Source organism: Uloborus diversus, chromosome 6, assembly GCF_026930045.1.
Source record: "Uloborus diversus isolate 005 chromosome 6, Udiv.v.3.1, whole genome shotgun sequence".
Lineage (NCBI taxonomy): Eukaryota > Metazoa > Arthropoda > Arachnida > Araneae > Uloboridae > Uloborus > Uloborus diversus.
Window position 1 is genome coordinate 103,510,676 of NC_072736.1, and position 72,089 is coordinate 103,582,764.

Sequence of the window (72,089 nt, forward strand, 5' to 3'; positions counted from 1 at the left end):
ATCTCAAACCTTGTAGCCTTTTGTTGAAAATGTTGTTTTATATTGTAACGTTCGTTTGCAGTAAAATTAATGAGTTCTTAAATTTAGTACCATAACCTCTAGTATTGTTAAATTGTGTATTAGAATTAGTTTATTTTTTTTTTATTATTGAACTCCAGAACACGGTAAATAGACATTGAAATCGTACTATTTCCAATACAAATGATCTTCAGGCGTAAATATTTCAACACACCGAAACCTGTTTTTATGCGGTGGATAGGCACCGCATAAAAAATCACATTAAAAAAGATGTTCAAAACTTCACGAGTAGTTTTAAAAAGTAGTTTTCACAGCACAGTTAAAGATGTGTTTTTTATGTGGTGGATAGGGACCGCATAAAAGAAGTCTCAAATTGAAAATAAACCAAAAACTTACAAAATTGTAATCTTTAAACGAAATTAAAATAAAGCAAGTGATAATTTTTGCGGAGTAGTCGGACAAAATTTCCCGAATAATGAATATTTTGGGAGGTCACAGTGACTTCCCACCAAGGTGCCTATGTCGTCACTTCGAAGATACTATTTCGCACTCGTTTTAAAAATAATTTCGTCAATTAAATCCCTGTCTGGTTGAAATTTAATGTAACGCACAAAAAAAAAATCGCATAAAAAAGATTTGGATGTATTACCATTACCGATATTGCTATTCATGTTTATATTGTAATGAATTTAACCAGAATATTTTTTTCCGCTTTGAACTAAACATTTTTTTTTCATTGCTTTTGAGTTGTGATGAGAATACTGCAGTAATCATCATAGTGCCGACACTAGGTGAAAGTTCAAACCCGGATATCTCTAGTTTGAAATGCAGGTATCCAGTTCTACACCGACCCTCACTGCACTGAGATAAAAGCTTATGAAAACTGCACTTTTTAGCGTTTTTCGATACAAAAACTGCCTTTTTTTTTGGCAGCGCAGAGGGTGAGCCATGCAACTAATGAGAGTATTAAATACTTTATCTATATTATTACACAAATTACATACGAAACCATGGTTGAGCCTTAATGCAGGGAACCAGGTGGCCTCAAACATGTCACTTTTTCTTTTTTTGACAAAGTTTGAAGATTCCTGAAAGGCTGTACTGAAGGTCAGCAACAAAATTTACGAGATATAATCTTGGTCTTAAATGTCATATTATCAACAAGAGTTTTTTGGCTGATGCTCAATACACAGAAATAATCGAATTTTAAAAAACGCTGATTTGGAGAAAAACCTCTACGTCGAGCTGTACTTTACGAATTTTACACATCCCCCTAAATGTTTTAGAAGAAAGGAAAAAATACTTGTCTTCTGAAATCTTTTAAAGAGTCCACCATAAAAATTTGAGCAAAATCAAAAATGGTGCATTACACAACACACATTCCTGCCCGGTTTTTTAAAAAAAACTGGAAAGATACATGAAAATAAATTTGTTTTTGAAAAGTATCTTTTTTCAAACAATCTAGTTTCAAAATACTTTTTCATATTACTTAGCGCATTCTTGAAAGCTTGGTTAGAGCTTTAAGAATTTTTTTTAAAAATATGAAACGTGATATGAAGTATGATTTCATTGCAACTCCGATTCCTAGAATTTCAGAGTTGTCGACTCCGACTCCGATTTCTGTATCCGAAAAATCAATCGTACTCCGACTCCCCGACTTCAACTCTGGCTCCGTAGCTTGGGCAGAAATTTAGACCCCGAGGTAAAATGACTGACTCCGACTCTTGAAATTTCAAATTCTCCGACTCTTTTATCCCAAACAAGCATTGGCAGAGTTGCAGACTTTAATGGTAAATGACCGATTCCGACTCTTTCTGAGTATTTGAATTGAAGACCTTCGACTCCCGAATATTACTCTTTTACCCCAAAATGAAATTGACTACGACTCCGCGGCCATGGTTTTTACTTTGAAATAATTATTGTTGATATGGTTTGTTTTTATTCTCACGTTAAAGTTCTAATTTATGTTATTAGTTTTAATTTATGTATTCAGTGTTTGGCGGTGAAATTCGGAGTCCTTAATGTTTCTACATTAAGATATGCGCAGACAATTTTTTTTCTTTTGATAATGAAAGTTATTTCTTTAAGATGTCATTTTGTTGTTTTATTTATTAGCTACGTTGCCCGGCTTTGCACGTTCTACCTCGAAAATAAACGTTTTGTAAGTGACGCTTGTTCAACAATCAGGCTTCAATTAAAGAAAAAAAATACTACAAAATTTCCAGTCGAAATAATCATTCTCAAAGAAAGAAAAAGGCAACCAAAAGTTCCCGAAAAAATTAAACGTACGCAACCCTCCAGAAATACCACTAAAATCCTTAAAAATAAGTAAGAAGATAAATCGCCAAATAATAATCAAAAAGGAAAATTTTTACCTCAAAACAGCATGCCAAGAAAAAAAGTGGCAACCTTCTGAATGCTAAATTAAAAATGCGAAATGAATTTGCGCAAGCGATAATTTTTCCAATTTAAAATTTCTGTTCCATTAGGCTTAGCAGTGCGTTTAATTTTTTTCCCGGTGATTTTACAGCCTTTTTTTTTTTTGAAATTCGAAGCAAATGAAGGAACGCAATGGGTGTTTTTTGCGGGCTTTCGAATGGGACTTGCATTAAAGAAATCGGGTAGAAAGAGCCATTACATGCCATTTCCTGGTTTTAAAATTTAAACTCGAGCGGTCTGGTTCTTTTTTGGCTTTCGAAACCCCCCCCCCCCCCCTACGTTCCTTCTCGGGTGCCCAAGTACCTCCCTGCCAAATGTGGTCGCGATCCGGCGTAAACTATGGATTTGTATAGGGAACATACACACACATATATATACACACACACATATTCTTTGTTTTATTTATACAGATTTTGAAAGTACATTTATTCATTTTTTAAATTATTTTTTTTTAGCAAACAAGGGTAAAACAAATTTTTTTCTGCGCGGAGTCCATGAAGAACATTGACTCCACTTCTATGTGATGCTTCACTTGAACTAGAAAAATGAACAAGGAAAAGAACAATCGTCTGCATTTTGAAGGTTTTTCTGCATAAAAATCGTAGCTAAATTAAATGGATAATATTCTTAAATTTATCTGCTTAAATAATTTTAAAAAAAATTATAACTGCCCTTAACCTTCAAGTTAAATATTGACTTATTTTCCTGTTATTGAAGAGTTAACCAACATTTTACCTGCTACTTAATCATAGCACGCATTTCAATCTACTACCTTTCCTTGAGCAAAAATCGTAGCTAAATTTAACACATAAAATACTTGAATTACTCTGTTTGAATAATTTTGAAAACTCATGCTAACTGCTACTAACCTTTAAACCTAAATGTTGACTTATGTTCGTATTATGAAAGAGTTAACCAGTCCTTTACCTGATAGCTTATACATAGCACGCATTTCAAACGTCTACATGTCAAACTTTTGCTTGAATGAAAATCGTAGCAAAATTTAATAAATAAAATGCTTGAATTAATCTGTTTGAAAATTTCGAAAAAAAATCATATATTTTGCTATTAACCGTTAAAATAAACTGTTGAATTCTTTTTTTCTTATTGAAGGATTGAAGCATTGAAATAAAATCGTTTTATACAGTAATAGGGCTCGAATACCAAGTGTGAGCAAAGAGGCATAAAATTAGATTTTTTTCCCAATGCAAACGCCTCAGTATTTCTCAGTAACTACCAAAGTTTGTCTTGTTTGAGTAACTCTACGACGTGATTCAATCTCAGAATTGCTGTTTCAATGCGCGATCATGACTAGAGTGCTCACGAGAGAGTTCGGGAAAGTGCACGTATTTGATCTCGCTCAAGCATATATCTCGTAGATTTTTGCGAGAGTATACTTTGAAGCGCCTCAATCCCAATGATCGGAAATAGTCTGAGAATTGGATCTTAAGAAAATGTTTATTTTTGCAATGCAAACGAAAGTAGAGATGTTTTGAGCTTACTGTAAAGACACGGCTTAAAAATTTATTAAACGCGGGAGTGTTAAATCAGCAAATTTAAGTGTAAGGGGGGGGGGGGGGGGGTCTGGGACACATTTTGAAGAAAAAAAATAAACGGTTTAGTTTTGAAATTTTTTGCACTAATTCACCATCTTTTTAATAAGCAAAATCACAACATTGATATTTTTTTTTAATTTAAATTTCATTTGCTTGAAAAAATGGTGTTGCTTTAAACCGCTAAAACTCAAAATATTCTTGGTCAATTTTCAATTTTTTTTCACAAAATTATGCACAAATATCGAAGCTTTAATTTTGATTCGGCGATATAAAAAATATTAATCCAATAAAAAATATTTGAAGACAAATTTTGAAAAATTCGAAGATACTTTTTTTTAATAATATTTTTTGCAGTAAACTTTTTTTTTTTCAAATTTGCCGAATAAAAGTTAAAGTAAGCTATTTGAAAAAGACATGCTCCAAATTTCATTACTTTATCATTTCTTAACTTATAAGAGTTTGAATGCAAAAAAAAAAAAAAAAAAAACGGGAAAAATTGCATCATGTAAAAAAAAACGCGTTTAAAGTTTAAAGTTATATATATTATTAGTCAATTGCATGCAACAAAAGTAATTGTATCTTTCGCTCTAATTAAGATAGAAACAAGATTAAAACGTCCTTTTAAGCAAAAAAAAAACAGGTTTTCAAATATTTTTTTTCAAAAATGCAAATTTTGACGATTTTTGTGTCTCGGAACCCCTTAGAAGCTAGAGATGTTTATCTACCTATTAATACGTGATTTCAAGACATAATGTTGCTTTTATTTCGTTTCAGAGTATAACTAATGTGACAAGGATCGAAATCGGTGTAAACGTAGCAGTGTTTTGAGAACCAATACAAAAAATAAATAAATAAAAATAAAAAGCCCATTCCTCCCGATTCTGCTTTACGTACAGATGGTGCCGAAAAAACGAGTCACGAACCATTCAGCGGTGGTTAAATTAAACGAATATTGAGTAAATTGCTTTTGTGAATACCGTAGCTGTTTCCTATGATACTGTACCTGTTTCCAAATGAAGAAAATATGAGAAATAAACAAATGTGAGTTCATCTATATGGATGGTAGTATAAAAAATAAAATTCAAATCCTACATCATATGAACTTTGTTCTTCATTTCATGTAATTCAAATTCAACTAAATTGCTTCTTTGTATTTAATAACATTTAACAGGCATCCATATTTGAAATCCTTATTCACATATGTCTTTATGTGATGTAGACTAATCATGGAGCAATTAGATGAAAAAATTGAATATTGACAAAATTTCTCTTTTCTCGTCAATTTGGAAGAACATATGAAATTGAAAAATCGGTGTCGCCTCAGTTTCGCCGACACGAAATACTCATACACGAAATACCAATACACGAAATACCCATTGAAACTAGGGATAAACTGAAATTTCTAATCATATACCCGCCCCCCTTCTGATGTGAAATGATCATTTTTCTTCAACTAAAATGCGTACACACCTTTTCAAAAGACCTATTAAAGCCTCTTTGGAATTTAAAACCCTTCTCCAAAACACATAAAAATATTAACAGTAGATTTTAAACTCAAAATAATACATCAGCAATATAGTTCATCACTTAACGCTCCAAGCAACCGCGCTACCGTAACCATGCGAGGGTTACGGTTGCGCAGGGCCCCCCCCCCCCCTTTAGCGAGAGAAGCGGTTTTTTTCCCCTGCAATTTTTAAAGTGTTTCGCCAAATAAACAATGCTAAAATAAAAACGTTATAAAGAACAATCACACTTTACTAATACTACAAATCATATTATTTACTTAGATAAGTAATTATCTTCATTTATAAGAACAGAAACAAACGTTGAAGAAATAAGGAAAACTAAACCCAATAAAAAAAATCCTACCAAATCAAACTATGTACTTGAACATCGAGAAAAATGCATTCAAAAAGCTGTTTGCCGATCACAGCAACGTAGCATGGGCATGGTTCCTCGCAGCTATTGACACTGTCGGCCAGCGCCCTCTCGCAGAGTCAACTTACACCGCCAGCTATTAAGAATTCATAAAACTAAACAATTTATTAAACATTTAATTTGCAATTACAAATATTTCGGTTAGTCTGGTTATAAAAATAGCCTATAGTCTTCCTCAATAAATGGACTGTTCAATCCAATTTTATTTTCAATTCGAACCAATAATTCCTGAGATGAGCGTTTAAACAAACACTCTTCAGTTTTTTATTAGTTAATTAATAAGAAAAATAAGACACTGATGCGAAAATATAAATATTTTTACAAATCATTTTTAGTATTGTTTAGGATTTTTTTTGAAACGTAACCCTCGAGATTTGCCTCATGGCTGACTCGAACCAACGCTCACTGGATCGCTAAGCCTGCATCTTCAGGTCCGGCTATCGTGGCTACGCATATTCAGCGTTCCAAGCATTTTATATTGGAAAATAAATTTTCCCGTTTTCATGACATTTTGTATTGCTGTTGCACTCCTATTAGTCATAGCGGGATGTTATATAGCCTATAGCCTTCCTCAATGAATTCCGAACTCAATGCATTCCGAATGACCTTCCTTCTTGAATTCCGTACGGCAATTGTAAAGCACTACAAAGTCAGATCCTAAGTAGCAATTATCATTTGGTAAGCAAGCTAAAAAAATCACTCTTCTACGACCAAAACTGACAACTCATTTTCAGTTAATTTTGCAGTTACGTCTATGTTCCACCGGTACAGCGATATGATATGAACTCTGTTTTCGCATTTCAAATATAATACAAAATTAATAACTTCTATGCTTGCAAAAACGCTATTACGGTATTTCCTTATTATGTAAAAATCCCTTTTCACGCATAACTACATTTAATTGTAATTTAATCAAGGAGTGATTATATGAGCAAATTAGCAACTTACAAGAGTTCTAATATGGAAGAAATAATGAAAATACTAATCATAAATGAAACGAACTTCGTTTCTGAAATTTAAAAAAAAAATTGCTAATATGCTTTTGAAAACGTTTAGCTGGCATCTACTCAATATTGAAAATCCTTATTCACTCCTAACTACATCTAATGTACAGTAATCATGAAGTACAACAACCATGCATATTGCCATTAAGTTTTCTAAGTGATGCATTAACTAATTCCCATTAAGTAATTACTCCGCTGTAACGTTGCGTTCACGTTTAATGGAACTGAGATTAAACGGCATTTAGTTTACATCTCAGAAATAGAAAATACTTGTTCATTCATTTCTATCATCTTCTCCAGGAACCGATTTTCGTTTTTAATGACTTTTAACTAGCATTTTGACAAATAATAATAATAATAAACTACACAAAATCTTAATATATCATTATTTTGTTCAATTAAATAAACTTTCTTATTACATGTGCTATGTTTTGTAAATTTTCTTTGGGTTTTTATGCTTTTGTATTTTTGCATTTAAAAATATGTGTATGGGAAAAAATATAATTGAATTTCGTCCTACAAAAAAGGAAACGTATTGTATAAATAAATTTAAATGAAAAAAATTTAAATAAATTTAATTTTTTTCATTTCTAAACTTTTTGTAGATTCTTGTATGAAATATATTTATTACCGTGAAAGACCTAAATTACGGAATGTCGACATTTATTGGCGATTCACCTAAACTATTCGCATTTTAGCCGATATCTTTGGTATTTGAATGTTGATATTCACTGGTTCGTGGTAGGACTCTGACCGATGCATCGGCGCCGATGGTTCAACAATTTAGCCATCGGCATCAGCGGCCGATGCTAACTTGCTGGAAACATCGGCCCATCGGCCTAAAAAACATCGAAAAGCAGATGGAATTGGCCGATGCTTTCGAAAAAAAAGGAACCTTTGCTGTTTTACTTTTTAGTGCAAAGTAAATGGAGTTATTGTTTTCACATATTTTTTTTTTACTTAAATTTCAGTATTAATTTCTATTTTAGTCACTCCTGAAAGAATTTTTAATACTGCATTCCGGTACAAACAAGTTAATATTTGCGTCGTTTTTTGCGGCTGGATGTACGTATTCTCTCATAAGACATAACTCAAAAATGGTAAGTTGTAGAAGGTTAACATTTCGTAGGTGGGGTCTGCGTATGTTCCAGTTGTGCACTTCCATTTTTGTTTTCAATCGGGTACTCTAAAAGGCCTATTTACTCATTTTTTGTAGCTATTAATTACTTATTTCAAAGCAAAACTAATATAACGTCTTAGACTGACGATCATTTGGAGATATATTGATGAATTGAAGACTTATTTGGAAACTAGCGAAACCGGTTTTTGTGACATTTTTTTTAGATTCTCGTTGAACCGACGGTAATATTTAATTTTTCGATATTTGTAATATGCAACAAAATAATGCAGTCTTTTCTGTATCGCTTCGGCGGAGTTTGGGACTCTTACAAGAGATACAATTTTGCTTTACATAAATAAAAAAAAGCATTAGTTTCATAACCGAATAGGTTCTTGGTGAGGTAATTGAGATATAGTGTTTTGGTAACGGAAGGACATTCACCTTAATAATAGACTGATTTCATGGCTGAAAACATTTTTTTTAAATTACTTAACAGAAAGTTTAAGAAGACATTGAAAGGATAAAAGTTAACCTATTTATTATATTCGGACATAGACGTTCATTGAAATAACTGTATTTAACACACAAAAAAAAAAAAAAAAAAAAAACGGATTTCCTACTCTGTAAAAGCACAAAGATAAAACTTTGTTTATTCCCTTGCTTTTCTAAGTCGTTGAGTTATTGTGGAAAAATTTATTAGGATGTAAGAAAGTCATATATTTCAGAAGAAAATGACAAATGACTAAATATTAAATTTAAATGGCATGTCTCATTTTTCCTGGAGTTCACCAGCAATATCTGATTTCCAATAAAAAACGCAGCTGGACTACAAATAGGAACATAATTTATTTTTAAAAATAAGAAGGAATTCAACCTTATTTTAGAATGGGGGAGGAAGGTGGATAAATTGCAAAGATATCATCAGCTTTAGAAAGTAAAGGTAGGAGTCTTCCAACTCGTACTTCAAATGCAAAGTTCAAGTACTTCAAATCTTTACTAATAATAAAGCTGAAAGTCTGTGTGTTTGGATATCTGTGTCTTTTGATGTTTGTGTTTCTAGATCTCTGTGTTTCTAGATGTCTGTGTTTCTGGATATCTATTTCTGGATGTCGGTGTCTCTGGATATCTAGATGTCTGTTACGCGCATAGCGCCTAGACCGTTCGACCGATTTTCACGAAATTTGACACATAATTAGTTCGGGGAACAAGAGTGAGCGCCTCCTAGCGATTTTTCGAAAATTCGATTTTGTACTTTTTCTATTCCAATTTTCAGAACATTTTACCGAGCAAATTAAATTAACGTGGACGAGTAAATTTCCAAATTATTGTAACGTGGAACCGTAAAATGGGCGCGCAAATGAACATAGCAAATTGGCGAAAAATCATTTTATCCATCTGTAAATATACAGGCGGACCCAATAAACTTTTAATTTTCTGCTACGGGCAAAGCTGTGCGTGTACCGCTAGTACAAAATAAAATCGGTCGAAGTTGAAATGATATTTTCATTTAAAAAAAATATTGAATAAGAAAAAAAAAACCTTGAAGAACATATTAGGAATTATTACAATAAAAGTCATGACCATACATATGATACTCTGGGTTTGTAATGAGGTTGTTTCTTTCTGTCAAAAGTACCACTTTTAGTCACTGAAATTGATAGAATAAGCAAAAGAAATTAACATGGAGTCAGAAAATTCTTTCTTTTTCCCAACAGTTATTTTTTAATTATTTTTCAAACATGTCTGATTTTTCAAACAAGGCGTGGTCTTTATGACGTCACAAATGATTTACTTCGGCACATGCGTTTTTCGCGTTTCGACGTTATGATAATCAAAAAGAAAATTAAATATTGCGCTTTACGCTTGCTATCAACCATATCGTTGCCAGTACACGTGAGTAGATGTGAATTAAATATTTTACGCTGCGCTTTGGCATCAAAAAATGGCATTTCATCATTTGTGATGTCATCGGCAGAAGCGAATATACAATGAAAGAGCACCGATTAAAGTAAATTTTTAAAAATATTAAACTTAGTCAAATTATTTAAAAAATGATCAGATCCTATGTTTTTAAGCATGCTCTTTCAGAAAAAAATACTTTTAAAATTTGGAAACGACCGCATTGTTCTAATGGAAATTTATTACCTTAATAACAAAGTCTAAAAATGTAAAGGCAATTCATCCTTTTTATCCCCACAGGATGACTGATCTTTAAGTAAGTTTAAAAAACAAAAATAGTGTAAGTTCCAATGTTTTGCATGTTTTAGGCATTTTAAAAACATATTTTGATTATTTTTAATGCATTACAGATATGAATTTAAATCATTATTATTGTTTTTATTATTCCTGGCTTTTGCAAGACTGATATTATGATTATATTGCAATTTGAAGCCTAATAAATTGAGATGTAAGCTTGGCAAGATTTTATTTGTTTCGAATCAAGTCTTTGAGCTGAAGAAAAAACTTCTTAAATAATAGAAAACGACCAGTGAACCACCTCCAGCTCAGTCACTTCCTATTCCGAGCTGATGAGTGCTAATAAGCACGAAACTGCAGTCCTCGGATGTAATGACTAAGCTGACGGTGTATCTTATGTATGATAAGTATTAGTTATTGGTAAATTCGATAGATTGGTTTTCACATTGGGTCATTCCATGTCAAATCAACCAAAAAAAATATTTTCAAATCTACCATCTCAGATTTTCATGAAAATTTCAGGGATTATACTGTTTGACATTCTAAATTCAGATCTACTTTTTAAAAAAATCTATCTTTTTTGGTTTATGAGTTATTGATTTGTTTAATGTGTAAAAACTCACGTTTTTTTTCTCATCTGTTGTGCTTAAAAATGCTACAATTTTAGTTCTATGGGATCAATACAGTTGGTTAAGAACTCATTTTAAAGAGAATTGCATAAGCTTTAATTTGACATGCAACTTGCATATTTCTCTTAAATTTTTAATATTTTTTTAAATTTTAAAATTTAATTTTTTTTAAAGTTAGTGTCTTTTAAAAATTTTGAAAACAATATATGTTTTTTAATATGTTTTAATAAATACATCCTAAAAATTTCAGAGTAGGGACATGATGGGATCAGCAGTTATAGCAAATAATGCAATGGTGCTACTTAGCATTTTTGTTTAAAAATTAAAACAAATATAAATAAATAAAAAATACTTTTTTAAATGCACAAAACTATTTTTGACAATTTTAATTTATTTCAAAATATACATGTTTTAGTTTTTTTTAATAATATTATAAACATTTTGTAGTAAAACTATGAATAGTTCAATTAATTAAAAAACCTTTAAATTTCAAAAAAATCTTAAATTTTGGTTATCTTTTATTCTTTTGAAGTTCAGTAAACAGAACTAGCACAGAAACTTCGAGGATGTAATGTTGAAATGTATAAACACAAAGTAGAATTCGATACATAAAAATACCTTGTGGCAGATAAGTCTTTCATCTCCTCAGTTTGGAAAGTAGCTTTTTACTCGCCTTTGAACTTTCAGATTCTGAGAGATTGTAAACCATTCCAGTTCGTGATGTAGGGTCAACTTTGGTTAGTATTTCCGTTTTATTTAAACCAATACATCAGGAATATGAGGGTACTTAAAGGATGGAGAAGGTCCATGAGGTTGTAAAAAACTTACTTTAACCTCCTCATTTTCCTAATTCCTAAAACACAACATAGTCACCATTCATTATTATATACACATGTTACAAAACCAACTATATCATTCAAGTCCAAATCATCAGCATCATCATGTTTGCTTACTATCCCTTTTGTGTGGTGTGAAAAGGAGTAATATTTAACGAAAACTGTGCTTTTGCTCTTTGGTCTGTAATTGTGGAACTGTTGAGTTCCTTTCACTGTTATGGCTTCTTTAAACCTTGTTTTCAGAAATGCTAATTCTTTTTCGTTATCTTTTTCTGTTGAATATATGAAATCGATATTTTTAATATTGTCTTTAAACCATTAATATAATTGACGGGGGGGGGGGGGGGGTGGAAGAAAATTTAAAATAAAAGTAATTTTAAAAAGTAAAAGAAAATAATGTAACAAAAATTCTAATAAAAAACATTATATATATATATATATATATATATATATATATATATATATATATATATATATATGTATATTAGGGTGGTCCTTATTTTTGAAGTTGCAGATATTTTACGCGACGTCCCCTCAATTTGTTCCATTATACAAATAAATGATCCCTGCAAAATTTTAAGTCAATCCATGAATATTAACACGTGTCCCTGCGGCCCCCTTTTTTGAGTTTCGCAGGAAAAATTGCGGATTTTCTCATTTTTATATAAAAATAATTCTAACGTTTTATATTTAAAGTAATTTTTAACCTCAATAGGTGCTGCTACTTCCAGACCGACCATTCTCTCACCTTCATTCTGTAAAATTTAACATATTACAGAGGGTACATGTACACCAATGGCCTTGGGTCAAGCGTACCGCTCTTCTGCGCTTGTTCGAACCAAGCAGCAGGGGAACGTTTCTTCCCACCAAGATGGACACAAAGGATTCTATAGGCCATTAATGAATGGCCTAGGCTATTAAAAAATGATCTTTGACAGCAACAAATTGCCTCCTCCAGGCTTTGAGGGTATTGATTTACAAAATTCCCTGTGTATGTAATAGGTGTGGCAAATAGAGTCGCAAGGTTTCAATGCTATAAATATAAGTAATTGCAATTATATTTTAATTCGCTGTTCTTTAGTTATAAACAAACATAAATGCTTATACAATTTTCAATTTTTAAAATATAAATTTTAAAAAATCCTCGATTACTCCTAACATAAAAATATACTGTATTTTCCATAGCTAAAATACAAATATAAAAAAAATATCCAGATCAGAACAATGTAGAAATCTATACTTTAAATTAATTTTCTTCTACTTCAGTACCATAGTCCCTTATTATTATCAAATTCTTGCGATTCACAAGATTTAGAAATCGAAATGGATATCTATCCTAAACTGTTGAACTTTTGTTTTCTATAGTTGGTCTACCTCAATGCAAAAAAGCTTGACAACTATTGATATCTGCTCGCCTTTCATCGCTGTTAGACAAATGCCATATTAGGGATTAAGATGTTGTTCATTTATTTACAGCCTTAATAGATGCAGTAAATTTGAATCCAAATGACCTAGTGATCAATGGTACATTCCGTAAGAGAGCAAGAGAAAATTTTCGAGACGTAAAATTAAATTTCATGAATTTAAATTTAGATTTTGTAGGGATACAAAGCTACATCCAAATGTAACTGGAACAAGATCGCCGACAGGATTACCGTGATAGCTTCAGGTTCTAATATTGAACAGCTACAAGGAATTCCTTAGATATTTCTTCAGTTGCTTATGATATCTTATATGATAGCTTTTTATTACTAACTGTTCTAGCTGTAGTGTTTGATACAATGACTTGCAATACCAATGAATTGTGCATGCAATTTTTTAGAGCAAATACTGAACGGTAATATTACATTAGGATTGCCATCATCATGCACTTGAAATCGTACTGCAGAGTGTGTCCTTAAAGAAGTTCTTGCCTTTCTTAGTTCCAGATCAGATATTCGATTATTTAAGCGCTTCAAAATTTTGTGGAAAGATCTCCATCATTCAGAACTTATGACATTTCAATCAAGTACACATACCACTTAAATTCTAAAAGACGAAATTAATGACATATTTATTGTTTGTAAAAAGGGGAATTGAGAAAGATTACAGATAATTCTCATAACTTGTAATAATGTTTCCTGATGAATTTCCTCCTACAGGGATATGTTTTCGGCATCCTGGAACTTATCCCTGAGCCACATGGGTGGCAAAAGGAATTTTTGTTCGAAAATTTTTACATTTAGGAAAGAATTTAAATTGACCTTACATGGAAAGAAAGCAAAGCCCTTCAGTGCTGTTCTACAAAGCTGTTTTACAATTAAATGCTGTATGAAGATATGGTTTTTCGCAGCAACCCAATCGAGACTACTTTGAATATAATGTCTGAAAAACTAGCAGCGTACAAAATGAGGACAAACATGCAGCAGAAGCAGTGATGAAAAATTTATAAATTACTTATGGTTTTAGGGGATAAACTAGCAACTTTATCCGTATTGGATGAAGGAATTAACTTTGAAGATAGGAAAACACTATTCCAAAAAATGCTTGTGATATGGAAGACGTGTCTGATGACTGTTTAACAAATTTCAGATAATACAAATACAAATCTGACGACCAGCAACAGGCTCTGGGCCCAGCTAGGCTGGTCCTAGTCAATTAATTAGTCCCCAATGAAAATCAATGGCCCTCTTAAAGCTATCCACTCCCTTGCTCATTACCGCCTCTTCTGGTAAGCTATTCCAAGTGCCCACGACCCTGCTAAAGTAGTAGTTTTTCCTGATTTCCAAGTTAGCCTGAGATTTAAATAGCTTAAAACAATGACTCCTTGTCCTGCTTTCCCCGCAAAAATTTAACCCATTTACATCTTTCATTTTGATAAATTTAAATAACTGAATCATGTCCCCTCTGACTCTCCTTTACTCCAGGCTATACATGTTAAGCCTATCAAGTCTGGTATCATAATCTAAATCTGAGAGTACCCTTACTAATTTAGTTACCCTTCTTTGAACCCTTTCCAATACAAAAATATCTTTCTTCAGATAAGGCGACCAAAACTGAACAGCATACTCCAAATGAGGTCTTACTAAACTCCTATATAAAGGCAGAAGAACTTTCTTAGATTTGTTTGAAATAGATCTATTGATAAACCCAAGCATTTTGTTGGCTTTGTTACTAGCAATACTGCACTGTTGACTAAACTTGAAGTCCCGATTTATAAAGATACCCAGATCCATAACATTTTCTGCCTGATTTATAACTGAACCCTGTAAACGATATCTCATACGCTTATTTCCATGACCTAAGTGTAGCACTTGACATTTCCCTACATTAACTGCCATACCCCATTTATCTGCCCACTTAGTAATATGATCTAAATCCTCTTGCAGTTGTTTTACTTGTTCTTCATTTTCGACAATCCCCATAACTTTTACATCGTCAGCAAAACAATTCATGCTTCCAGAAATATTTTCATTGATGTCATTCATAAATATCATAAACAAAAGAGGCCCTAAAACTGATCCCTGAGGAACCCCACTCGCGCCTGCTTTGAGCACTCTAATTTTTTCAAAGTAAACTTGCCGGTCACCCAAGACAACCGGTGAAGATTATCAAGAGAAACCGGCTGACTGTTCAGAACAGGCAGTAACCATTGGTAGGCGGACCGCCCGTCTGGAACTGAGATCCAACTACGAGCTTTTTAACCGCAACAACTTTAATATACGTTATTGGAGCTGGAGTTACCGCGGCGGCTGGCACCAGACTTGCCCTCCAATGGACTCCAATAACTGTAGATGATCTGGAATACTTTCTTGGTAAAAATCTTCCTTCTCATAGAATCAATTACGAGTCAATAAAACTGTTTGATAAGTTACAAATACTAGAAGATTTTTTTCTATTTGATCCTGATTCACGGCAAAATAAAGAAAACTCTTTAAAGCGAAGAAAGATCGTTAAAATATTGAAAATTGTGAATGATACAACTGAAAGAGGAGCACAATTAATCGACAAATTTTGCAACTAATTTACCGAATATGAGTCACAAAAACAATTTATTTTACAGACCGTTTAAACTATCGGAAAAAAAATACACACTGTTGACATACGTTGAGAAAGACGTACGATTAAGGAAAGTTTCTAAAGCCTTATTTCATTCTTATTCAAAGTAAAATCTTTAGATGATATAAATTAATTATAAAGATTAATTTTAGTGCTACCTCACTGTAAAAACATTTTGCAAACCTAGGAGAAACGATGTACTGAATCTGAAGTAAAATTTCGAAGATTTGTGGGAAAATTATCAAAAGTGTTAAAGTTCAACTGCCTAGGGGCACGTGTTATTATTGACCGATCGAGTTCAAATTTTGCACACGTTACTTTTTATTATAGTGTCACAAAACTAGGGGGCGTCACTTGTTGAATTCCGAAATTTTTTTCCCCATATAAATAAGGACCACCCTAATATATATATATATTACAAAAAAAGTGTCATTGCATTATTTGCTATAACTGCTGATCCCATCATGTCCCCACTCTGAAATTTTTAGGATGTATTTATTAAAACATATTAAAAAACATATATATTTTTTAAAATTTTTGAAAGACACTAACTTTAAAAAAATTTAAATTATAAATTTTAAAATAAAAAAATAATTAAAAATTCAACAGAAATATGCAAGTTGCATGTCAAATTAAAGCTCATGCAATTCTCTTTAAAATGAGCTGTTAACCAACTGTATTGACTCCATAGAACTAAAATTGTAGCATTTTTAAGCACAAGAGATGAGTAAAAAAACGTGAGATTTTACACACTTAAAAAATTAATAATTCATTAACCGATTTTTTTTTAAAGTAGATCTGAATTTAGAATGTCAAACAGTATAATCCCTGAAAGTTTCATGAAAATATGAGATGGTCATTTTGAGTGATTGGTTGATTTGACATGGAAAGACCCCATTCTAGTAAGTTGGATATTTAATAACGTTTGAAAATCTAGTGGCTTAGTAAAAACATAAAAGACTAAATCAGACTATTTATTTTCCAAACACATGTGTGAATAAAACATTACATACAAAAAATTCAAAAATGCAGTTGTTGAGAAAAAGTACAAATATAGACACCAAGACCAACTCCAAAAAGAGAACCACATCGTTAAAAAATGATCTTCACGAGAGAGCAACACAACTAATAACCAACAATAAATGACCCACTTCAAAAAATACTACAGCAAAAGTTTCAAAAAGTGACATTGTTAAAACATGTTCCGTTTCATTCACGCTTCTTAAAAAGTTCATTTAAGTTATCAACAGCCGTTGCATTGTGAATTGTCTGTGGATTAATGGATCCTTCTGCTCCGTGAACTTTTTTTTCTATTTTCACTAATATCTCACTGTAATTCCTTATTAAATCATGAGGGCGTGAATGAGATATTAAGTAGTAGGTCGTAGGATCAATGGTGTAGTCACCTTGAACTTTTTCCGCAAGCTTGCTGGCTTGTCGTAGCCAATCAGTTTCCTCGGTATAAGATCCGTAGAAAGCTCTGAAAGAAAAAGCATAAAAAACTGGTCAATGCGAAAACAAAGAATATATGTTGATTTCAAGATCAAAAAGTAAAAAAAAAAAAAAACTACTAACTTGTATGAGTGACGTCACTATGGACGTGGAGGGGGGGGGGGGAGTGGTCTGCTCCGAGTGTCAACCTTTTAGAGGGAGACACCCAAAGTAAAATTGCAATTTTTTTTTATATGTACTTTAACTAGCTTTGGTAATTGGCTTCGCTCGGATTTTAAATGCAGCACGTCCGGCCAGGATCTAAAGATTATTTTTAAAGTAGCAAACCAATAAAATCGGTTCTGTGTAGCCTAAATGCATCTTAAAAGTCCATTGTTCCTTAATACAAACAAAACAGCTGAATACAGGGTGTTTCTGAACTCTTGGGCAAAACTTTAAGGGGTGATAGTACATATCAGGACAAACAATATAATGGTAAAAATGAGGGTCCCAAACATCTTCTGAAGGAGATTGGCGCATTAAAAGTTTAGGATCAAAAACTTCAAATGATCATTATAAAAACGGAAAAATAGGTCGATTCGTTTGCGGTTTTGGCTAAAATTATTCTTTTCATCAGTATTTTCTTGAAAATAAATTTTGAAGATGTTGTTTCAAAATACCGATAGAGGGCGCTTTTGACTTTGGAGTACAGATGAAAACAATCGGAAAAAAACGGAACATTTCAGAAAAAAAACTTTTTTTCCGAAGAGGCTTATTTTCACTCCGGAAAAATTAAAAAAATGATTTTTTTTTCATTTTTTCGGGAAGTTTTAATTGAAAAGTGATAAGAAATTTCTCATACTTTAATTCTGATGAATTTCCTCCCCCAGCCCCTCTTTGTATGTCAAAATATTGTCTAACTTTGATAATGCAAGTTGTTGTATGCTAATAGAATTTTCATATAGATCAAAAAACATTTAATACTTTTTGCAAAAAAAAATTAAACCAATATCCCTAGTGAAGAATTTGTTTTCCTTCTTCATATAACAAACGAGCATATCTTTTATCACAGAACTATGTTTCTGCTGACTGTGCGAACCAAATGTACAGGGTGCGGTAAGTAATTAGCCATGTAACTTTATTTTAAATAATAATAATAAATCACAAAAAATGATATGAGATGACTTTTAGCAATTAATAAACTAATTGGTTTTAAACTGGCTGCCTTTTGAAGTTATACAGAGGTGCAACTGCTTTTTGCAATTTTCATTCAAGGGCCGTAAGTCCTATAATCAATCGTATTCCCTATGTGTAGTTAAGGTAGACCATTGACTCTAAAACAGAGCATACAGTGTAATAAATGAGATTCAGGTCTAGAGAGGAAAGTGTCCACTCTAAAGGTGATAATATGTCAAAAAATAAAAAATGCGCCTTTGCATCACTCTTGTCTTTTTGGCCGTATGAACTGGTGTGAAGACAAATTGAAATGTCCAGTCTACATTGCTGTACTGAAGTGCTCTTAGGTTCACAGAAGTACAACCGCTTCTAAAATGTCCTTCTGGTACACTTTTTTGATTCATTTAATGTCCCTCATCCAAGAAAAACCAGATACATTTCTTTTGTCGCTTGTGCTGATTCCATCACAGACAATTCCTGACTCTCGAATTTTGTCAATGTTTAATATTTTCTAAGGTGCTTGGAGTGTCTACAGACCAAATCTTATTGTTCTGGGGGATAGGAGATTATGAGCTCTGGTTGAACGGTAAATCAGTGAAAGGTATCTCTTCCAGCGTGGACTTGCGATTCGTTTCAAACGTTTCTGGCATCTTTCGAGTCATACAAATGCCTGAACTTTTTGAATCTCGTAATATTTCTGTTTGAACTGTTTTTGCCCTTAGTCGCACTTGTCGGTCACAAATTACCGTCTTACGGAGAACTTTTCTCGTGGACCCAAGGGTTTCATTGAACTCACTTTTGGATGACCTGACGATTGACTGAAATGTTCACTGTTAGTTTTTGTACACTTTCCGGACATCGACTATCATTTCCAAGCTACTTGAAGTGGCATACCACATCCAATACTGTTTTGCCGAGGCACAAAAAGTAAACGAACTGTCGTTCTACTTGGTTAAACAACTTTTAAATAGCAAGTCTTTAGCTTAAAATTGTAAGAAAATCGAAAAGCAATACATAAAATAGGAGATATGTGGTAAATTATTTTCTAATAAAGTCAGAGATAAAAAATAAATAAGACACTAATTAAAATTAAATTACTTGTACATTACTTCCATTCGATGATGCAATCTTTGTCCGAGGGTTTTTTTTTGGGGGGGGGGAGGGCTGCTTACCGTGTTAAACTCAAACTGAGATATTGCGTTTTAAAGTTTCCTCTTCCATATATTTGATTCATATGTCTTTTTTTTTTTTTTTCAGACTAAAAAAAAAAAAAAATAGTTCCTGATCAAATGACCCAAAAACTTTTTATTTATTAAGTTAAAAACGAAACAGAGAAAAACTTGGTTATAATAACTCAGTTTTGTTCAAAAGTGCAGGTATGACTACTTTTACTGCAGTGCTTCGCACTTCCGTATAAAGCGAATTATAAAGTCTCCAGTTCCGTGTAAAGTCCGTTCCGTATAAAGTCTCCAGTGTGAGTTCCGTATCAAGTCTCCAGTTTATGTTTTGGTTCAGCTTTAGAAACCAGTACGCAGTTTTGGTTTGAGGTTTTTGTTGGAAAGAAAATTTTGAGTTTTGATTTGAACTTTCACTGGATTGGAAAAAATCAGGCTTCAAATTGCTTTCATTTTCAGACAGACAAGTAACATTGTAAGTTAGGGAAATCATACCTATGTTTTTTTCATACAATATTAATCATGTTTGAAGGTCAAAAATTACTATTATTTCAAGTGTCAAAGGCAATCTAAAACAGAAAATGTAATTTTCATGGTTAGACACACCTTACCCAAATTTATTGATTGGAGGACAATATGACTTATTTCTGGTGTTTGATCAAAAAAGCTCTCAGTTAAAAAAAAATTCTAATTAAACTTACCTTAATGTGTTTCTGTCAAGCAGAAGATGTGTGGATTGCATATATTTTTTAATGCTTAACCCTATATATGTTCCAAGAAACACAGAGCTATTAAGAAACCCTATTTTTAATCACAAAAAAATCAAATTTTTCCATTTTTTCCAATTTTTTCTGAAAAAAAAACCAGTAAAACACCAGGTTTTTTTTTCCACCACTTCAAAATTTCCGGAAATGTTACGTCTCTACTTTGGAGTAACAAACAACTATTTTTTACCGCTATTTTTTTTATCTCAGATTTGTTTTCTAATGCTTGAACTTAAACTTACATTTTCAGCTCAAAATCAGAATCATTGGACACGATTAAGCTGTGCAAACTGAACTGTGTTCAGAAGTTGAAATACAGTCTGTCACAAAAAAAAGAAAAAAAAATACATTAACAGAAAAGGAAGCGAGCGATCTTTACGAAACTTAAAATGGATATGGCGTATGACAAGATAAAGAAATGAATACAAAATCAGAACAAAAGATTGTTTTATTAAGAAGTTATGACACAATAAAGGCTACAAAACCGTAAGCTGAATGGCCTCCTCTAGCAGCTATACAAGACAAAACACGGCGTGGTGTGGAGTGACATAGGTTACCTATGAACCTTGGGACTAAATCGGGATCTATCGTTGAAAATAACATGCCTCCTGTCTGTCACAATCCATCTAATCAAGCGCAGCGAAAATCCAATCCATCGCACTGGAACGCCGGTTCGAGATACCAGCGTCTTTCAGTATACCCAGGATTTGTTTTTCTTGATACCATCAATTTCTTGGAAGGTGTTAAAAGGCATGAAACTAATGTTAGCGACCTCGTTGATACGGTAGTGACCGCTCTTATGATGTGCGATTTTCGCGCTTATTTCTGTTTTTAGAATGCCTTAACCAACTGCAATGGAGTAATTCATTTATTTTTACCTACACTAAGTGACTACCATATCGCTCGGACCGAGGTGGCGACAGATATGCTCGTACAACCAACCTGCTTCTCTGAGATCTCTTGTACGTCCCTTTAAAAAGTCCAACAATTGTTCGTTTCCAACAACTGTATACCTATCAAAGGTCGTCCTAGTCAAAATAGCATCCTTACAACTCGACAGTCTCGTTCGAAGTGCCCTTTGACACAAGCTTTCACAGTTTCAATCGTACTTATCTGCGCATCTTGTAAGCGCATAGCGCGCTTACCCTTTCCTCACTGGCGATGAAATTTAAATCATTTCTTAACAAACTACATTCCTGCCGAGTTTGTTGGTTGCAGCTCAATTAATTCCTGACGCATCTATTTTTATGTGACAAAGTGTATTTCAACCTTTAAAGACAGTTCAGTTTTCATTACTTAATCACTCCCAACAATTCAGATTTTGAGATCAAAATTTAAGTCCAAGCATTAGAAAACATTTAATAAGATTCAAAAATAGCTGTAGAAATAGTTGCTCGTTATTCCAAAGTCAAAAGCGCCCTCTATCGGCATTTTTAAACGACATCTTCAAAATTTATTTTTAATGAAATAGTGATGAAAGGAACAATTTCAGCCAAAACCGCAAACGAATCGACCAACTTTTCCGTTTTTTATGATTATTTGAAATTTTAGACAAACTTCAATGGCGCCTATTTCCTTCGAAAACGTTTGGGACCCTTAGTTTTGTCATTATATTGTTTGTCCATATGTGTTCTATCCCCCCTTAAAGTTTTCCCAAGAATTCAGAAACACCTTGCATAAGTAATTTTTGATGACAATTGTATCAGAATTAAGTCATAGTCATTAATACGCGTCAGAAACGACTAGATTTGTACCTTAAGTCAGATAATTGTTAGAAACGAACAAATTTTGTACTATTCCATTTGAAAATAGTTCGTATTTAACATGAGTTAAATATCTAATGTGTACATTAAAGTGGGGCTACTTGGTCCCGAAATTTCATACTTTTTGCGAGTTTTACACTGAAGGCTTTGTTAAACCCATAATGTGAACTGATAACCTTGTTTTCGTCACTTTTCAGACATTCTGCTACCACCTAAAGCCTTTTTTAATCAAAAATTTTAGCTCTTTAATTTTTTTTTAAATTGGGTTCAAGTAGCCCCGCTCTGGGGCTACTTGCTCAGCAAATCCATTACAAAAAGCTCTAAAACAGGTGGCGGTATCAAAAAGGACAAATACTTTGAAAAATAAACTCAAAACGTACATTCTAGTGATCAAACTATTTGCATAAATTGCAAATTATTTATATAAATGAATATAAAATCAACGTATACATAAAAACAGATTTTCATGCAAGCATAATTTCTCAAATAGAAATATAATCTAACTACAGCTAAAACCGATTTGGTTGTATTAATTTTATGTTTTCCATAAAACATTAAAAAAAATTTTCGTTTGGGGGGGGGAGAGGGTGACACAATTATCGCCTCGAGGGTCACCCATTCTAGGTACGCCACTGCTTATATTAAAACTGAGTTCTCGTTAAAGTACTTGCTTTAAAAATACAGTAGGTGTCGCCTAATGTGATCGGAATCACGAAGTCCCTTAACACTTGTTATGTTAACACACGTTTAAAAAGTCGGATTTTGTAATCAGCGTCTTCGTTTATTGTTATCACTTTTTCAAAAACTTTCAATTTTTTTTCCCGTTATTGTTCCTCAATTAACAGAAATACATAGGCAAACCCTGACGAGACTTTCTGTGTAGCATTTTGTGGTTTTCAATAGCAGTTAAAAAATTTTCTAGGAATGAAGCTACAGAAAGTTCGCCCCCAGTGATCACAGACTCCCCTTAAGAAAACTTTCTTTTGCACCTAAAAAAATGCAGTCGCTGGACATGGCGTTGATGTAGGACCTCCATTGTTGCCATTGCTTTGTAAACTATTAAAGAATTGTGTCGAGATTGAAAACAAAGTGAAGTTAAATTTAAACAGCAAGCAAAACCATGCTGGAAAAGATAGAAAAACTGAATGTGCTTTGAAACTGGTTTACGAATGTCAGGGAAAACGGTCATATTTTACTTTACCTATTATTATGTGATTAAAAATAACATAATTTAGCTTTAACTTTTTATAATACAGACATTTCCATTCTGTTAATTTAATAATTTATAATTTGAAAGTGCGTTTAGTTGAGTCACTGTGATTTTATTTTGAGGTTGCCAACATAAATTCACCTTAATTGGAAAAAAAATCATTATTTTGTGTCTCTTGGATTCTTTTTGGTTATTTTTATCAGTTGGTTATTGTTATCAAATTGTATTTGTCCCAAAGTGATCACATTAGGCTGCGCCTATTTAAGTGTAGATTGAATCATATAGTTTTTCTCAGTAGCTGATTATTGCATTTATCGATATATTGACCGTTTACAAAGAGAAGGCTCTTGACAACGCCTTCGTCATGTGATATAAGACGATTTTTTTTCCTTTTTGCTGCTTTCAGAAGAAGGTTTTTGATCATAGTATTTTGTCGTAAGAATAGCATTTTTTAAATTTCAGTATAACGAAAGTAATTGCAGACACGCGAAAAAAGTGACATAGGAGGCGCAAAGGCTTTTTCTAACATTTAAATGTTCGCCAAAGTTAAGATTGCCTCATTTACAAGCACAGAAATGTGTCTACCGATCACCCCCTCTAAACTAAGCTCTGCATTCAAAAAGGCGGAGCGAAGTGTCTTTTTGCTGTGACCGCACAATAGTTAAAGTATAATGGCAATTTCGCTACTAGTATTTGTGAAATTTTCAAGAAGCAGACATTAGAGAATACTGAAAAAAACGTACCTACGATAATACCTTGATCTTTGCAATTTTGTAAATCCATTACTTGTTAATGGGTATCTCAATGACTTGGAATTTTTATTTTAATTCCTTACCTGGCGGCGTAACGGGCAGCTGGTTCATTCACTATTTCTACCTTCGGGTCAACAGGCTGGGGAGCTCTCTTGGCATGTTCCTCAGGAATGAGGAACGCCATCGAAAACACTGTAGCGCAACTTGCTCCATAGCAGGACTGAATTCCTGTCCTCACAGTTGTTAACCAGTTAATTTTAAGTCCTGTAACAGATTTTAAAATAAAATAGCGTTAACTAAATTTCATTACATTGGGGTCATCCACAAATGATGTCACACTTTTGAGACGGAAGGGCAGTTGCGAAATTTTGAAAGCACGTGGCAAGGGAGGGAGGAATTAACAAGTAGTGTGGTACCACACAAAAAAATATTGCACATTTTTTTCTAATAATACTATTCAAATCAAGTGTCCGTTCAAATGTTTCGAAATTTGATTTACGTTACTGGTTTGTTCTTTCTTTGGGAACTAAAGGATGGTTCAATAAACCACATTAATCAATTTTTCATTATAAATTGTTAACAGTAATAGGAAAAAATTCTCAAATTTATTTTTTACATAAATATTATTAGTAGTATTTTAAAAGCTTTACAAAATTTACTATTCGATTAGGTTTTGATTTGTATAAATGAATGACTTTGCTAAGCAAAGTATTATCTAATATAACAGTTGTATTGAAATACAGTTTCACTATTCAAAACTTTCAAAATCTTATTGTTTTTATGGATCATCAATAAAGTTTTCAATATATTAGTTATAAAATTAAGTTGACATTTCCATCATTAATTATTCGTTTGTTGTAAGCCTGATGATAAGAATAACATGCATTGTTAATAATGTTAGCTTATTTTGTTTTTATCAAATGCGTTATTGGGTTAAATTTTGACTTTTAGGTAACACAGTTTTAGCTGAAGGAATGTAATAAATTGTATTTTTACTATTATATTCAAATATTTCTGTGTTGAATATATTTTAAAAAATATTTGTAGACCACGCATACATTTTTGAATGCACAATTAGCAACCCGAAAATAAATTCCCAAATTGCATCAGCTCAAATATTATAAACGGCAAAAGTGATAATAAAAGAAAACTCAAAATTTTTATCATTTTCCCTCAATGCCAATAGTATTGAGTTATAAATGTTTTACAAAATGTCTTTATTTGATTTTACACTGTTAAAACACGTATTAAGACAAACAAAAAAAACTCATTTTTTATCACATCACGTACTCGAAATGGCTCCGAAACAATGTGGTTTGGAACTTAAAACCAAGAGTTCTTACTTTTGACCTATACCTCCTTCTCAAAAATGATTCAACATGTTTTATTTTTCGACGTATAGCTCTACTCGAAAATGATACAGCGGGTGCTCATTTTTGAGACTTTCGTATTCTCAAACCGATTCGACACGTTCTCATTCTTGAGACAGCCTACTCAGAAATTCTGTGCTTATTTTTTAGCCACTCTTGTTCTCGACGTTTTCTCATTTTTGAGTTGCCGCACTGCACTTGAAAGTGATTCAGTCTGTCCTCAAAAACAATGGGGGGCGGGGGGGCGGGGGTGCATTTCAAAAGTAAAAACTCCTGCTTTTCAATTCTAAACCAAATTGTTCGGGGTCGATTTCAAGTTAGTGATGTACTTAAATATAAGCAATTTGGTCTAAATTCTAAGAAACCTGTTTTAACAGTGTAATAATCAAATTTAAATTTTTCTCTTTAATTTTCGAAAACTGTACCTTTACTTATAAATATTACCTTCTGAGTTCTGTCCTTGGAAGTATTTGTAAAGATGAGGGTAGATCTCTTTCTGGGCAGCCTCCAGCTGAGGTCCAGCTACTGCCATAGTCAGCCAGGTGCTATTGTCATATAAGCGGTCTTCAAACTCCTAATCACAAAAGTTCAAAACGATTTTAGAAGTATACTTAAATGATGAGTTAATACAAATAAACATGTGTTTTCTTTTCTTTTTTTTTTTTTTTACAAAAGTATCGCCCTCAGCGAAAGGTTTCAAATGAGAGAAAAATTTGTTGCATTATAGTAACATAATTCATTATTTCATTTCAGTATATAAGGTAACAACGGCACCAGTAACAGACATGCTTAAGACATCGCTCTCAGGTTAACTAAATTTTCTGAGCCTTTTAATTTATTTAGACTTTTTAAACCATTTTCCTCTCATGCAACAGCATCTTATCTAACGCTTGGTTGCTTCTAGGTCCTCTGAAGTAGTTAATTCTGTTTTTATTTGCTCAATTTTGAAAAAAAGTCCGACCTCCAGTAACAGACACCGAAAAAATCTGATCATATCCAGCAACAGATGGAACGATGAAAAGATGACTAAGGAACAAAATTATTCTCTTTTATCTTCAAAATGTGCATAAGTTCCTTATTTTTAGATCCACTTGCTTATTAAATTCAAATGAACATTCCACCACTGCCTTGTTAATTCCAACTCGCTCATAAAATTCACTCTGATAACACTAGATGGTTGTATCGTATTCATGGGTCGCAGCAACATCAGTTTCCACCCGCTTAAAATTCTTATTATTTAAATACAAACTACTGTCTATTACTGGTGCCGCTACATTAACGCTCATTTGCAAGAAGGGTGCTGCAATACGAAGAAATGAAATTTTAGAGGAGAAGCGTTTGAATTTTAACTCTTCGAGAAATTTTCTGTAAGAAAAGTAAATTTGCTGTGCTCTCCAGTGGTTAATATTAGAACTAAAAATTTGTCATTATTTTCTAAAGAAAATAACGTATTTTTTCGCCCTTTAAGCGAAAAAAATAATAATTTCGTACGTTGGTACTCTTTTTCCAAACGAGTGATACTTGCCTTGTACGTGTTTAGTTTTTTAGAAGGAATCTAGTTAAAATATTCCACAGCTTCAATAAACGAAGAAAAAAAAAAGGAATTTGATAAGAATTTATAACGTTCACAATAATCGCTCACATTTTTTTTATGGAAAGAACTTTTCTCATTTTTGCAAATGAAAGAATGAAAACTTTTGGGAAATATTTTGAAGTTTACGTTCATAATTTATTGAAAAATGCAGTAAAATATTTTCAAGTTTTAAGATTTATAAAATTTTGTGTTTAGTTTTAAATGGGTTTTAAAAGTTTTTTTTTTTTTTCTTTTTACGATTGAAAACTTAAATTACTTAAATTTTTCAAGTCAATATTTATCAAAAAAAAGATAAAAACTCAAGCAGCATTTAATGGCAGGATAGTGATTATACGTGATGAAGTATAAAATAATAAATAAAAGATTATTTCGGGGTTTTTTTTTTTTACAAAAAACATGTTTTTTTTTTTTTTTTTTTTTTTTTTTTTTTTTTTTTTTTTTTTTTTTTTTTTGTGAAAAAAAAAGTTTCAACATTTTTACAAAAGTCAGTTTTTTTTTAAACCCTTTAAAAAAAATTTTTCATTCATATATTCATGAAATTATTCAACAGAAGAGACTTAAATTTGAATGTTTTAAAGTTTATTTGTTAAAATATTTCATTACTGATATTGATTTTATTTTTTATAGAAAACAAAAAACAAAACTAATGGATGACTAATCCAATGACTCACAAGTACAATGGTTTTCATGACTAGTTAAATTCATTTTATCCAGCTACGAATTCTGCAGCCAATGTAGATTTTCAAAATACTGATGCAAATTAAATCATTATTGCTCTTGCTTCAAAGCTCGAAGCATAGATTAGTTTGAAAAATTTAATTTGAGTTTCCCCGTTGTGGATTTATAATAATGTTACGCCTATAATTTTTTTGAAATGAATCCTTCTTAAACTTCTTAAAATTGTAAAGATACTTTCTTGGTTTGTAAAATAGTTTCAATTCACAATTTAGGAGCTAATAGCTTTCATTGGGATGTATTAAAGTTTCTCCTATTGTTAACTCTATTTGGACACATAGATACAATATAAATGAATTGTAGAGAAATGTAATGCTTTTTTATACAGACCAACTAGCTTGTAACGAGAGCGAAGGGACAGCGATATTTGATCGTTATAAACGAGTGCTCGTAAAAGACGGGTTTGTGAGAAAAACAGTAAAAACTCAAACACATTTGCTTTGAGTGATTTTTATTAAAAAGTTTTAAATGCATAAGGCATTAAGTAAATTCTCATGCTTAAGAAAATAATCACTTCAACATATTGTATTTGACAAAGTTTGAACTGAGTTCGAAGTCAATAGAAATTTCATGAATCACAATCTATTGCTCGCTCTAAACGGGGTTTGCTCCTTAAAAGCAAGTAATGCTCCCGTAGACATAACATTGAACCGACCAAGTAATTCTGATTTCCTCGTTAAATACGGGTTCTCTTTAAATCGAGGCTCGTTATAAGCGTGTTGTACTGTACTTTAAACACGTTTAATTAACTTAATCAAATTATAATATTCATACTAATTTGATAAGAAGGTACGTATAAGATCAATTTTAAGAACAACCTAAAAAAAAAAACTATCAGTTAGGAATTCTCAGAAATCCTGGTGGAAAAATATCCAAAACATTTAGAACTGGCCTAGAATGAAAGCAGTAGCGGAATTCTGCCTTGCAACTGACCATGACTGCCTTGCTAAAGGGCTCTTCATTAATTACGTTTGGATGATTTTGTCAATTTTCGACCCTCCTCCCCCATGTAAGGGTAAGTAAGATTTTTCAACCCCCCCCCCTATTTTACGTAAGATTCATCTAGTTCATCAAAATAATAAAATAACGTATTTTACAATCTCACATCACTAGAATCGTTATAAAATTCACGTTTTTTTTAAAAACCTTTTTGTGTAAAGAATGATTTACTAAAAAGAATCTAGACGAATATTTTTTCAGCAAATATTTTTGTTAATGATGCGATACTTAATAAAAAAAAGACATGCCATACACAGTACGATTCTTTTATTATATTTTACGCTATTCATTCTTTAGAAAAACAAGGAAAAAAACAGCTCAACCTAATACTTTTTTACTTTCCAGAAGCAAATGAAATATGATCTCTGCCAAACCACTTGTCCGCGCAATTTCTAATATGAAATATCAACTTGGAAAATATTACGTAAGAACGGGTCTGACCCCTCGACCCCTCTCCCCCAGAGTAAGGGAAATTTTCCCAACCCCTTCCCCTCGGGGCCCTTACGTAATTAACGATTGGCCCCCTACGCATTTACATCACATTAATGCATTTAATGACCAATACTAAATGCTCTGTTACCTTCGGGAACCTGTGGATTATTTTCATTTGATGCTCTGCCCTACGTGTTACTGCTGTGTGCAGGTAAAGGGCAGTAACTGAATTTTTCAATTTTTTTTTTCTTTTGCATTTTTGTCATCTATTGCACGTTAGCTGTATTGTGCAAGCTTGCTTATTTGATTACCGCTGAAAAAAGGCGCGAAAGAAAAAGTCGAATTCCATGATTTTTCTATAGTTATTAAATCCGACACACATTCAATTATCTCGAAAACTCAATTCTACAGATACTGCCGTTTACCTGCACACGGCAGTTGTACTCCAGGAGTTTTAGGGTAGACTACTGGGAAGTAAGAGACATATAGGTCAATAGACTTTTTTTTACAGTCATTCTTTTTCTTATTATTTGTTACTTCTTTGTTCCTTAGTTAATTTGTTTTGGATGTCAGCATTGTCTTTTATACCCGTTATTAAAAATTAAAAATACATATTAATACATATTTATTGGATTATTTTAAAATTATTTTAACCTGGCATCCAGAATACAAATATTTAATTAAACAAACTTACTGTTTCTAATGGTGGAATGAATTAAATATTTATTTTTAATTCTTTTTAAAAATGTGTTTGAGCTTTTCCTTTCCAGAAAAGTTCAAACGGTTTGTAAACTATTAGACAGCATAACTTATTTTCAATATAATAAACATAATACATAATTTTTAAATTTTATACATGCATTTTCTTTCATCCCATTTTACTTATTCAAGGTTATCACAAATAACGGCTAAAACGAACAAATTCGTGAAATTTTAGCATTTTTTATTAACCGAGCTGAACTGTACCTATTTACTAAAGAACTACAAATTGAGCTAGTTATCTAGAACTCTTCGGCATTAAATATCAAAATCAATTTGTTCTTAAAGGTCTCCAGAATCATTTGAAAAAGTTTTATTTTATTTACACAACCATTAGTTTTCTTTCACGGTCATTCCCCCCCCCCCCCGCGACAGAGTCGTGTAGTGGTAAGATGGTGGTCTCTTACGCTTAGAGGCGCAGGTTCGGTCCTTGCTCCAGTCGGTGGATTTTCAATATGCAGAAAATTGACATTGTCCATGTCGCATGATTATACGGCATGTATAAGATCCCCCGAGCACTCAATAGCTTAGAGTGTTCTTGGAAAAAATCAACTCCTAGAACAATTTCGCATCAAATAGAGCCCCGGTGTCTCCATCTGTTGGGAAAACTGGGAGTAAAAATACCCGTGGGAAAAGCATACGCCGGCAGTAGTTCCAACGTGAAAGAATGGATGATATTTCTGGAGAACGCTCTAGATCTGTAGTTGGCAGTGCTCCTAGCGCAGCTCCATTAGAAAACAAAAATCCCTTTTCGACCTAAAATCCTTTCGAAAAACAGTTATTCGGGACATCACTCAAGAACTTTTGAACCAAACTTTTCTTATCTCCTGCCATATCACAGTCTTGCAGTTAAAAAGAGGCTGCTTCAATCAGGGACTGATTTACGGCGGGGCATTCGGGGCCCGGGGCACCAAAGGAAAGGGGGCACCAAATTTGTCATCTTTTTTTCTTTTTCTTTTTTTTTTTTTTTTGAGCAAAAAGACAGAAAAAAAACTCCAAAAAAGGTTTTATGATGGACAATGTGAAGAAGTCATATTAGACTCTAAGCATAGTTTCAAGGTTTTCCGTTTTTATGCAATCTGTGATAATTTGATTACAAAACTATAATTCAGGATGTCAGCCTATGATGGCATATTAAAAAAAAAATTTCTTGCTTATTTGAATACGACAAGCAAAATATTCGAGAAAGTGCAAAAGATCTTTAAAAATCTTTACTCCCTGTGATTTGGAGGAATCTTTTCCTGATGAATTTATTCATATTAGTTCAATCATCGGAAAAGAAAGTTTAATGACCGAAAAGTTAAAAAAAATCCATCAACTTGGTAAATGGATACTTTTGCCAATGTAGATACAGCCCTGAAAGCCAATCTCCAATTGTAGTGGAGAACGATCATTTTTGCTATTGAAGAGAACTAAGTGTACTTTGCGTACTCTCATTTCTGATAGTAAATTATCTTCATTAGCTCTATTATCAATAGAAGGAAGTTTGACCGCAAAACTTGGTTATAAGGACATTATAAATGAATTTACTACAAGAAAACAAAGGAGAAAACAAAGGAACGCAGAAAGTACATTATGATTCACCTTAACCAATTGTATCATAGTTTCTCCATCTGCGACTGTAAAAAATATTCTCACATGAAAATCAAAAATTTATACTAGATTTATATTTAATGATTTCTTTGCAAAGCAACTTAATTGTTAACTTTTTTCGTATGAAATTGATATTTTAAAGTTTTCTTTCTATCAAAATAATATCCAAAAATTACCTTCATATTTTTTGTATGTGGGGGGGCACCATATTTGTCAGTGCCCCGGGGCACCCTGGTGTGTAAATCGGTCCCTGGCTTCAATTGCTGCGCTTGGGGAATTTTAAGGGGGTTTGGGACACAAAAAATGTCAAATTTTACAACTTTTTTAATGATATTAAAAAAATCCATATTTTTCTACTTTAAAGGACGTTACATTCTTGTTTCTATCTTAATTAGCAAGATATAATATTTTTGTTGCATGCATTTAACTTATATTACATTAACCTTAAAGCTTAAAACGCGTTTTTCTCCATGATGCAATTTTTTTACGATTTTTTGTATTCAAACTCTTATAAGTCAAGAACTGATAAAGATAAAGTAATGAAATTTGGAGCATATCTTTATCAAACAGTTAATTTTTATTCGGCAAATTTGAAAGAATAAAACCTTTACTTGAAAGTATGATTTAAAGAAATATATATCTTCAAATTTTTCAAAATTTCTCTTCAAATATTTTCTACTTTTTTAATTGGCTCAATATTTTTTAAGTCGCCGAAAAAAATTAAAGCTTTGATATTTGGGCGTAATTTTTTGAAAAAAAAATTTTAATTGGCAAAGAATTTTTTGAGTTTTAACGATTTAAATCAATTCCATTAAAAAAAATAATATTTTTTTTAATTTAAATTTATGTTACGATTTTGCTTCTGAATAGATGATAAATCAGTGCAAATAATTTCAAAACTGTAAACTGTTTATTTTTATTTATTTATTTATTATTTATTTATTTTTTTTTTGAATGAGTCCCAGACCACCTTAATACTATTACGTTTCACATGCTTTCGTATATTACAGGGTGTCCAAAGTTTGAGTTAACATGCGTGAGATTTTTACGCTTTTTAACGGAATTCTGTGAATTTCATTCATTAAGCTCGCGAAATCCTGTTATCGAAACGATTTTTTTTAAGTTAAGAATAGAAATATTTGAAGTTGATTAAAATAAAACAAGCTAATTAACGAAAAATGTTTTCATTTTTCAATACACTGTCTACGGATTAGGAAATAATTAGTAATAGGGAATGGAAACAAAAATGTCTTCAATAAAAGAAAAACTAAAATGTGGGTAGGCCAGTATTCTAAAATCAATATCAAATTTTACAAATTTTCTTATTAATAAGAAGAGAAGCAGAACAAAATGCATACAAGTACGATCAATTATTATCTGAAACATAAAAGTTACTTTTATACATAAAGGGAAGTTAATAAAAATGTAATTTAAGAGTAATTGAACAAACAACTTACATGGTGTTTCTTTATAACCTGGTACTTAGGACTTTCAGTTCTTCTAAAAAATTTAATTGGGTGGGTTGCTGCCAGTCCAAGCTGCAAAAGATAAAAATAAGATTTATTAATGTATATATTTTGGGCATAAGTATAAAAGTACAAAGTTAATAACTCATTTCAACCGTTGTTATCACGTAATGCCAGCAAGACGCTAGTCAAAAAGTGAATGACCAACTCCGACTCTTGGAATTTTGGGTACACCGACACCGCTTCTTTACTCATAAATAAGAGCGGTTCAACCACCGCAGTCAAGGTAGAGCCTTTTTTAAAAATTAAATACGCCATCCCTTTGTACATATTCAACAACAATGTTAAATTGAACAAATTATGGGATGACATATGTGAAAATTTACAAACAGCCCACATGGGCAAACATTCAATTTTGGTATATTCAGAAGAAACTAGAAGATCTCACTTATTACTTTAAATGATAATAACTAGAGTTTTATCAGTTTATAAGCACAAAAGTAATTTTCGACTTGCACCAAAATTTTACAATGTTATATCACATTTTAAAAACTGCATGTATAATCAAATGCTTTAGTCTTCGATGGTATTTTTACCTAAATTGAATAGACTGCATGTACTACAAAGTAAATATATTACCAGATAGGTGGCGTTAAAAGCGGAGCAAATATTTCACAGTTTCATTTTGCACCACCTTCCAATGCATATATTTCACTCTGGGATACGTATTTGCAAATTTGAAAATAATTTATTAAGTCTTTGACACAATAACGAATAAAAAATAAATATAATTACCAAAATTACAGAGAACACACCAAGAATGATCTTCATTGTCTAGAATAATAACGAAAACTTAATCAGTCATAGACACTTTAAGTGTTAAAAAAACATGAAATATTTAACATTTTAAACTGATAAATACATGCATCTAGTTTTTGTAAATCAAGAGTTGAAAATTGCTATTGCAATTAAAAATGCGTGATTTTACTATATTTTTTATAAGTTTGTAATGAATTACAAGCATATACCACGCGTTCCTGTTCAATTATTGGCTATTACAGATTAATGAGCCCATAACAAGGACGAAACTTCAGTCTCGGGACGTAATAACTAGACTGTTGGTATATGCAGGTAGTATTGCTTTTGCTCTGGCTAAAGCGCAGTAACTTACAGTTCAATGGATTGTCTAAAAATTGGTAAATTATGTTTCTTTTGTGAAATCTAAAATTACTTAATTTTACAAATCCATTTCAAACTGAATTAATAGCATTAAGCAACATGATTTATGATTTACTGTGAGCCCGCTTAATCGCGTAACGGATAAGCTAATATCCTACTTATACGAATGTAACTTCTCGCACCCGAATATTTTCCCTTAGACGCAATGTTAAAAAAGAATAATTTCCCCGGACATTCGAATAATATTAATCAGCTTTAGTAAGCATTTTTTTTCTGAGAACCTTTTTGAATAATCATTAACGCATAAAATATTTTTTGCCAACAACAGACGAAGAAAATAACCGTAATATTACAATGTATCAAAACATTTCCACTAGTCTTATCTAATTTCTTTTATCGTTGCCATTACAATAAAACTATAGTGATAGCGCAGTCGACAATTAAATTGAATGAAACAAAGAAATGTGCACATTTCAAACGATAATATATTGATAAAATTAAATGTAAAACAAGACAGACGAAGAGTAAAAAAAACACATAAAAATGTTCTCATAAGATCTCGAGCAAGCTATTCACTATTTTTGATTTAAAAAAAAATGTTTAACAAGAAGTTCCGTCTAGAACTAGACGAGCCTACTTTCCCGTATACCCATACTACTTTCTAGTACCTGATCAATATTCTCAAAAATAGCTAAAATCGCAAATTTTTTCAAACATATTTTTTTTAATATTTTAAGCTGATTTCTAGGAATAAAATATTCCTTACTTTTCTTCAAAAAAACGAACAAATAAAATAGCAGCACCTTTTAAACAAAGCAGCTAATACACTTCTTTCCATTAAAATTTTTTTTTAAACAGCTTTCAAAACGAAAAAATAATAATAAGTTCATTAAAATAAATACATCATATAAAAAAAAATCGTTTCTTTTTCCCCTGTTGCCGAAAATAATTTTTTAAACGAATTAATGCACTTACCAAAATAAAAAAAAAACAATAAAATGTCAACTTAAAGAAATAATTTTCATTGTCAAAAAAAAAAAAAAAAATCGTCTGCGCATATTTTTCGAGTTTATTCACCGAAAACTAAATACCTAAATTAAAACTTTATCGTGAAAATAAAAACAAATCATATCAACAATAATTATTTCACAGTTAAAACCACAGCAGCGGAGTCGGAGTCGGAGTCAATCTCATTTTGGGATAAAAGAGTCGGATTCGAATATCCAAGAATCGGAGTCAGTCATTTGTCCTCCGTGTATAAATGTTTGCCAAAGCTACGAAGTCAGAGTCGAAGTCGGGGAGTCGGAGTCCGATTAATTGTCGGGAACAGGAGTCAGAGTCGGTGTCAGGTCCCCCTAAATTCTCGGAGTCGGAGTCGGGAGTAGGTCGTCAAGAGCTATTTCCAACAAAGTTTGTTTGAAGTAAATCCGCCTTCAAGTACGGAATCTACATTGACTTTCAGTTTCCCCGTAGGCGCTAATGTTAAGGGATTTGAACTGTTCAAAATTGAACCGAAAATTGTTCAAATCAAAAAGATATCTTATATACAAGTTTTTATCAAAAGCTTTTTCCTACAAAGTTTGTTTGAAGCAAATTCGCCTCACAGTTCGGAATTGCTTTGAATTTCCCCGTAGGCGCTAATGTTAAGTTTTTTTGAACTGTTCAAAATTGAACAAAAAGTAGTTCAAATCAAAAAGTGAAATATGGGAATGAGGTTTCCTCGCCGAGATCTTTCGAACAAAAAAAAAGTTTGTTCGAATCGGACTATTCATTCAAAAGTTATTAGGGGGGGACAGACAGACAGACCGACAGACAGACCGACAGACAGACAGACCGACAGACAGACCGACAGACAGACCGACAGACTTTTTCCCCATCTCAATACCCTACTTTCCAATTTTTAATTTTTCAATATTTATTTAATTATTTTATTTATTTTTGACTTTTTTTTTGTTTTTCACGATATTTTTAAGATGCATTAAGCCTTCTTTCATGCTTTTTTCTTCTTTTTCTGACTTTTACTGGGAAAGTAGGCTAAAAAGGGTACCAAAATATTCATAGCCAAAGATTTCATAGCTTAAGTTTTAAGTTACGGTTTTAGTCATTTTCATTCGTACCTAAATATATATCCTAAATATTAAACCATTTGTTGTTTACTTAGCTTGCTTGAAAAAAATTTTTACCAGTAACGTTAATTAGTTCTTTTATATATCTATTAAATTATTATTATTACGTTTTAAGGCAAATTTCGTAACTTTAGAAAGGTTAAAAAGAAATTCTCCGCTTGATCATATACCCCGCTAAGTCGAATAATATTTCTTGGAACAGGTGATATTTGATTAATCGGGGACACCACTATTATGAGTTAAATTAATGATTAGACTTCAGTGAATTAACTCTTTCACAAGTCCCTTTGAAAACAACTCTCTCTTCATCTCGCTTTACTTTTTTCGGAGGATAAAATAAGTTGATTAATCTTTTTTCTTCCGCGTGAAACTGTGTCCGTTAAAATGTTTTTAATTTTTTGAGAAGTAATAAGTTTCAAAGAACTATGCAGGAAAAAAACAAAAGCAAGATGTTAGATGAAAACAGCAATAATTTCACGATAAATGTAAAAATGCGGACAAAGCACCAAACTCCACTTGAGAAATCAAAAATATTAAAAAGAAACTAAACAACAATCAACTGAAATTAACTTAGAAGGATTTCTAATCGCTGTTAGTAACTATTGTTTAGTTCTGAGCTCCGTTGCATTATTTCGATCCTAAATATTTCTGTCATATTGTAATGAATTTTAACTCAAAAGTTGAAATTTTCATGTTTATGATTATTGGTAGTTAAATGTAACTTAAATTTTTATTCTGTATTAAACTGTGAAAACAAACTTGAGTTTTTGTTTTTACTGCTCTTTTTATTTAATATTAAAATCATTTCTCATTTTGAAATAATTTCAGTAACCGATAAAAATACTGCTCAGTTAACCAAAAGACATACTTTAAACATTCAAAATTGGTACTGATATCTACAAAAATATTTTTTCTTCTAGAAAAGTTAATTTTATTAATAATAAATTTTAAATGAAGATAGCAGAAAATATATTATTTATAGGCATTGATAATTAATAATTAGCATCAAAATAATTTAATGTCGTTTTGTCCTTAAGAGTGAGCATGCAATTAAATATGGAATAAGCACTTACCTTTTGTTGAAATATGCAAGCTAGTTTAGCTTTTCTAAATGGAAAGAACCGTTTGGATTGTAACAAGAGAATCTGAAACACTGGGTGAACAGTCCAACGCTTAGCGAAATCTGCTTCGCAAAGAACGAGTAATGTCCAAGACGGTCAAACACGCAGCAATGAGAACTTGCAAGATCAGATCGTCTTTATATACACTGCCGAAAATAAAATAAAATACTGATGACGCGTTTTCTAAGGTCAATATCACCAATGTTTAAATTGAAATTCCTCTGTCGGGTAAACAACCGACTGCAGGTACATTCTAAACAAAGGAGTTAATTTGTTTTTCCTGCAAAAAGCACCCGATGGGGCGTTTTTCAATTATTGAAATTCGTCCAAGTAACAATTATTAGTTTCGTCATGGGGGCAAGTTTACAAATATTTACGTATTATTTTCCCCATGTCTGGAAACTTTAATTTAAAATTTTTTTTTTCTCTTTTTTCATTTGTAATTGAAGTGAAAAAAACTTTGCTACTGTCTAAGGGCCAATGGTTCTTTGATAGAGGTGACCGTGACATTGTGCGTACAATAACCTTCGCATTATTATGCATTCTCGGCTTAAAATGTAAGCGTTTTTAAAGTTTCATTGATGGCGATTGTAGTAACTAAGGAAGACTGCAAGGAGGGTTCATGGTGCAATTTGTGTCATTGAAAATGTTCAAGTTTATTTACGAGTTTTTCTCTTTTCTTTTTTTTTTTTCCTTTTTAGTGTCCACTGTGTGACCAGAACTTACCTTCATGAAGAGGGGGTTGTTAAAACGTCCTTACATGTATATAAAGCAGAGAAGGAAAGTCGGAGAAAAAATGCCGGCTCCGACTCCAACTTCTTTACTCCAAAATAAGTCCAACTCTGACTCCACAAGCACTGTCAGAGTTGCGAACTTTAGAGAAAAATGGCCAACTTCGACTCTGAGAATTTTAGAGTTTTCGACTCTGACTCCTTTACCCCAAAATCATTCTGACTCTGACTCCGTAAGCACTGTCAGGGGTGCGAATTTCGGGGAAAAGGGCCGACTCCGGGAATTTTAGAGCCTTTGACTCCGACTCCTTTGCCCCGAAAGCAGTCCGACTCCAAATCTTCGACTACGACTTCACAACCCTGATATTAACTACGATTGGTAATAGTGTTAAAATCGTGGAATAGGGAGGTTGACCATTCAAACCTGTATTTGCGCTTGAGAGAGTCGTTTCGTGGGGATGATCCCCGGCTGAAAGCCACACGAGTGGTGTCATAATGTAAAATGTTGAAAAAGATAGCAATCGAGAGAGTATATAGAGACTTTTTTTTCTTTTTTTTTTGACCAAAAAGTTTTTGCCCTCATGCCCTTGTTATCACGATAGTTAAAGAGAAGTGCAAAGTCTAAAGACTTGGGGAAAATTTTTAAGTACCACATGATTTTATTGTCTACATGTGCAAAGCGCGGGAAAGATGTTAAATTCCTCATTGAAACTCACTAAATTTGGCGATTTTTGTTATACATTCGGCAAAGTTAAAACTTAAAGTTCGATAACGAGGACAAATAATTGGTGCAGTTAGAAACATGATTTACTATGCTTTTTCAGCAGCTACTATTTTATTTATTCATTCATTTGTTTTTGCACCATTGTACGGTTTTTCTGGTTAGTGCTCCAGGGGAGTGAGACATTTCTACTTGAAGAATGGTCGTTCCTGCAATTAATCATGTATCTAATCAAACTGAACAGCAATATGTGTATATACAATTAAAAAAAAACAATACATGCGCATATTAATCAACATTTCACCTCAAGAAGTGGAGGACACCGGGGCAAGTTGGCTACAGGGGTAAGTTGGAGCAGTCCTCATAGTTTTCCTGATTAAGGTCAAATGGCGGCAAAAGCTTCAAAATTCATTTTTCCTTCTTTTCTCGAGTTGCCGTTTGATAGCAATGACGCAGTGCAGTTGTTATTTAAGATATTTCTTGTTTGTTTTTACAATGGTGTGTAATTTTTCGTTGGCTCTTTCATTTAATAATTTCTGACATTCATCTTAATAATTTCTATTTTACTTTCGTTATGTTTCATAGTGTTCGGTTAGGTTTCTTTTTTAACGGTAATTTTAGAAATTCATTGTGCTTATTAGGTTATGTTGATAGGGGCTCCCCGATGGGAGGTCACTGTGACCTTCCGAAAATCTAATTGTTCAACAAATTTTGTCTGATGATTCAGAAAAATGTAGGGTTATATTTGACAAAACTGCCATAATTCGACGAAATTAATTCCATTCGACAAAATTATCCACATTTATCAGAAAGACAATGGAGTCGTTTCTGAAATCTTAAAAGTATTTTTTTTTCCTCAAAGAGTATGTTTAAAAATATAGGATCTGACCATTTTTTAAATAATTTGACTAAGTTTAATATTCAAAAAAAAAAAAAAAAATATTTTAATCAATGCGCTTTCATTGTTTACGCTTCTGCCGATGACATCACTAATGATGAAGTGCTACTCACTGACGCCATTCACAGAGCACAAAATTTAATTCGCCTCTTTACTCACATATATTAGCAACGATATTGTTTATAGCAAGCGTAGAGAGCAATATTTAATTCACTTCTTGATTATTATAAAGTGGAAACGCGGTAGACAGATGCGTATAGAAACGAATTAAATATTGCGCTCTGCGCTAGTGACATCAATGAATGGCATTTTATCACATGTGATGACATGTGCAGAAGTATAAAAAAGGAAATTAAATATGCGCACGGATTAAAAAATGTATATTTTTTAATATTAAACTTTGTCAAATTATTTAAAAAATGGTCACCCTATATTTTTAAGCATGCTCTTTCAGAAAAAAAATAAAATTCGGAAACGATAAGAACATTGTTTCTCAACCTTTTTTGACCAGCCAACTGGCAAAACCTGTTTAAAAAATGTCGCAGACCGGTGACGTGTTTTTTTTTTGGGGGGGGGGGGGAATGCATTGCTCAAACATGTGATTTTTTACGGACCTGAAAGGTTTTTTCCCATTTTTACTTTTTTTTTCCAAAAAATGAAAAAAAAAAAATTCGACTGGAAGACTGTTAAACGCCAGTGAAACATTTTTACGAACGACTAATAAGGAGTTTTTATTTTCCTTTTTCCAGAAAATATAGCAATAATAATATTAAAATAAATATACAAATAAAACTTTACCTGGTGTTAAAGAATTGCTACGAAAAATATTTAAATGTTAATAATAAGATGAATATTTTTTGTAATAATTTATATAGATAATCAACATTAATGAAAAATCATAAAAAAACACAAAAATTAATCACAAAATTCAAACAATGTATATTGTATAGGATACTTTCTATTATCATGTTGTTTATTCTTTTTTTTTTTCAGAGAAAATTTTTTTTTTTTTTTTAATAACGTGGGTAAGAAAATTTTCTGAGAACTGGTGCCGGTCCTCCGGACCACCGACTGAGAATTCTCATTCTAGATCAGCTATTCTCAACTGCTAGACCAGTGGACTGGTAGTGGTCAGCAGAAAAATTTGACCGATTCACAGAGTTTTTTTGCTCGTTCACATTAAAATATTTCCTAACCGAAAACCGAAAAAAAGAAAACTCCATAATAGTTATAATATCTTATACGACATCTTTTGAATGAATTTTATGATTAATCGTACTTTCCTATGCTTTTTCAGAAATGTTTTTTCTTTATGTATGTTATCACAATAATTCCCTTATTTCTGTTATGTAACACTTTTTTCGCGCTAAGTAAAGTTTTATTTAAACATTTATTGTTATTATTATTTCATTAAAAAAAAGAGAAAAACTCTTTCTCGGCAAAAAATTTTCTTAAGTATTTAACGGTCTCCAAGGCAAAAGCTTTTTTTTTTTTTTTCCTGCAAAGAAAAGAAAGGGTGGTCACCGGTTCGAAACAAAAATTGACACATTTTTAACAATTCAAAAATGCAAGTTTAATAAATTTGATTAAAAAAATCATCGCCGGTCCACATTTTTTTTTTTTTTTTTTCAAAAGCCCTCGTCGTCCGTGGGTCAAAAGAGGTGGAGAATCGCTGTTGTAGACTCGTTATCTTCCCCATCTCGTCAAGCAAGTGAACAGAACTGGGCAGTTTTCGCAAAAGAAAGGCAAAAACAATTTAAAAAACTGCTCACTTGAGTATTTCAATTGCTGCCCAAAAAAGAAAAAAAGATCTGAGTCGGATAACGTTTTTTGCAGAATGAGAAATATAATATTCAGACAAGTCTTATTATATTTATTATTTCTCGTTTGGGCGTACGTTCTTAAAAAGAATCCGTTGAAACCTGTGATTTCTGTAGAACACGCTAGTGCAACAGACGGTTGGTTTTATGATCTGTTCTAAACGGGTGATTTCCTCCCAAACTTCTTAAACTAGTAGAGAGTATACATGTAAAAAATAAAACAACATTATTAGAAAGCTCTTCCACTTAAAACTTCAATTATTCTGCGAAAATAATAATAGGAGTAGGATAATATTTTTTGTTGTCCGCGGAACATAGTAGATTATCTCGGAGAAAAAAAAGTACGTATTATATTTATTATTTCTAGATTGGGCATAAGTTGTGGAAAGGAGTCTGTCTGAATATGTAAGAGAAATATACAAATGGGATAGGTGGACTGATTCGTTATTTGTTCTAAAAGTTGTTTCAGACTGTTTCCTCTGAAGACGAACCAAAATATCGCTGAGCTGGAACTTCAACTAAGGTGCAGAAAAAGAAAAAGGATAAGATGGATTACCTTTCTGAATGGAATGAGTAAAACAATAGCATTGAAAGAAAATAGTGCTTTGTCACTGATGGTCAAAAACTTTTAAAGTAAACTGTTTACAACTTCCGTTGAAAAAAGCAATTACTGATCTAGGTATCGCATTTTAACCTTCAAATCTTCAAGCAAACTGTTTACGTAAAAGGTAAATGACACAAGAAATTCCTTCACCTGAGAGATGAATGGTACGAAGTCATTAAAAAAGGAAAGAAGTTAGGACATAAGTTTCGAGGGGGATTTTTTTTTTTTTTTTTTTTTTGCGATATTTTGTATTACGGGATTATGACTAACCAATTAAAATAAATTTAGGAACATCTTTGAGCTTTATTTCTCAATAGAGTGCGATAAGATGAGTAAAATGTTGCGTAAATCTCGATTATTAAACAAAAGGGACATAGTGCAATTTACCTCTTAGGGACAGATTTCCCATCGCAAAAAAAATAAAATAAATAAAATGAAATTTAAAAAAAAAGTGCACCATGGACAAAATATATTGATATATTAATGTGATCAGAATTTTCACACTAAAAATCCGCTCATATCACTAATGAGGAGAGTGGAGGACACGGCTCAATATTTCACTGAATTGAAGGTTTTCAGATCTCACTTGAAAAATATTTTTGAATGAAACTTCCCTCCCCCCCCCCTCCTGTTCCTTGCTATCGCCAGAAATGTCTTATGAAACCATAACAGTGTCCTTACATATTAAAGTCATAAAATTTAAAAAAAAATTCGTAACGCACCATTTTTGATTTTGATAAAATTTAGTTGATAACCTGCTCCAGTATCCTGTACTCTAGAGTAGTTCGAAAAAATCGATTTCTTTATTTTGGAATCGCGTTACCTCTCAAAAGTTGCAGTTTGGTATAATCAATTGGGGAAAAATAATGAAAAAACTCAAAGTTGACATCTTCAGTTCGCGCATGAGGCTGAAAGTTTGAAAATATATGCTAAAAATTTTGTATTTTTCAAAAAATATTTTTTTTTTTTTTTGTATTTTTTCATAATGCAACAGCTGTAACCTGTCAGTATATAGCGTAGTTTGAACCTAAAAAATATTTTTTTCCATTTTACATAAATCTTTAGTTCGCGCATACGCCTTAGATTGGGCAAGAGATTTTAGCTCAATTTGAGGCGTATGCGCAAACGAAAGATCTTATGTAAAAGCTATAATTTCATTCTTTGAGCTCTAACTACGCTCTATACTGACAATTTATGGCTGTTGCGTTATAAAAATATAAAAAACTTAATTTTATTATTTTTTGAAAAATTCAATTTTTAGCATTTTTTCAAGCTTCATGCGCGAACTGAAGATATCAACTTAGAATTTTTTTATTATATTTCCTCAATTGAGGATACAAACTACAACTTTTGAGAGGTAACGCGATTCCGAAATAAAAAAATCGATTTCTTCGAACCACTCTAATGTACTCCAAAACTTTTATTTTTGCTTGGAAATATTTTATGAGATACAGTGAAACCTGTGTAAGTTGACCACTTGCGGTGCAGTAATTTGGTGGTCAACTTAGACAGGTGGTCAACTTATAAAGGGGATAATGATTTTTTTTTTTTTGTCATTTTTTGCACCATGTATTCATTTTTTGACTAATTGACACTTACTATTTCTGTTCAACTCACTTTCATTGTTTAGTATTACTTTGAAACAATAATTTAAAATGTTATTCAAATATTTTTAGAGATTATTTTCCCAGAATGACGTATAATGTGTCACGCAATTTTAAAATTTCAGTAAATTGATCAAAAAAAAATTCTTATTGTTTATGAAAAGTTACTCATTTGATATTAATAGTTCCTAAAAATTCATAGCTAATCAAAAATTACAAATATTTCGCTTTATTTTTTTTTTCATATACATTTATAACCCCATGATATAATTTTCAACAAAATAACTCCTTATTGAAGTTTGGCGCACTTATTAGACCAGTTTTGGAAATTCCATATGTCTCCCAGCTAATTTTCTCTGGATTTCTCTCTTTTCAATTAATTTTAATATTTCATACTTTTTATCAATCTCAAGTTCAACTAACTTTCTTTTTGAAGTCATTTTATGTAAAACTATATCACAAAGAGCAACAAGTTGGACTCTCATAGTTCAAAAAGGCAGTTGAAAATGAAAATGTTCTATCTCTTAATCCCTTGCACCAAAAATACTGCAATGGAAGTAACTTTACTCTTTAGCACAATTCCATTGTTGCCAAAATATTGCAACTAGAAAAAAATACTTTGTTTTTCTATTGACACATGTTTTCATTGAACATGGAGTACAAAAGTCAGTCTCAAATAAAGCAACAAAAGAAAAATAAGTTTGGAGAAAAAAAGGGTTCTTAGTAGTTTTTACATGTGGTTAAACTCAAAAGGAGGTTTAGTTATGCTGCTGTTTCATTTAGTTGGTTAAATGCTGGTCTGGCATCAAAAATATTCTTGGAAAGCTATAATAAAATAATAAAACAATAATTTGCTAAATAAAATTTTAAAAAATAAATCAAGTGGTCAACTTACAAAGGGTATTTTACAATACTCCAAACCAAATTTGGTGCTCATTAGTGGTCAAGATAGACAGGTGGTCAAGATAGAGAGGTGGTCAAGTTACAGAGGTTTTCCTTCATTATATAAGATAGGACTAATTCCGTTCCTAACAAAAGCGGTCAACATAGACAGGTGGTCAACTTACAAAGGTGGTCAACTTTACAGGTTTTACTGTATAAGTATTCTTTTGCGGCTGAAACGGGAGTCTAAGACTTTAAAATTCCTATAGTGGGAGTTAGTCATTTTCCCTCTCAGTCTGTATTTCTTCTAAGGTTGTGGAGTCAGAGTTGGAGTCGTGGAATCGAACTTATTTTGTGGAAAAAAGAGTCCGAGTTGAGAGTTGAAAGCTTTACAGCGGATATATTGTCTGACTGATTTTGGAAAAAAGACATCTGAGTCGGAATTCAAAGGCTTGAAAATTCATAGAATTGGGTTCGGTCATTTCCCCTCCGAGTCTGTATAGTCGGAATCACGGAGCCGAAATGATATTGGGGAAAAGGAGTAGGAGTTCGAGTCTGGGAGCCAAGGGATTTGAAATTCTATTAGTCGAAGTAGTTTATTTTATCTCCAAGTCTGCACTTGTGTCAAGGCTGCAGAGTCAGAAACGGAGTCGCTGGTTTTGGAGAGTGCAAAGTCAGGAGTCAAAGAGTTTAAAATTTCATTAGTCGATGTCAATCGTTCTCCCTTCAACTCTGTATTTCTGCAAAGATTACGGATTCAGAGTCAGAGTCGAGGATTTAAAGTCGAACCAATTTTTGGGAAAAGAGTCAAGAGCTTTAAAATTCTAGGAGTTTCCAGGAGTTTTTCAGTTGTTTTCCATCCAAGTCTATATTTCTGCCAAGGATTCAGAATCAGAAATGGATTTGGGGCGTCAGGGAGGAAAGGATTTTGGGGAAAAGGGTATCTGAGTCAGAAGTCGAAGGCTTTAAAATTCGTAAAGTCAAAATTATCTCCCAGTCTGTATTTCTGCAAGACTGCGGAATAACATTCGGGGTCGTATTTGTTTTGGGAAAAAGGAGTCGGAGTCCGAATCGGAATTCAGTGGTTTTAAAATTCTATTAGTCGGAGTCAGTTATTTTCCCTCCAAACCTGTATTTGAGGCAAGAATGAGGAATCAGAATCAGAGTTGGATTGATTTTAACGAAAAATAGTCTTAGTTGGAGTCAGGAATATAAGACTTTAAAGTTACAGGAGTCGCGATCAGTCATTTTCTCCCCAAGTCTGTCCTTCTGCCAAGTCTGTAGAGTCGAAGTCGTGGAGTCGTACTGATTTTGGGAAAAATGAGTCTATGTTGAAGTCCGAGTCAGGAGTCGAAGGTTTAAAAATTCCATTCATCGGAGTCTATCATTTTTCCTTCAAGTCTGTACTACTGCCAAAGCGTCGGTGTCGGAGTTATGGAATCGGAATAGGACTGATTTTGCGAAAAATGAGTCAGTCCAAGTCGGGAGTCGAAGGCTTTGCAATTTCTGGAGTCGGACATTCTCCCTCTAAGTCTTTTTATCTTGTATTTCTGCCTACTCTACGGAGTCGGACAGATTTTGGAGTGGAAGAGTTGACGTCGAATGCCCAAGAAATCTGGAAGGCGGAGTCAGGAGTAGGTTATTGTTTTCGCAACAACTCCGCAGCCCTGGTAAAAAATTTGCTCTATAAAGTCATTAAGGGGACGTCAGGCATACCAGAACAAGTAACTTTCGCTACAGAACATGGGGTCGCAAACGGAAAGCTAGAGGGAGCTCAGCGCTAGGGAAGTAAGTACAAGAAAAGGAGGAGAGCAACAGTGTAGTTAACATGTTTAATGGAAAATAAACTGACAACATCGCAACTTTAAAGATGCATGGGTAACAACATACCCCAAACTTTAAGAACTCCGAACATAGTGGGTATTTGTTTATGTTTTTACTTGTTTTTGTCTATTACTAACTTTAACCGTTAAGCTACGTACGACTTGTACCTTCTTTTGTTACTCATGAATCTTTAAATTTGCCATCTTGTCAGTTTGTTTTCCATTAAACGTGTTAACTACACTGTTTCTGTCCTCCTTTTCTTGTACTTACTTCCATGGCGCTGAGCTCTCTCTAGCGGTCGCCCTTTCCATTTGCGACCCCATGTTCTATAGCGAAAGTTACTTGTTTCGGTACGCTTGACGTCCGTTAAAGTTTGTCTAAGGACTTTTGAATCACCCTGTATACATGCCAACGCACGAGCTTAAATTTAGCCATTTTGGATCAGATTTTATATTGTTGCAGAGCTAGGGGGACCACAGCAAAGTTTCGGTTTTTGCCAAATTGGCCAAAATTAGAATTTTATTTTATAAACTATCCACCTGCCGCTAATAATTGCTCACAGTGAAAAATCATCAAACACGTGCTCCAAACCAAAATGGCTGATCTTAAGCTGATGTGTGGACTCCTATATATATATATGGACCTTAGGATAGGGTATTTTGATTGTTAAATCAAAAAGATATTATCATCAAGAAACTTTTCCCAACAAAGTTTGTTTACTGCAAGTTTGCCTTTGAGTTTGGGATTTATATTTGCCTTAAATTTCCCCTGAGGTGCCTTTTTTCAGTTTTTGAACTGTTTGAAATTGAACAACAAAAAATTTCAAAGGAAAAAGGGTAATATGGGAATGAGGTGTCCTTGCTGAGATCTTTCAAGCAAAAGAAACATGTTGGAATCGGTCTATTGACTCAAAACTATTAGGAGTAGTCACATCGACAGAAAAATTTTCCCCATCTCAAAGAATGACTTTTCAATTTTTAATTTTTCGATAAATACTTCATTAGTTCAATTATTTTCAATTAAAAAAAAATTAGCAACATTTTTAAGGTGCCTTAGGACTTGTTTCATCTTTTTTTAATTTCTTTTATTTTTAGATGGCTAAAAGCTGGAAAGTAGGGTTTTGAGATGGATAAAATATGTACTTGTCGGGCTTTTTGTCTAACATTAATTTTTAATTGTTTCGTCCGATTTGAACAAGCTTTTTTGTTTAAAAAACATTAACCAGGACAGATCCTTCCCGTACTTCACTTTTTTAATTTGAACAATCATGCGTTCCGTTTTGAACGGTTCAAAAAAAAACCCTAAAATGTGACATAAAACCCGAACATAATAAAGATTTGTTTTAAACAAACTTTTATGGAAAAAACTCGTGATAAAGAACATATATACATAATTATTCTTTTACTATTTTAATGGCATTTTCTGTCTTTTAAAAAACTTTTCACATTGACCTCTACGGGAGAAGGTTCCAAAATATAAAAAACAGTGTTCAGATTCTCTATATGGTCCTTCATTTTAGTTTCAAGAAATAGAAACATAAATTATTAAAAATAATACGAAATATCATCTCTCGCAGACTTAACATTGACACAAAACAGAGATAAAGATAACTGAATCAAAATAAAATGAAACCAAAGCGCAAATCCAACTGCTGAGCCAGACTCCGATTCCTAGAATGTTAGAGCCTTCGACTTCAACTCCTGCCCCCCCCCCCCCCCCCCCCAATATCATTCCGACTCCACAGCCATGGCAGAAATATACTCGGAACGTATACAGATCGACTACGACTCTTGGAATTTTGAAGCCTTCAACTTCCGTACTTCCACTTCAACTCTAAAAAAAGCTCGACTCCAACTTTGACTTTACAGTCCTGGTTTTTGCTGTAAAATAAGGATTGTTGAGACGATTTGCTTTCATATTCATTTTTAAGTTTTAATTAATTTATTTATCTTTTTGCAGCCTGAAATAAAAGGAAATTTGGAGTGCTTTAGTTTTTAACAGAAAAAAGATCTTTGCTGAGGATTTAAATCTTTTACGAAAATGATTCGTTCAAGAGGATATTACTGTACGTCAGAGCCAAACTAACGTAAATCACGCAATCGCATCTTTACAGGAGAAGGGAAAAACGGTCGCTCGGTACATACAAAGGTATATACTCACTGTCCTTTACTCTTTTAACGCTGGTAAATTATTTAAAAAAAAATTTTATTTATTTTTTTAAGGATTACGTTCATATAGCTCGATGAGGAATAGCATACAATGCACTAATAAACGGAAAATTGAAATTTTGGAACTTAAGTTAGTCTGGTTCTGAGGTATAAGTTTCGTTTATTATTCCTCATTCATTTATTATTTTCAAATATATGCTTAGTAATATTTTTTAAAGTTTTTGGCAACGGGTTAAAGAAAAACTCGAGTTACTTTATTTTTACCCAAGGAAGAGAAACTCTTTTTTATACATATTATAAATAATTTCTTTAATATGCTTTTTATTTCTACTTTATTTTTAATTTTTTTGAAAATAATTGCATAATTTTTCATTGAAAGAAAATACATAGTTATTTATTAGCTGCATTGTTTAAAACAGGTTCCCAAGCTGGGCCGATAGCCTCCCAAATTTGGCTCCTCAAGTGAATCCTCCAAATTAAAATTGCATGTGATACCGACTTATAAGAGTTCAGGCAAGGAATCGAGGGGGAGTTCAGACAAGGGAGCAAAAAAAAGAAAAAAAAGTTGCGAAGCTTTCTCTTTTACACCCGTGGCCATCGTGAAGGCAGTCGGTTTCCGTCTTTCTACCGGCCCTCCTTCAAGCACGCGAACTCCTCGGAGGAGTCATCCAAGTGATCCCATGGTTTCAACGGCACAAGTGTTTACTGATTGCTACTTTTGAATATTTTGTTAGTTATGATCTCCCATTTATTCTCTTAAAGACAATTTTGTAATTATGGTAAAAATGACCTTGTTGCTGACGAAAAGGGATAATTTGTGTTTAAAATGAAAGAGGGTGAGAGAAAATAATACTTGGTCTACCTGGTAGAAGTAGCATGTTGACTAGCACTAGATGAACTGTTTTGCATTAAAGCTCACAAAATATACTGCATTTAATAAAAAACCAGAACTATTTACAACAAATAACACTGAAGGAGGAAAATACTCATTCTCAATTATAAAATTCATCAATAAAAACTTAATTAAATGTTAATGTGTTTGAAAGTGTAAGACTCGAGTCAAGTATCTTAATGAATCTGATTTATTTCATTATAAATCTGAATAATTGTAATTTTTTAAATCAAAATTAATAAAATTGGACCATTGTTAAATGAGGATCCTTTTTAACAATGGTTCAGTTTATTCTAATTAATCTTACACTAATAAGCAATGATGAAAGCAAAATAACATGCATATATAAATGGATATTTTTAACTTTAACGGTCTCACTAATGGTTTATTTTTCTGATTATTTTACTAATTACTATAATTTCTTTAATGACATGAACTTAAAATTTAAAAGAACAATTTTAATTTGAAACATAAATGAAGTAGTTCAACTCGGTTACTGGGAAATGTCAAAAGTCCAGACATTTGTTCGTGTTAGCCATTATTCGTAACAACCGTCAATGAGTGATACTGTGAAAAAAAAGGAATGATTAATTATATTTTAAAAATATTACTACTAGTACATACATTTTAATCTCAGTATTGACGGTCTCAAATTCCAAAATATGGATTTTCATATCATTGTAAAACTTTATTTTAATGTGTGTTTTACAATTTAAATATTTAAACTCTTATAAACAAATTTCCATGATAACTTTTTTTTTTCTCTTACTCCAATTAAAATCTTTTAAAAAAGTAAAGAAAAAAATTTATGAATTATTGCATTGTTATGTTTTAGTTAGTTTGGTTGTAGTTGTACAATTTTAAAGCTTTTTTTTTTTTTTTTTTGCTAACTTTAAGATTTATCTTAGCTTTATAAATCTGTTTTTCAACTTTCTGAAAATAAAATGCTATTTTTAATATGATGATAATTTTTAAAATTAAGTGAGATTTAATCAATGTATTTGTTTCAAATTTAGTTAAAAGTCAATTCCTTAACGTTACGCTCAAAGTTTTTGGATTGTTCAAAGTAAATAAGATTTTAATAATCATTACTATTTGTGTTTAAAATTTGAAAAATCGAACTAGCTCACTTTAAAATGTTACTAAAATATAATACATCTAAAAATTGCTGATTTGATCTTTTTTTTTTTTTTTTTTGAATCATATCATCTCATATCAACACTAAATTTAAATTGATCAACTTACTAATAGTTAATGGTTTATTTTTCTAATTATTTTACTAATTAATATGAATTTTTTAATGACATGAACTTAAAATTTCAAGGAACAATTTTAATTTGAAACATAAATGACGTAGTTAAACTCGGTTACTACGAAATGTGAAAAATCCACGAATTTGATCGTGTTAGCCATTATTCGTAAAAACCGTGAATGAGTGATACTGTGAAAAAAAAAGGAAATGTTTAATTATATTTAAAAAATATTACTACTAGTACATATATTGTAATTTAACTAAAAATGCATTGTGAAAAAATCGCTTATTTCTTATTAAAAAAAAATGTGGTTGAAAAATATTGAAAAAGGAAGATGATTATCTACAATCTCGGAATAGGTGGTAATCCACAAAGGGAGATAAGCAGTTTTTTTATCTCCACAGGTAAACAAATATACGGACTTTTTTCTTGTGCAAAATATTTAACATTTTCTTCTCGATATACAACAAGACTTCTACTACCAAACGAAATGATGTACAATTTCTAAAAAAGAGAGTTAAAGTATTAAACCACGAACATTTTAAGTAAAGAGGTTAGAAATGTTTGATCGTCTTAGCCAATACTTTCAATTTAATGTACGCATTATACTCAGAACGGGACGCTTTAGAAATTTAGGTAACAGTATGCAAGAAAAACAAAAAACGGTCTGTGCTTTTTACAAAGAACAGAAATGGACAAATTAAAACGAAGAATATGCTAGCAACTGTTTTTAATTGGAAATATAAACTCTCATTGCCTACATTTAAATTTTTTAATTCAATTCCGACCGCTTCATTTACTAAGTGTTCAGTGTTTTTCACCACCCTAATCCCATTTCTTAGAAACGATAAACCGTAACTTCGAGCATGTGATACTGCGTAATCAATTAATACATTTATGTGTCAACCCCCTTGAAGGGTTTCCCTCAGTTCAAATGCCCCCTTAGAGTACCAAAACATTTCAAAGATTAAATATAATTTTAAATATTTGGAGGAAATTTCAGAATTTATGTTGTTCATATTTTTTTTATAAGTCTTTAATACATCCGGTTTCTATCCTCAGAAGGGTTTCATCGTCCCAAACGCAAACCTCCCCCCCCCCATTCGCGGAATAATGCTACTGTTTATTAAATATAATTTTAAAATTTTACGGGGTTTTTTTTCAGAACTAAAGTTTTCATACTTTTTAAAAACTCATCCAGCGCGGTCACCGAGGGCGGACAACTCTGCCTCCCCTAACAAAAAGAAACGTCGAATCTTAAAAAGCATTTCCTTTTCACTTAACTATATAACATCCATCTTACATTTCAAACAGAAACATTTGAAAAATTAATTACTAAACGAGTTCTTGATGCACTAAGTCTTTAATTTACCCTCAAAACTTTGTTAATTATGTTCAAGAAATTAAGTTCCAAAATGCTTCTGAAATCATTCCAAAACGAAACGGATAAATGTTTCGAAAACTTCGTATAGATATCTCAATGCAATTAAGCTCAACGCAGGGATATCTATCAGCAGCATTTTCTTCCAGTTGAAATTTATTTTATATTTTTTTTGCTTTTAAACAGAGCTTCCAAAATCTATTATCTCAAAACTAAAGCTTTTAAAAGATTCCCGTGAGTGCTGTATTGAATTTCGTACAAGTACATTTCAATTTCTATTTAAAGGGTCAACAGTAATTGTTCTTTAAATCTTTCAAACTTATGTCTGGACTGCAGAGGATCGTTTCAAGGGAATGGGGAAAGTTATAAAATACTTCAATATCGGTGATCTTAATGTCTTTTAAGGAGTTAGTAAATTCCTGAAAAAGGATAGTTTCTATGTAATGTATAAAGCTTATGTTTTGTTTGTTTTGTCTTGAATTATGCACTTTTAATTTCCTTTATATTATTTCACAATTCATGTATTTATTTTCAAGGATATTTCGGGGATAAAAGTTATTTAATGAATTTAAATTGAAAATCAAATTAAATTTGGTTATTAAATGTACAATGCCTAGACTACATGAAAACTTATGTGTAGTAAAACATATTGAACTTCTCGGAAAAATGATAAGCACAAATGTGGCAGTGAGAAGCAAAGGGATGTAAGTGGACTTTTTAGTTTGGAGAAAAACGCATTTGAAGTTCCGATTCTGGATGAGCTTTCATTGATTTTTTTCTTCCAAATCTTGCTGTATAGCATAAACTACCAGGGCTACTAAAACTATCTATTTCATCAACGCACAGGAGAGATAACCTACTATTTGTACTGGTTATTTGGATATTTTTAATGTGGGCTCTTAAATCCCTTTGCTTCTCCGTTTGCTAATGCATCAAATGTCATAGAACACTTTTGTGAAAAAAATCAACACGTGTATAATACTCAACTTCGTTCCAAATATTAAAAATAAATTTTAATTCAAAGTCATGACTCAAATTTGCATTTATATTTGATTAAACTTCAACATAGGCTCGTCGAGACTCACATAATGAACTCGAAATTTGTGATAAAAATCCAAACACACTGAAACGTTCTATTTTATGCTTCAAAACAGAAAGTTTCAGTGATTGGAGATTTAATAAATTTCCCCCTTATTTGTAAACTACTGTTGAAATCCTCTTATTTTCTTTAAAAAAATAATTTTTCGTCATGCGGGATGATATCATATTGTGCTCACATACTTCGATTTGAACACTATATTGACTTGAAGATAAATGAAAAAAATGAGGATTTTCTGTTTTGTAAATTTTATTTTTTTTAATGTAAATTTGTTACTACGCATAGACACGGGAACCAGTTCGCTCCCGCTCACTTAACTAGATGGATCATCCTGTGGTAGAAAAGTGATTAATTTTTAACCAACGATCGTCCACCATTTTGAGGGCAAGAACTTTCCACCGCACATCCTATAAGATCACTATCGGTTCGTTTCCGCAATTTTTGCGGGGATTTTCAGTTTTAAAGTACCACTTTCAATGGAAGATCTTATTTTTGAAAAAAAAAAATGTCTCAAAATAATTTTCTCTTGGAAATTCGCTATTGGGGGTAATTCCAGAACAGAAAATAGATTTCGCATCTTCCTAATTTGTAACTGTTTTTGTAATTCGGCATTATGTGAAACATTAAAGTATATCAGTTTCTCGTCGGCGAAAAACTAATTTATGGTTTTATGGATTCCGGGTAAGTCAGTTTGAATTGGTAGAGGTCATTCATTAATTACGTAAGGATAATTTTGGCAACTTTCGACCCCTCTCCCCCATGTTAGGGTAAGTAAGATTTTATCGACCCCCCCCCCCCTCTTATCTTACGTAAGATTCCATTTCGATTTTCAAAATAATAAAATAATAAATCTTACATCGCTGGAATCGTTATTAAATTTGATTATTTTTTTAAACTTTTGGTGTAAAAAAATATTGACTTAAAGGAATCCAGATCTAGACTGAATGTTTTTCCGACAAATATTTTTTGTATATAATTCGATATTATTAAAAAATAAGACATGCCATACACAGTGCGATTCTTTTATTATATTAATACACTATTCATTCTATGAAAAAAAAGTAAAAACAGCTCATCCTTATAAGTTTTTACCTTCCCGAAGTAAAAAAAATATTATCCCTGCCAAACCACTTGACCGCGCAATTTCTAATAAGGAATATCGACTTGTAAAATATTACGTAAGATAGGGTCTGACCCATCCCCACCCCCCAAGTAAGGGTATGTAGATATTTTTTTCAACCCCCTTTCCCCTTGGGACATTTACGTAATTATTGAATGGCCCCTTACGAGGATTTTTTAGGCTGCGTCTCGCATCTTATATGAATTCTCGAATCTTTTTAAATGAAGGGCTTTTAAATTAACGTGGACATATCTGTGAAATATACCGTATGAACTTTTCAATTCGTAAGCAAATTCATATGCACTCTTGGTTAGTAATAAATTATCAAATGTAAAATTCATATTTAATGGGGTTTGAAACCATGATAACAATGATTTATTACTAGTAATCAGTAGAATCAGTGGCGGATTTGCTGGTGAGGGGGGGAGGCGACCGCCCCCTCCGTGACCGTCATTTTATGAAACCAATAATATAGAATTGAAGGAAATACTAGCAATCGCTACTAATTTCAATCAAGTTCATTCCACAAACTTCCTTTAAATTAAGTTTAGACAGTTAGTGTAGTCGAGGATGGATAAAGTTACCCACTTTTTAATTTGAACCTAAGCTCGCCCCCCCCCCCATTTTTTTGGATTTTAATAATTTTTGTCTCTTTAAATGTCTTTCAACCTTTTTCTTCCATGGACTACACTATTATGGTATAATATATTGCTTTGACTTAGAACATTGGGGGAAGATAGCCCCCAAAGAAAAAATTTGACACTTCAAAGGATCGATAATTTTGTGAGGGACGATAGGGAGCGATTAGTATTTAAAAGACAGGATAAAGTGGAGGGGGTGCAATTCACTCCCTGCCCCTTACATGACGGGTTTGGGGGGGAGGAATGACTTTTACGGGTTTCAACCGCCGCCCTCTTGAACAGACTATAAATCCGCCCCTGATCAGAGCAGTTAAATTTTCAAAATATTTTTAATGAACAAAAATGACCTAAGGTTTGTAAATCCCACAGTCACTTTCTGATCAGAATCAATAACAAATGGTACAATAAACTATCATAAATCACAAATATGAACAACTTACAACGAAATTCTTGGTGAAACACTAACATTTGCTATTAATTCCCTATTACAGCGATCCCCAACGTTTGTGTACGTAAGAGCACATACTAGAATACCGATCGCACCACGGGCACCATTAATTTTTTCAAGATGTTACTAAAGAGATGAGTATAACAAAGATATGTACACACAATGTGTGAAATAAAAAGTAATTTTTGAGTAATCTCAAAAAAAAAGATAAAAGAAAGACATACAAAATAAGTAAATACTAAATAATGAAAACAAACTATACAAAGTCCGAAACATAAAATGTCTAAAGTTCAAAATCAACATGATTGAACTACATTTTTTTTTGTCATTGTTTCGTAATTAGTCGAGCAGGATAAATTTACACGGTAGTAAGCTGTCATCATGGTGCTGACCTGTACTGCCATGGTAAGGTATAGCTAGGCCCCTACCTACAAACTCTGCCCTCCCCCTCCCCGCCCTACAAACACCAGGGCCCCAACGCTAATTTTTGATTGATCTAAAAGTCTTATGTTCTCAAAAATGCAAATTAAATAGAATTTTTCGAGTGACGCCTGGCTGTCAGTGTGTTATGCATAATTAGATAATAAGTTCTTTTCCCAAGAGTTAAGTTTTTCAACTCCTAAAGTTTTGTTTGAGTTTTATCCGCAAAAAGCAAAAAAAAAAAAAAAAAAACTGTAAGAAGCGAACCAAATGCAGATCCAACACCGATTTCTTTGATCTCCAAATGGCGGCCGAGACTACTTCAAAAGGAATCTTTTTCCCCTTCGCAGTGCCGTAGTGATTCTTAAAAAAAATACTGAATATACATATAAGCGGAGGCTTATAAATTGTTTTCATAGTTCATTTGATCAATGTTAAAAGTTCAAAAACAAATTTAATGCACTAAATGCATACTTTTCGCTTTGTAAATGCATTGACCGAGAAGTTCAGAAACTTTCCTGGAAAATAATGGGCAACTAATGTACCTAATTTCCTGCTTACCACACCAGGCAAAAAACAAGAAAGGTTCCTGATTAATGCAGGTAAGCTTTTTAATATTAACCTGGAATGCTTCTGTGTATTTCAAAAACCTTTCCAGTAAAAACCAGCTTTCGTTTGACGCTGGATTTAGAAGGAATAAAATAGAGCTGAATGCGAGGCATCTAATAGAGAATGAGTGTCTTTCGCCTGCTGGATAAAAATGTTTTTTTACATCCGTAAGAAGTTTATTCATTAAACTGTTAGCGATTTGGGAAACTCTTCACAGGAAGCTGGCGGAAACCGTTTAAATATCGGAACGATGACCGAAAATAATTGAGTGACATTTAAGAATTTTTTTCGGGTGATTTCATAGAGAACTTTTAACTACTGCGCTTCAGGGACTTAAAGTAACAGAAAATTGACAGAATTCATGTTAAAGAATAATTAAATGTGTTAATTTTTTGAATTAAAAAGCTCAAATACAAAGACATGGGAACCGGTTCGCTAGCGCTCACTTAACTAGATAAATCAAAATTTGAATTCAATAACTTTATATACTTGAAGGTACAAACTATACCCAGAAACTAAAAATTACATTAAAATACAAGAAATCTTATAAAATACATTATTTTTCTTCTATGTGCTGTAATTTTCAAATTAAATTTTCAATTTGTTAATTTTAAAAAATGTAATTTATTTTAACTATTATTTCATTTTACTTCTTGTTTCCCTACTTCGATTGAATATTTAAAACTTGAAGAATACACCTTACTTTTTAAGAATAATTTTTACGAGACACGTTTACTTTTGTTGCACAGAATTTTAGTTTTGATGTAATAGGATTACAACAGCTACAACTGTTTAACTTGGATGACAGTCTCGAAAGAGCGGTTAATAGATAGATATATTTACCACTTATTTTACTTTATAGGCAGGATAGAAACTCAATGGGTCTTTTACATTTAAGTATTCTCTCCATCGAAAAAGGAATAAATAAAATGAACTAGCATAAAATCCTTTTGAATCTCTTTACGTGCTCTGATTTCAGAAGACGCAATTTCGAGATTACGTTCGTTCTTTCTTTCCCTCGCCCCTTCTCTCTCTTTAAAATGCTACGCCATTATAACTAAGGCAAAATAATAATGTTAACAGCTATATTGAGAAAACTTTTCTGTTATTTATAGGTTTAAAATATATATTCAAATTCAAGATTTTTTAAAATATTTACTAGTTTCAGAATGCGTTTGAATATATTGACGTAATAGTTTAAATCATTTTTAACAATAGCAGCTGAAACACAAAAGGGTAAACAGAAATCTTTATTTGAAATTATCTCCAGATTACTACCAGAAGGCAATTATTTATTGCCAGAAAGATTTTCTCTTGAAATAGCATAAAAACTATTATTTTTCGAAAATTTTCAGCTAAAAGGGATTAAAACATTTGGAAAAGAAATGAGTACGATTCTAAACTTTAGTTTTGGCATTTGAAACGTAATATTAACTTTCTAAGTGCAATGAAGCCGTGCTAAGCACAAAAGTAGTCTCTATACTTTTCATCAAATTTGAGTTATGGTCACCAAGTGTCTTTTTGTCACATATTTATCCTAAATACAACGTTTTGTGGTCATTTGTCAGTAAGAAATATATTTTTTTAAAAGTCTGAAAAAAAGTTGCATTCGCATAAAATACATGTAGGCGCAAAAACTTTAAATGACATTTGCACTCTGCTACAGATACGACTTTTGCGCGTTGCACGACAATATGATTGTAGTTGTCTTGTGCCAATTAGGCTGGAAATTTGAGGTAAACTGCTTCACATTTCCAACTGTATCATTTGGTGTGAAGCCCGACTTCCATTGTTCGCACATGCCATAAGAACCCGTTTATAGAGTAGGCAACCATTCACCGCACAGCAACATTCACACAAAGGAATCACAACGACGAAAGAGAGAAAGTACATCCATGCTCGAGCAAGGATTCGAACCCGGGACCTCCCTATGGCAGATAGACTTTTCTGACCTCGACGCAAGGCTGTCTGGTAGTGCTTGTGTATTTTTTATAGTGTTTTTAAACTACTATTTTGTTAGAATTTCTCATAGAACACGATTAAAAACTACAGTATTGGAGAAAGTTAAGGTTCTACACAGGGTTGTTTTTAACTGTTTAATTTCAAAGTAATACAATACGCGGAAATCATTTATGACGTTATGTTTACTGGTTGGTTTTTGCAGTACAAATTTATAGAGCACAATTAAAGTTCAAAAATGTTTGTTCGAAATTAGAAAATATTATTGATGTTTCCCTTTTTGATTACATCGTTTATACACGACTATGTATCAGATACGTAAATTAGCTTTGTAAAAGCTTTGTGGCACGGAAGAGCATATCATTTAAATTTTAAATCATTGATAAATATTAGTTTTTAGTTCTTTAAACTGTACCACTTTTGCTGCTGTGGTGAGATAGCGGATTTCTTCCCATACTTTTTACTGAAAAAGAGCTCGTATACTGCCGCTTAAACGGGGAAAGTTTACTGCCCTTTGTGTAGTAACCATTGAAAATCATCTCCTATTAAACTTTAAAAAGGAATTCAAATAACTAATAAACCTATTTTGTGCACAAAGTTCAACACAAATAAAGGTAAAAACAAAACGTAATAAGCTAAATACATTGCAGAATTTTTAATCATAATTAAATCTATCACATAAAATTGTATTTCACAAAAACATTAATTTTACTGGTGCTTTTTGCACGCAGCAGCTATTATTCTATCTATTGATACACATCATTACGCAAATTATTCATTAATGATTTTTCTTCATTACGAAATCAAAAAATGCCTTTATACAGAAAAGTAAAAGAAAATATAAGACAAAGTGAAGTTAAATATAGACAAAGTTAAACCGCAAAAATTTGCTAACGATCGTAAAGCCATTTGATATTTCTCTGCATTTTGACTTCCACTTTTAAAATGTTTCTTATTTTCTTTTTCCTTCAAATTCTAATAGTTTAGGTCCTTATGGTAAGCAAAATAAACAAAAACACTGTCGAAAAACACAATTGTAGATTACTGTAGACACGTGTTTCGGCGTTATAAGGAACGACTTTTTCAATGCAAAAGAAATGAGCATATGGAATGAAAGACATTATTTTTTTGCCATCTTTGATTATTTTTATCTTTCTTTAATTTTTCATTTCTCATTTACATTTTATAGCATTCAGCATTTTTGTTTTGTTGTTTCTTAAACATTTTTCTGTTGATTTTTTTTCTGTAGCATAAATATTTTGCCTTCGTCTAAATGAAGCAGCTAAATGCTACAACTTCCTTCTAACAGGCAATGTATTGCTAACTTATTAACTTATTAAACTCTTTCATTTGGGCAACAAAACTTTTTATTTCAGAATTTACTGCGAAATTTATTGTTTGACAGTTTTTCTTAAAGGGACTCATGTGTCAAATTTCGCTACTGAGTTTAATTTTGTCTTGTTTGTTTCATTAATTTTCTATTTTTACTATTTGAGCTTCTTACTGATCATTCTCATTGCTTTTACCGGATATCCAAAAGGATCACTTTTTTGCATAGCAAAAAGGGTTCCTTTAAACCCCGAAACACGTGCCTGTAGCTATATGCTGGTTTGTGCAATTTCAACATGGTTATATTTTCTTTTACTTTTATTTACATTATTTGTACGTGGAAAAAAATACTATTAGTATTAAGAGCTGCTGACCGAAAAGATGTAAAAAATTTTAAAAAGCTCTTCGAAGACGAGACAACACAAAAAACAAATAGCTATCTACTTGAATATTTGTTGTACAAGAAAGACTTTATACTAACATTTCTAACCAGAAACTTTCTACTAAAACCCACTAGCTTAAAAACTGGAGAAAAAAAGGAAAAAAAAAAACCCCGTTTCCACAACTGTTGTCTAAAAAGTATTTGAGAATCGCTTTGTAAGTTTTAGAGAACTGGTTTCTCTTTCTTTATATTCCCTCTTTTTTTTTTTTTTTTATGCGTTTCTGCCTTTTTCTGAAAAATGAAACCCATTACCCTTGTAAATTCACCTTCGCTTCTTTTCGAGACTGAAATATCTGGTGAAAAATATCTGATATTTAAATGTTCGTTTCACAGTTCGGAAGGTGTTTGTGTGAAAATTCTGTTCTAGTTTGTTCTCTTTACATCTGCTTTGTCTTTGTCTTGTACGAGTCTAAAAACTTTTTCCGAAAGTGACTTTGAAATGTTTTCACAAACTGCGTTTCGTTTGAAAGATTTTTTTCGTTATAAGTCATTCTAGATGAACAACTACAGTTGTGTACCTTTAACTTTTTGTATGTCTTTAAATGTAGGGAAATGTGGGGCAAAGTGAATTAGTTAAGATAATTCTTTTTCAAAACGAACAAATAGGGAATGTGTTTTGAAAATTACAATACATAAAAAAAACATTGAATTTTCTAATAACACTTAAATTGAATACATTACTTTTTATATTTGGCACTAAATTTGTATCTTCTAAAAAAAAAGTGAAAAATTTTTACCTTTTTTCAAATTTTCTTTTATATGGCAAACGGAAATATTTTTTTTTCATACAAATATTTTCCATTTTATTATTAAAAATATTCTTGATAAATTGAATGGAACAAACTATGGAACAAAGTGGAACATTCAAATGAAACAAAGAATGAATAAATGATTATATGATAAAATAATAAACGAATAAATATATAAACTATAATATATGAGAAAAAATAAAATAGTGAATTATTAAGAAAATGGAATAAATTCTAGGAAGTTTCTATGGAAGTTTCTTCTATGCAGGAATGTTAATAATTCAATTGGAAAATGAATGTTATAGTTATTTCATAAGTAAACGAAATAAGCTTTTTCGCTTTGCACCATCCACTTTGCCTCGCATGCACTTTAATGATTGCACAAAACATTATAGATAAAAAAAGGCATAAATTCGAATAAATAAATGCTCAAAAATAAATTCTCGGTAAAAAAAAGTTTCAATTAATTTTAAAATCTTAAAAACGAGAACTTTATCATTTTATAATGATTTTTTTTTACTTGTAGCAATACATTACAATATGATTATCAGTTTTTGAAAACTGCTTGTATATTATAGATAACCTTTTCGTGACTGGAATGGCCTACTTGCGTTATAAAATATGATCAAATAGGTTGAGCTCAAAACAGAGTAGTTAATTCGCCATTTCACTTTGCCCCAAATACCTTATTTTGTTATTTTTATTTATTTTTGTTTGAATGAGATTTAATTAAATCTAAATTCTAACGAGTTAAGTAGCACTAAATTCATATTTCTGGACTGTTCCTGGCAAATAAATTAATGGACTTGATTCTTAAAAATGAAAAATAAATTACAAGTATTTTTTTGAATAACTAACATTCGTCTCATAGAGCATAATTTAACACGGCACGTTCGAATTATGGCTTCAAATGTAGTAAATTATCAATAGCTTTAAAATGGAATCTTTTCTTCAGCTTTCACTTGATTCAACCAAAACGTCACATCAGTGGGGTAGCACCCGTATTTGCTCCGTTTTATGCAGATAACTAGAATAGCATGAATTCGAATCGCTACTCATACATTTCAAGGAATAAGCTAACTTTGTTTAACTACCTTACATTGGAATTACAAAACCAATTACATCGTTGAGTAAACAAAAATATTATAAGCTAATTTTCGGTATAGCTACCGTACTAGCTAACTGTAGCAGAATATAACAAGTAATGTAACTCACGAAGTTGAATCCCATATTTATATTTAAAAAAAAAAAACACAAAAAAAATTCATTTATAACATTTTTTAACATTATGTAATTAAAATGAGACAAAGTATCATATCCTCTAATATGAGCTACCATTTACTTAGCATGTTTTAAAATGTTAAATTCGCTCTTAGGTTTTTAAGGAAAAGTTGGAAAAACGAACTATATCATTAAAAAAAAAAAAAAAAAAAAAAAAAAAAAAAACTTTTAGTAAGATGTCTACAGCAAATATACTGTACCGGTATACTACTATAGTTTAAACTTGAAAACAGATCATCTTAAGAAATGTGTCGTCAACATCGCTTTTTTTTTTTTTTTTTTTTTTCGTTATGAGCATGTACGGAAGATCAAGCGACGCACAGTGGAGTATTTGACTGAAAATCCTGGCCAAAAGTCCAAAATTAAAAATTTACCTCATTTTTATGAAAATTTATTCTATGATAGTTGTTTAACTGGTGCATCGATCGGCACCTGTTTTGGAAACTTGAGTCTCGTACAATTGCTCATAGCCTCGGTAAAAGATGAGATTTCTATAAGAATTTTCGCTTTTTGGTTACGTTTTAGCTTAATTATTACGTTTCTATGTAGCATTTTTTTTTGTAGCTTTATAAATAAATGGAATTGAACCAAACCAATTTTACGGGATAAAAAATGTCAGGGCTTTGTGCTAATTATAAATCAAAGTAAATATTGTTATTTTCTTTTTGTGAAAAAAAAATAAAGAAAACTTGGTACGTGAGATTTTTAAACACTTTTCTCCTTAATTTATAACTAGAGAAAGCTTCTTAAGTGGGTGTCGGGCTTGGTCGGGCTGTTTTGAAAGTTGCATTGTATTTGGCAAAGTCTCTAGTGCTAATTTCATCAAAAAAATCTTCCGCCTACAACTGCCCTTTTTTTAAATGATTTTTTTTTAAAGTGCATAATCCGATCGTTTTGTGACAAGTCATGATTTTAAACTGAATTTACCTACAAAGAATTAATGAATTTGTAAAAAGTTATCATAAGTACCACTGAATGAAAATATCGACATATTTAAGCGCACAAACAAGAATAAAATTTCAGACACAAGTTTCAGGGTTACGAGAAACCGCTTCATCAATGTATAAAGATGTAAGCTATGGAATGAGAATCATCCAATTAATTTCGAAAAACGCTTATCTTTATGCATCGCTAAAGGGATTCATTGCACCCCTAAAACATGTGTTTGCGTTCAATTATGTTAATTTTCTCATGTACGTTAATGAGTCAATAAATTAAATTATTTTTTGATCTCACTAAGGAAATTTGCTCTCCCTTAAAATTGAGATAGATTTTAGATGAAACAAATAAATATTTATATTTTTTTCAGATCATTGCTGCAAATAACGTACCGGGGGAGGAGGTATTTTCCCCCTTATACGTAGCATAAGGAGGAAAAGACCCGACACACACTCGTTAGCGTTAGGAGACAATTTTAATTGTCTCCGAACGCTAGCGAGCTATCCACATTTAAGACATTTTACCTACTCATTGTGAAATTGAAGTTGTATTAAATTTTAGTTCCAAGTTTTTGTTCGTACAATTTTTAGTGGGACACATCACGCTATGTAAGACTAAGGATCGACCCAAGCTACGAGTAAAATATACACAATTCAAAAGCAAAGAGCTTTTAAACATCCATTTTCGAGTATTTTTACATTAATGACATCCTAGTTCATTTTTTTTTTACAATAGAAAAAAGGTTCTTTGCAACCTTTTTTTTTACAATAGAGAAAAGGTTCTTTGTAACCCCGAAACCCTTCATTTCGTTTTCTGCATGATTTACTCAGGGTTTTAATGATTGAAACCAAACGAAATGAATAAAATTTATTATTTTTTTGATTTCAAATTAGTGTTTTGTACAGAATACTAGGATTTTTTAACCGCTTTTTTTTTCTCCTTCGAACAGTGCACTTAATTACATATTTCAATGGAAAACAGCCATTCGTATCAAACGTGTTTACTTATCACTTGTCTAAGCATTTGGCAAGCAGCCAACTGTGGCATCCATTTCGGATCGAGTGAAAATTATTGAAAATTTTTATTTCAATTCATTGAAAAAAAATTCATTATAAATCAGTGAAACAACATAACTTCACCGTTTTCGCTGTAAATGAAGGTAAGGTGTTTATCTTCTTTCCTTAAAAAGTTTCAGAGCCATAACATTATTAGAATATTGGATGCAGGAATTTTAGTTTACATTGATTGAATAATTGAAAAAAGTCGAAAAAGTGACCTCCCATTGTAAATTCCTAGAAATTCGGTTAATTACGTTAGAACTTCAAACAAATCATATTCTTGAAGAAAATTATTTTTCCTATCTAGTGATGCATTGGTTTTTTTTTCTACGTTCACTAGGATCGTTTTTACGGTCGTAAACATGCAAAAGTCTAAACCGTGGATAAAATATTAAATATTTCATTTTCTAATTCCAATTTAAAAAATCAAGTTTCAAATTGTAACATCAGACCTTTCTAACAACTTGTATATCAAGTTTCGTGTCTATAAGTGGGATAGCTTCGCCGTACAGCGCACAAACGCACACAAGGGTGTCGCCTTCAGAAGAGTGAAAATTTCAAACTAGTTTTGGCCAGGATTTTCAGTTAAATATTTTTTCTTGTTATTATTTTATTATTACTATTATTATTATTATTGTTAGTGTTGTTATTAATTCTATTGTTACTATTATTAGTAGTAATATTATTATTTCCATTATCATTATTAATGTTATTATTATTATCCTTATTTTACATTAATTGTAACTGTTGCTAAACTGCGGGAAACGTTTACAAAAATCATGATTTTAAGCATAGGCAAAGTTTTTCACCTATTTTTGATGTTCTACATGAAGGCAAATATTTGAAGTATAACAGGTGCGGAAGATAAGAAATTGTTTTAAAAACCAGTGTTCGTCCTTTTAAGCAAAGTTATTTGTTTATAAATACTGTTGTTGTTTAGCACACTATTTTTGACAAAAATGTTTAGGAAACTTGAGAAAAGAGGTACTATTCTTTAGATGGGTTTAAACATGATTTTGGAAATGCCACCTGCTCAGAAGTGCTAATTTTAAATACTTCTTGCATTTGAACTAATAAATTAAGTTTAGTAAACACTTTTTTTTTTGTAATATAACTTTTTTGAGGAGCGAGAAACTTTATTGTTATTGTATCGTGGTTTTTGAAATTTTTATATTCTGCTGGTTTTTGTAATTCGTTTTTATGTATACCAGACTTTTAAGACTGATTGAGAAATCTTCTTGAATAAATTTGATTGAAATCTTAAACTGTTCCATTTTTATGCTGTTTTTTTTTAAATTGTTAATTTTATTGTTCTAATATACAGATAATTTTAGTTTCCTTAAGTGTTTTTGAAAGTTACTTTTTTGAACAACTTATAGGCATAAATGTCCATTCCTCGTATTAAAAATAAAAAGTTGAGAATCTTCATATACAAAATAGTTATATGTATTTGTGTTGTTAATAATCAATTGGGAAATCAAAACTTGTATAATATATTCACTGTAAAAAAAAATAGTGTATGTCAACACCAAAAATGCAAACACCAAGAATTATCTGTGGTGCTTCACTACACGACACTTGGTGTAAAGTAGTTGCCACCATTTTTGGTGTTGACATACACTAAAAATGTTTACAGTGAGTTATATTAAAATTATTTTGGAGGTATGAGAGAAATTATTTTTAACCAAATTTGTATAAAATATTTTACCAAGTACAATTGATATTGCTGTTAAGAAATTTACTGTTTTTATTTAAAATAACAAGTTTGTACTTTTAGAATAAACCTTTCTTTAACCCAAGCGATAATAAAAATTGTAAACGGAGGGAAAATTGAATTCTTATTTGTTCTCCAAAAAGTTGCAGACAAGTTCAAGATGAAAAATGTGTTTTCTTTGTCAGAACAATAAAATTTTTCCGAAGACGGTTTTTGAAAGAAATGTTGTCAAGTTTGAACATTTGTTTTTAAAAAATTCTTATTCTCACAATGCGGCCTTTAATGTTGCCAACAAACAGTAAGAAACAGCAAAACTGGTCTTTTTCTCTCATAATCATGGATAAAGACAAATATATATATATATATATATATATATATATATATATATATATATATATATATATATATATATATATATATATATATATATATATATATATATATATATATATATATATATATATTTTAATTTAAAACTCTTTAACAATGTAACATATGGACTATAACTAGTGATTTCAATGCCGGTACATCGAATATTAATATTTCGTTTAGAAATATTAGTATTCGATATGTTTAGAACTTTCCCAAAACAGCTTTTGAAGAAGATACTTTCAGTATTACCAGGAAAAAAATAATAATAATTGAAAAGTTTTAGTTCCAACAAATTAAAAATTCTCTGTACTTTTAAATCCGCATGCTTTTTATTCGTGAGACCAAGCCCAAATCGCTAATGTAATACCAAAATGTAGCTTTAAAAATCAGTAACTAAAATACAGTGTCAATGAAATAAGTTGACTCAATAAAAAAAAAGGAAAAATATTTTTATCTCTTGATGGTGTGATGAATAACATTTTTGTGCACTAAAAAATTTGGTGTGACCTTCCTCCATAAAACTAGGGGTAGTATAGCTGCCTTCAATGTTCTGAAATATTTAAACTGATATAGCTGGTGTAAAGTAACTCATCGCTTTGGAAAGGTAATAGCAATGTTTTAAGTAGTACGTATCACTAATTTATGTGTGAGGTTACTTCACTTTTTTTTGTATACTTACAGAGAAATTGTTTGAAAGATTACACATTAGCAAAGATTAAGCTGTATTACAAAATAGCAATTTTATGCTAGAATCCTGTTTTGTTTTCTTCACAGCTTTAGCCTACCGTATTTTTCTTCAGTTATGTGTTTATTCAATATGTGTCAAGTTCATGCTTTCTTCCGATCAATTTACACCAATCAATATTGCTAGAATTCGAATTGTAAGTGGATTGAACCCCCAACGTTATTCTTAATGTTCATAGACAGGTCGCAAAGCAATTTGTTTTCACCGCTCGACCGTGAAGGTGAGTGTTGATTTGGTTTTCAAGAGTTTAACAGCTTTGCTTCGACTCTGATCTTTATGCAAGCGTTTTGAATTGCGTGAAGTTATTTATCTACATTGCAATAACCTTATACATTTTGTTCCTAAATCGTATTGAATTATTGTTTTTTTTTTTTTTTTTTTTTTTTTTTTTTTTTTTTATCATTGCTTTTTATTTTACGGTTACAATTCGTTATTTTACAACTAATATTTGATTAAAATATTTGAAACTTTATTTCATATTTGTTGACAACAAAAAGTACATGTTTTGGATTAGTCATTTTTTGCATGAAATTGTGAAAATTAGCATCAAAACAAGTATGTTTTGATTTTTTCTATTGACAGTATTAATACCGATACCATATTTGAAAAAGTATCGATTATAGGAAGTGCTTTTTTGTCCAGTATTTACAATCACTAGCCTTAACTATTTAACATATTTTTTAAATAGTTTTATTGGGGGAGAACAGATTTTTTTTTTCTTTTCTTTACAAGTACTGGCCTCAATACAATTTACGATGTTTGTTAAGAAAAATGAAGAGAAAAGAGAAGTAAAGTAAAGCAGTGACCTGAAGTTAATAACAAAACGGTTAAGTATTTTGTATTGGTGAACCGTTTGGTTTTTGAACCGTTGAATGACTTTGGCAACAATTCCTAAAAATGTTAGGATTTATATTTAAAGAAATTTAGCTTAACAATTTGATAAAATGGCTTTGAAAAAAAATATTTTTAAGCGTTGAAAAGGAAACGAATTTGTGGAGAATGACCAATATTCTGTTGAAATATGATTTTAAAAGAGAAGAAGATGGCTTGGCAAAGGTTTCATTCTAAGTTGATTAAATGTAATACTGACAATTTAGTAAGACAAACCATTCTAGATAAAATGGGATAATTAATTACAAGATTCTTGACATTATAGAATTTGAAGTTTTAAGAAAATGTACAAAACAATATAAAAATTAAGGATTCATTATTTTCTGAAAAATATTTTAAAAGGTTTCATTTGTTTATACTTTCTCCTTATATTTATCTCGAGCAACATATACTACACATTAATTGAATCATGCTTGTCATAGACAGGTGGCAGCAATAGTATTTCACATGCATATATTTTTCGTTAATATTTCATTTTCATGTGATTTATTAAGTGAATCATGTTTGTCATAGACAGGTGGCAGCGATATTATTTCACATGCATATTTTTCGTTAATATTTCATTTTGATGTGATTTATTATTCGTTCCTGTTACTCTTCGTCATCATTTACACTAAAACGTGTCCTTAAATAACCTAAATAAATACTTTCGTGAAACTGATATGTACTTAAAATGAAAAATCTAAGAATATTGCTGATATGCACTGTTAGACGCTACTCTAAGTTACGACATAAATTTTGCTTCTGACTTTTTAGTCTCTGTCATGGTGATTTTCTTCTTCATTGAGATAAAAAGTAATGACAGATTTTTTTTTCCAAAAAATGAGACCAATATAATCGGAAGAATATACATAAAACATTAGAAATTTGGCATTTCACCAATATGTTTTACATCAAAGTTTCATTTGAATGCGAGTTGTGATTCATGTATATATTATTCTTCATCGTAGTTTGCAGTGAAACATGCCATTAAATAACATAAATAAATACTTTCATGAAGGATATAAAACTTTGATACTTAAAATTTAAAAAATTAGTATATGGCCGATATACGCAGCTAGACGCTGCTATTAGTTACTACATAAATTTTGTTTCTCACCATTTAGGCGCTTTTGATGAGATTTTTCTTTAAAAACAATTCTTATTTCTAAAACAATTGTTTCTACAACTTGCTTGTAAACCTTTTCTCAATTTGAAGCCGGAAAAAACCTAATTAAGATAAAAGAACAATGAATTGCTGCTTCATTAAAGAAAATCAACTAATTATATTTAAAAAATATATTGCGTGAATGGATAAAAAAAAATACAAAAGTATTACTTTAAACAAAAGGGGAATCTTTCCTTTAAAATAGGAATTGTTTTGAAAAAATCGGATATGGGATTTGAAAGAAACGGACGTTAGACAAATGTAAGTATAATGCAAAACACTTAGGAAGGAGAAAAACAACTAAAAGTTTCTCGCCTACATTTCCCAAGCTGTTGAAATCAACATTTAAATCTCAGATATTTTTCGTAAAATCCTTTGGGATCGAAAAGAAACAAATGTGAATTTACAAGGGTAATGGGATTCATTTGTCAAAAGAAAAGGAAAGAGGTACAAAGAAACAAAAAGCGAGAAACAAGTGATGTGCAACTCACAGAAGCGATTCTTTGAATAGTTTTCACACTACATTTGTGGAAACAGACTTTTTTTGTTTCCACCTATTTCCAGCGTCAATGCCTAGAAGTAACTTTTCTTGGAGGAAAAGCTGGATTTACATACATTTAGTCAGGAAGCCGTTTGAAATGCTTTATAATGAAATAAATACGTAGTTTTAAAATATGTTTCTGTTTATTTTTGTAACAGGGTTGGTAAAAAAAGCGGTTTTTTTTCAAAAAAACCGCTTTTTTTTTAAATTTAAACCAGGTTTTTTTGGTTTAAACCGGGTTTTTTTTTGGTTTAAATACTATTTGCGAGAAAAACAATTAATTTTCGGAAGGTAATTAAGGTTCCATGTAATTAACAGTTATTCAATAGTCACATTATACCTAATTTCTTGATTAATTAAAGAGATAAGAACAAAATCTTGTAACTAAATTAAATAATTAAAATAGCTTTCTGCTTCTAATGAACAAAAGGGGGGAAAAAACTAAGAATTATCTGCACCCAATAGTCATAAAGCAGCATAGGTGTATAGCCAATCAAAATCTTTTGAGCACACAGAATCCAAAAAAAAAAAAAACACCAATTCAGAGTGTAGTTTATATGTGAAGGTTTATATATTTCTCAATCAATTTTTACATATACATTTGCATTTTGTTCTGGGAATTTAAAAATTTGTCTTTTAATCTTCCTACATTATAATATAAGGAACTATTATGTATCATAATATGAACTATAAACTTTTTTTTTTTAATTTGATTCAAAAAATATTATTTGTGTTTCCCTGCAGAACAAATCTTAATTTTTAGGTGCAAACAATTAAGTTAGACTGTTGATTACCTTACAAGTCAAAGTTAAAATTCCAGGAAAGTGCAAATAAATGGGCAAAAATGTCACACCCCTGCAACAGGAGTGAGCAATATAATGGATTGCATCAACAATAAAAGATTCAATACTTAGTAAATCTTAACTAATCATGCAAATTAAGCATAATGATGGAAGTTGACTGAAATCTGCTTTATGGCACTTATATGAAATAAAAAATATATTAATACTTTTTTCGATTAAAGCTTGTAATACATTTTGAAGAAGCAACTTTGCAATTTTAGTATTTATCTCTGCAACTTAGCTATAGGAACTTTACAATTTTCAATATGTGTGGGGAAATCAATGTAAACCTGTAAAATGGATTTTTTTTTGGCTTTTTTTTTTAAATCCATTTTTTAAAAAACCCGCATGGTTTTTTAAAAAAACCAATTGGTTTAAACCATGGTTTAAACCAATAATAAAATAAGTACTTTGTTTTCAAATATATTTTTGTCTATTTTCATTATAAATGTATTAGTTTATAAGTATACTTTTCTTTGGTTTAGTAATAGAAGACTTTGTTTATAAATATATTTTTGTTTATTATCATAATCCAATAAACACTAGGCTTATAAATATATTTTTGGTTTTTCTTATAATGACATAAGTACTTGGTTTATAAATACATTTTAGTACATTCGTATAATAAATAAATATTTTTTTATTTAATATATTCTTGTTTTTTCTTTAAAAAAAATAAATACTTAATTCACAAACATATTTTTGTTTATTCTTAGAAGAAAATAAATACTTTGTTTATAAATATATTTTTGTTTATTCTTATAGTAAAATAAACACTTAGTTTATAAATAATTTGTGCTTATTCCTACAATAAGATTAATACATCGATTATAAATATATTTTTCAATTCTTAAAGTAAAATAAATGCTTCGATTACGAAAAGCTATACAGTGGTGGAACCTTTTTGAAAACTTTATTTTTAGACTTAGTATGCTCATAGAAATTGTTACGTATTACGAAAGTCAAACCAGTGCATATCATTTTAAACAATTCAATTCAAAAAAAAATCAATTCAAGGCAAAAAAAACATCAAATATTTGAACTTTTGTCTTTTTATCTGATTTTGTTAACAATTTGAATTTTTAAGCACTTTTGGTCTCAACTTCTGTTTTTGTTTTTCTACTTAGGTCTGTAATTCTCATGTCATACTTTGTAGAACACAAAGAGTTTTAAATTTGTAACTGAAAAAAAATGTATTTACGAAAGAAAAAAAATAAACATACTTATATAAACACACTTATAAAGCGGTTTGTAATACCTAAATTTCGTGGCCAATCACTGCTTTATTTCAGAAAAAAATCAAATTTTAGAAAATTCCAGCAGAATCTCTCATGTTTACAGTCAGAGTGATTCGATATTGCGCCTTTTTTGCCAAAAGAAAAATCGTTTCGTATACAATCAAATGATCATTAATACCGTGCATCTTTCTTTGCATTAAAAATATTTGAATATTGTTTTTAGCATTGAATTTAAGATTAAAGTCTCTTTAACATAGTACATGCAAATTTGGGTTTCTGGAAACGCTTTTTCTACATTTTTTTTTTTT

The 72,089-nt window shown here is 31.4% G+C and overlaps 1 protein-coding gene across 1 annotated transcript; it reads right to left on the minus strand.

The window, feature by feature from the left end:
- Positions 1–16,761: 16,761 nt before the first annotated feature.
- Positions 16,762–37,515, minus strand: LOC129225088 (uncharacterized). The gene is made up of 6 exons (XM_054859642.1): positions 37,372–37,515; positions 33,789–33,827; positions 32,985–33,065; positions 25,860–25,989; positions 24,129–24,309; positions 16,762–17,254 (listed from the first exon to the last, which is right to left on the minus strand). The coding sequence occupies exons 2-6, from the start codon at positions 33,822–33,824 to the stop codon at positions 16,984–16,986; spliced, it is 699 nt and encodes a 232-aa protein (XP_054715617.1). The 5' UTR covers positions 33,825–33,827; positions 37,372–37,515; the 3' UTR covers positions 16,762–16,983.
- Positions 37,516–72,089: the final 34,574 nt, after the last annotated feature.

What these genes read in the sequence shown, in the direction of transcription:
- LOC129225088 (XM_054859642.1), bottom strand. Translation starts at nt 33,824, where the DNA reads ATGAAGATCATTCTTGGTGTGTTCTCTGTAATTTTG. An exon ending in GTGTGTTCTCTGTAATTTTG is followed by an intron (nt 33,066 to 33,788) that starts GTAATTATATTT and finishes TATCTTTTGCAG; the next exon opens with CTTGGACTGGCAGCAACCCA. An exon ending in CCAAGGACAGAACTCAGAAG is followed by an intron (nt 24,310 to 25,859) that starts GTAATATTTATA and finishes AATCTGTTACAG; the next exon opens with GACTTAAAATTAACTGGTTA.